Source organism: Cetorhinus maximus, chromosome 14 (genome assembly GCF_964194155.1).
Source record: "Cetorhinus maximus chromosome 14, sCetMax3.hap1.1, whole genome shotgun sequence".
NCBI classification, from domain to species: domain Eukaryota; kingdom Metazoa; phylum Chordata; class Chondrichthyes; order Lamniformes; family Cetorhinidae; genus Cetorhinus; species Cetorhinus maximus.
The window spans coordinates 110,344,531-110,416,619 of record NC_135892.1 but is presented as its reverse complement, the minus strand read 5'-3'; positions in this window follow the sequence as shown (position 1 = coordinate 110,416,619).

Below are 72,089 nucleotides of genomic sequence, written 5' to 3'. Positions count from 1 at the left end.
GGTTGATTCCCTTGGCTGGACAATCTAAAAGTAGGGGTCATAGTCTCATGCTTAAGGGGTCAGTCGTTTAGCGCTGAGATGAGGGAAGCCTTCCTCCTTCAGAAGTTTGTGAAGCTGCGGAATTATCGACCCAGGGGCTGTGGATGCTCAGTCGATGGGCTGAATTTAATCCAAGTAACAGGGGTGTCACCCACCAACTAGAGAGCTGGTAAGAGCCTCATGTTGCCTCCGTTGGGGAAGGACCACCGTAGTAAGTGGCCTTCCCTTGGATTAAGGGCACCAGTGGTGGAACCTTGGCCCAACCATCTTCAGCTGCTTCATCAATGACCGTCCTTCCATCATAAGGTCAGAAGTGGGGATGTTTGCTGATGATTGCACAATGTTCAGCACCATTCACAACTCCTCAGATACTGAAGCAGTCCATGTCCAAATGCAGCAAGACCTGGACAATATCCAGGCTTGGGCTGACAAGTTGCAAATAACATTTGTGCCACAGAAATGCCAGGCAATGACCATCTCCAACAAGAGAGAATCTAACCATCGCCCCTTGACATTCAATGGCATTACCTTCGCTGAATTCCCCACGATCAGCATCCTAGGGGTTACCATTGACCAGAAACTGAACTGGACTAGCCACATAAATACAGTTGCTATAAGAACAGGTCAGAGGCTAGGAATCCTGCGGTGAGTAACTCATCTCCTGACTCCCCAAAGCCTGTCCACCATCTACAAGGCACAAGTCAGGAGTGTGATGGAATACTCCCCACTTGCCTGGATAAGTGTAGCTCCAACAACACTCAAGAAGCTTGACACCATCCAGGACTAAGCAGCCACTTGATTGATACCATGTCCACAAACATTCAGTCCCTTCACCACTGAGGCACAGCGGCAGTAGTGTCTACCATCTACAAGATGCAATGCAGAAACTCAACAAAGTTCCTTAGGCAGCACCTTCCAAACCTATGACCACTACCATCTAGCAGGATGAGGGCAGCAGATACATGGGAACATCACCACTAGAAGTTCCCCTCCAAGTCACTCACCATCCTGACTTGGAAATATATCGGCCGTTCCTACACTGTCACTGGGTCAAAATCCTGGAACTCCCTCCCTAACAGCACTGTGGGTGTACCTACACCACATGGACTGCAGCGGTTCAAGAAGGCAGCTCATCAGCACCTTCTCAAGGGCAATTAGGGATGGGCAATAAATGCTGGCCCAGCCAGCGTAGCCCACATCCTGTAAACGAATAAAAAAAACATCCGGCCCCCGAGAACTGGCAGCCAATCAGAGGCTGGCAGCTCTCCATTGTCATCAGCCCCACAGGTAGCGGTGCAAGGAAAATCACCCATCAGGGGCGGGTCAATGGGGGTCCCCAAGCCAAAGGTGAGTGGGACATGGGAATGATGGGATAAACCTGCTGATGTTACACATACACAAGTTGCTTTGATTGTCAGTTCGATGAACCAGAAATTGCAGTATCTCAGCACTGTACTTGATTGTCGGTGTGGGTGAGTCTATGCACGTGTGTGCAGACATGTCTGTGCATGTCTGCAGGTGTATGTGTGCATGTGTGTGAACTCATATGTGCATCTGCAAGTGTGTGAATGTGCGTGTATGTGCATGTGTGTGTCTATGTGTGTGTGAATGTGTGTGTGTGTGTGCATGTGTGTGTCTGTGTGTGTGAATGTGTGTGTGTGTGTGTGTGCATGTGTGTGTGTGTGCACGTGTGTGTCTGTGTGTGTGAATGTGTGTGTGTGTGTGCATGTGTGTGTCTGTGTGTGTGAATGTGTGTGTGTGTGCACGTGTGTGTCTGTGTGTGTGAATGTGTGTGTGTGTGCACGTGTGTGTCTGTGTGTGTGAATGTGTGTGTGTGTGCACGTGTGTGTCTATGTGTGTGAATGTGTGTGTGTACATATGTGGCTGTGTGTTTGAATGTGTCAGTGCACATGTATGTGGCTGTGTGTTTGAATGCCTGCACGTGTTGGTGCAGCTTGACAATGTTAGAAATGCAGGTCCCTTTAAGTGTAAAACCAGGACAAAGCTTCAGAGAGAATCGAGGGCAGGTGCTGTTCATTGAAACCTGTTCTTAAGAGCTGGGTTCTTCCCCCATTCAGGGAGTTTTTGCTTCTGGACGGGGAAAGGATCCAGAAGGGAAGGGAAGAGTAGAAACTGGTATTTGTACTGAGCTGTAGTTTAAGAATAAAAGAGTTGTGATTCACAGAATGTCTTCTGCTGCCTGCTTTGGTAGATGGATATCCACCTATTAAACACAGCTCGGGAATGCAAGTTGTGAGGGTTATCCTTTGAGAATGAAACTTAAACTGAGCTCCACTCTGCTGCATTCTGCTTATCAGTAGACAGTCCAAAATAAGCATATTTGAGTCAATATCTAATGAAAACAGTTTTTTCTTTTTGCCTGTTTAGCTGCTCCAGGTACGTGGGTTAATCTCTGCCAGAGGGCTCAATGGGATGAAACTAAAGACTTCAGAATAACCATTTAATAATGAGGTTGACTTCTTACTAATTAATAAATTGTTGACACGCTCACAGGTGCCCAAGGAAATAATTAAAACTCCAATACCACCCAGACTGAAATCTCATTTGTATGTCTCAAGATGAAACAATTTCCTATTAGGCTATGAGTTGAAGTGCGTTTTAGCAGGAAACCCCAAACAGCTGAAAAGGAGAGCCAACCCCTCTCCCCCCTCTCCCACCCAAGGAGAAGTATCTAAACTGGGACAGCTAATGCAGACATTTGTGATCCTGATAACTGGGAAGGCTACATGATGGGTCAGCTGACTGTTTGTTTTGGTTAATGACTAACCAAAGGGTTTGTACCAGGACACAGGGCTGCACCTTGAGACAGAGGCAAGGGCGCAGAGTTACAGTTTGGGAGTGAGGCAGGTGTTCCAGACAGAGGAGAGACAGGTTTACTGTACTTATTTCCTCTTACCACCTGTCTGTAAGCAGTAGGTGTTTTGAATTTTTCTTCAGTACGCAGTGGTGTGCTGTCCCAATCCCTCGGTTTTTTTGTGATCTGCTTTACTAATAATCCACAGCAAATCTGCGTTAGGATTAGCTCAGAAGTTTAGATTATTTCGCATTCAAAAAAAAACCTGGGGAAGGAGTGTTGCAGCTGCCCACTCCATGCACGCACACACACACTCAGTAAAGGTCGGGCGGGGGCGGGGGCGGGGGCGGGGGGGAATAGAGGAAAGGAGTTTTACAGTCCAAGAACCACAGAAATGAATATTAGTTCATGTGAGTTCCAAAATCAGAATCCAATGAGGAATTCCTTTTTGCACTTTGAAAGCCCGTTTCAAGTGTATATCCAATTCCGTTTGGAAAGTTATTGTTGAATCTACTTCTATCACCCTTTCAGGTAGTGCTTTCCCGATCATAATAATTCTGCATAAACTCCTTTCCTTCATTTTCCAACTAGCTGCTTTATAACATTATATCAGTCTTCTATCAATGCCTAGTCTTATATCGTTGCCTTATATCAGTGTCCTCTAAGTGATGGTCCTGTGAAAACAGTTTCTTCCCATCTACTCTACCAAAAGCTCTTAATTTTCCATTAATCTGTTTGTTAATCTCGGTTCAGGCCTCTGGGACATCCAGAAGTTGTGATAGGCATGACAGAAATACAAGTTCTTTGTCCTTAATTGAAAGCATACTTTGATCCCTGTAACTTCAACTCATTCACATTCTGCACATTTGTATGACTGAATCAACTGAGTACTGACAGATATTGATTGACTGTCTGCAGTGTTTAGGAATGCGATTACCACTTATCAATTGAGTGTGAATTTGAAAGCTTCCTCTGTCACTTGTTTTATGTCTCCTTCCTAGCTCAGTTAGCTGGACGGCTTGTTTGAGATGCAGAGTGACACCAACAGTGTGGGTTCAATTCCTATGCTGGTCCTTCTCAACCTTGCCCTTTGCCTGAGGTGTGGTGACCCTCAGATTAAACTCACCACCAGTCATCCCTCTCTCTCTCTAATGGGAGAGCAGCCTATGGTCCTCTAGGTCTACAGTGACTTTTTTTCCTTCCTATTCACACAAAGCTTCTAGGATAGAGAGATTGCAGGGGAGCTTTATTAGAATGGGGGGATGAGGGACGTCAGTGGTGTAGAGAGAGACTAGAGAAGCTAGGATTGTTCTTCTTAGAGCAGAGGCCATTAAGGAGAGATTTATTGGAGCCACGGGTATTCCACATTGTCAGGGTTTTTGGTAGGGTCGGTGGGAAGAAACTGTTTTCACAGGACCATCAATTGCCAGAGGACCCCAATATAAGGTCATTGGTAAAGCAGCTAGAGGGGAAATGAGACATAGGTTTTTACCCAGAGAGTTATGATATGGAAGGCACAACCTGAAAGGGTGATAGAAGTAGATTCAACAGTGACTTTCAAAAGGGAAATGGATATATACTTGGAAAGGGAAAAATTGAAGACCTATAGGGAAAGAGTGGGGCAACGGGACTAATTTTCAAAAAGTCAGCCCAGGACGATGGGTCAAATGGCTTTCTTCTGTGTTGGTAGATTCTCTAACAATTTATTGACGTCATCAGCCTCCTAGGCATCCTAGAAATTAAATAACATGCATACAGTCACACCTGTGTTTTTTCACTAAATTGCTTGAAAGGCAGAAGCTGTATTATGGGTTGTGCAACGTTAATCAGAGAGTGTCAGTCTATCCAATAAGACATTTCTATAATTGTAGTGTGCACTTTGTCTTTAAATGTGATGACTCATGCACATGTTCTTTTGGCTAACGTTCTACTTCAACATTTACCCTTTTTTAAAGAGCAGGTTAGCAGAATATGTTGGAAAAGCCCATTTCTCTTTGATCGCATTCCTGGCTACTTTTTCCCAACTTCAAAGTTGCCATAAATACATTTAATTGAAGATAATGGATTATTTGGAAATGGATCAACTATATCACACTGAAATTGCTTCCATCTGACATGTAATTCCTCATAATCCTTAAGGCAAGCTCCTTGCCATAATTATCTCTTGACACGTTAAAACTGCCAGAATGATGTATGATTAGTTTGAACATCTTCTGTTTTCATACATTCCCACTAAAAAGATTAAGTTGCTGTCATAATCAAACCAATATTCTTTTTTAGGATTTGTCGGATGCCGGTCTACAAGCAGTACGATATGTAACGCCATTTATGAAAGTATTTGAAATAGAAATAACTTACATAACTGTCAAATTTACAAATATCAAATTTGACAATGTCAAACTGCTGAAATACACCAACAGTTTAAAATAAATAAAACGTATGTAAATGTTTTGATGGGTCAACTAAATCACTCAAACCTCTTTTGAAAAAATGGTGAACAGTAATTATAATTGCTATTGTCCAAGCTAAAGTTTCAAATAAAATTAAAGTAGTGAAATTTACAACCTCACAACTAAATGATGCATCATTTTTCTAACTTCAGTTCATTTGTTGTCTGTATCCTGGTTTGTACTAAGTCCTGTTCACCCATGTGCTGTCCAACCTACATTGGCTCCCAGTCCAGCAACATCTTGATCTTAAAATTCCCACCTTTGTCTTCAAATTCTTCCATGTCCTGACCCCTCCCTATTCCTGTCATCTCCTCCAACCCTACAACTCCTTAAGATCTAGGCTCACCTCCAATTCTGGCCTCTTGAGCAACTCTGATTTTAATTGCTCTACCATTGGTGGCCAATGCCCTAAGCTCCAGAATTCCCCCTCTACACCTTTTCATGTCTCTACGACATTCTCCTCCTTTAAGATGCTCCTTGAGATCTACTTCTTTAACCAAGAGTTTTGGCCCCCAACCCAAAATCTCCTCATGAGGCTCTGGGTCAAATTATGTCCATGTTAAAGGGACTATGTAAATACAAGCTGTTGTTCTTGGGATTTCATCTCAAAAGGGATACAAATCCTTCAATACCGGGTAATAAAAACAGAACTCGTTTCACTGAGTCACAGTAAGCGCTCAGCTCCGGTAATACACAGAGGTAAAGACTGATTATAATTGGCTGGATGAAAAACTGAGACACAACACAACAATTTCATTGGCCTATCTCCAATGATCCCAGGGCGATTGAAAAACGTGTGATGCCATATTGACCTTGGTTGCCTTTCTTGAAACTGGCTGGTTGCCTAAAACAGGTTTTAGGCCCCTTGTTAATGAGGAGAGCTCGTGTAGGGCTCCTCTGAGATACTGGGGCATCCTGAGTGTATGCAGTGCTCCCACTGGCTGCACAGCATTCCTGCCAGCTATTAAGAGATGTAACTGAACCCTCTCTCCTGTTGTCCTCCTCTCCCTTCCAAAACCCTTTCTAAAGCCTTCATAGCCTTTCTAAAACATGGTGCCCAGGATATGCCAGCTGAGGCTGAACCAGAGTTTTATAAAGTAAGTTTATAAAGTCATTGTAACTTCCTTGTTTTTGTACTCTATGCCAATATTTATAAAGCCCAGGATCCCGTATGCCTTTTTAACCATGTTCTCAAACTGTCCTGCCACCTTGGACAATTTACTTGTACACATATGCTCCCAGGTCTCTGAATACCCCCAGTTCTCTCGGCTCCTGAACCCCACTTTAGACGGGATGGAAACCATCACTTAGCCACAGCAACCATGGCCAGGGACACTAGGAAACCAAAATTGGACCTCAGAAATGGACGCGTTCCTGTGGAGGTCTGGAAGGCGCCTGGCACAGCACCTAATTTATTGGCGTTAGGGCTGAGGCCTAACGCTGAGCTGGACCTGAAGCCCGTCGAGAAGAGTGTGCATTGCCTGTGCCTGTGCCTGTGCCTGTGCCTGTGCCGTGCCAAAAATGGGGCCGAGACGAATTTCTACTCCATTGCGCGTTACTTGGCACTGGGTGCACAACGCCCTCTGACTCACCACTTGGAATGGTGAGTGAGGGAGATGTGCTGGACTATGCCTCAGTCCTTCTTCTGATCTTGAGATAGCGAGACCAAGTGGAAGACCCATGCAGCCTTCAATCCAGAGAATTTCTAGTCGCAATAATTAACCTCTCATTAACCCCAGGAACTATTTTGACATTCTCCTCACAGGAAGTTCTTTTGGCTAACATTCTGCTTCAACATTTTCCCTGATGACTGAAAGGCTAATCACAGGAACTACCCTTCAGGTTGCCGATTACTCATAAATATCACAGGAGACCTGTCAGTGCATGTGTGTGCATATTACGTCTAGTGTATCAGTCACACCTTATATAAATGCCAACAATGGAAGAATCTTAGAAAAAGAGAAAGAAAGCCAGATATTTCCTGCAGGTTTTCACTGAATCATAGAATGCTTATAGCACAGAGGGAGGCCATTCAGCCCATCGTGTCCATGGTGGTTTTGTGCAAGAACAGCTTAGCTGGTCCTCCCACTCTTACCCTGGGCCCTGCATTTTTTTTTTGTCCCTTCAGGTGTTTTATGCAAGTCATCATTGACTCTACCTCCATCACACTCTCAGGTAGCGCATTCCAGATTCTAATCACTCACTGAGTAAAATTGTATTTCCTTATTTCACCATTGGTTCGGTTGCCAATTAGCTTAAATCGGTTTAGTTATTGATCCATCCCCCAGTGGGAACAGTTTCCTGCTACCTACTCTATCTAAACCCCTCACGATTTTGAATGCCTCGATCAAATCTCCCCTCAAACGCCTCTACAGAGAACAACCCCAGCTTCTCCGACCTATCCACATAACTGAAGCCCCTCCTAGAGCCATTCTCATAAATGTGCTGCACCTTTTCTAAAGCCTTCGTATGCTTCCTAAAATGCGGTGCCCAGGATATGCCAGTTGAGACCAGAAGCAGAGTTTTATAAAGGTTCATTGTAACTTCCCTGTTTTTGTACTCTATGTCAATATTTATAAAGCCCAGGACCCCGTATGTCTTTTTAACCACTTTCTAAAACTGTCCTGCCACCTTCAACAATTTATTTGTACACAGATACCCTCAAGTCTCTGAATACCCCCTGTTCTCTCTGTTCCTTTACCCCCTTTAGAATGGTATCCTTTTTTAAGTGCCCGCCCCCCCCCTCCTTTGGACTATGTGTCACTTTGCGTTAATTTTTTCTGGTCTTGGGATAAACTGGTCTCTTCCACAGCAAACCACTTAGACTGTCTGCCCACAGGGAACAATCAGCCAGCAGCCTTAAAGGCACAGGTTAGGGACTAAACGTCACAAATGAGTACCAGACTCCAGCATCATGGTGATCATTACCATGGAGTAAAGCTAGTTCTAGAGAAGAGATCAACACGAGGCCAAATGCTTGTGACTCGTGCCAAAGTCCTTTTGCCGAAATTGTGGACAGAAAGAATTTCAACGCTAGATTTTTTTGTAGAAAAATAGCTTGCTTCTCATAAATTTATGTTCAAAATTATAAGGAATTGTTTCCACTGGCTGGAGGGTGGTACCCAGAAGACATTTAAGATTTAAGATAACAGGCAAAAAAAATGCAGCGGGGAATATTTTTTATACACAGCAAGTTGTTATGATCTGGACAGCAGCGCCTGCAGTGGAAGCAGATTCAATAGTGAGATTCAAAAGGGAATTGGATATATGCTTGGAAAAGAGAAATTTCATTTGAAAGAATTCAGGAACTGTAGAAGAAGCAACACGAATATGTTATTCCACTGCCTTAGGGATATAAAGCCCAGGACAAACCCAATCACTTAATACCAACCATGGGTTTTCTGCTCCTGCTGCAGACACATGTCAGCTGCTGTGTTCATAGACTCCTTTGCAGCTTTACTTGCCTCTGCCCCTTACTTCAGTCCACCACTTCCAAAACACCCCAGTTCACGCTCCTGCCGCCTCCAAGCCTGACCTATTCAACATCCTCCTTGACCAGTTGCCTGATCTCCTCCCTCTACAAGTTCCCAACTCATCTCTTTGCATCCTATCCCAAACAAAGCCTGATCTCCCATCACCTCTCACTCTCACAGATCTCCGCTTGTTCAAAAACCTCTGCACTTTCAAACCCCTCTGAAACTTTTTCCCGTCACCAGCTCTAGCTGAACATCCCTGCCCCATCTTTTTTGTGCACGGTTTTTGCTCCCCTCTACATCACACCCTCCCTCCAGTCAGTTCCTGCCCTAGATTTTGGTGTTGTCTTCCTAAATCCTCTGCCTTCGCTCCCTTGGTTTATCAGTGCTTCAATTTTAAAATTCTCAATTTCCTGTTCAAATCCCTCTATAGCCTTGTCTGTCTCTGCCTCTGTAACCTCCCCAACCTCACTGAGACCTCTGCACTCCTCTCAAACCAGCTTCTTTTGTGTACCCTTGCTTCCCTTCCCTGCTCTCTTCAGCAAACTTTGGAATTCCAAGCTTTGGAATTGTCTCCCTAAACCTCTCCACATCTCCACCTCTCCCCCTTTCAGATGCTCCTTAAAACTCTTTGACCAAGCATTTGGTCAGTTGCCCCCAATATCTCCTCATGCGGCCCAGTGTCAAATTTTAGCTTTGTTGTTGCTCCTGTGAAGCACCTTTGGATTTTTTTTGTGCTAAAGGTGCTATATAAATGTAACTTATTACAACTTAGACAGTTTTAATGTAATTCTCCACTGTACAGACCAACAAGACACGGCCTCTCCGAATCCAGAACTAAATCCACAATCAGAAAAACAGAAGCCACAATGAGGGTAGGCATGGAAAATGGGTAAACACTGTTGAGGCTAGGATTGAGGCACACACGAACACATGAATTGGGAGCAGGAGTAGGCCACTCAGCCCTTCAAGCCCACTCTGCCATTCAGTGAGGTCAATGCTGATCTGATTGCAAACTCAACTCCACCTTTCATCCCCTTGCTTATCAAGAATCCATCTACCTCTGCGTTAAAAATATTCAAAGACTCTGCTTCCACTGCCCTTTGAGGCAGAGAGTTCCAAAGACTCACAACCCTCTGGGAGAAAAGAAATTCCCCTCATCTCTGTCTTAAATGAGCTACCCCTTAATTTTAAACAGTGAGCACTAGTTCTAGATTCTCCCACAAGAGGAAAACATACTTTCCACATCCACCCTGTCAAGAACTTATATGTTCCAATCAAGTTGCCTCTTACTCTTCTAAACTCCAGCAGATACAAGCCTAGCCTGTCATAAGACAATCAGCCCAATCCAGGTATTAGTTTAGTAAACCTTCTCTGAACTTTTTCTAATGCATTTACATCCTTCCTTAAATAAGGTGACCAATACTGTACACAGTATTCCAGATGTGGTCTCATCAATGCCCTGTATAACTGAAGCATAACCTCCCTACTTTTATATTCATTTACCCTCGTAATAAATGATGACATTCTATTAGCTTTCCTAATTACTTGCTGTACCTGCAGATGAACCTTTTGAGATTCATGCACTAGGACACCCAGATCCCTCTGCATCTCAAAGCTCTAAAACCTCTCATCATTTAGATAATATGCTTCTTTTTTTTTAACCTGCCAAAATGGACAATTTCACGCTCTCCTACATTATATTCCATTCGCCAGGCCTTTGCCCCACTCACTTAATCTATGTCACTTTGTAGCCTCCTTGAGCCCTCTTCAGGCCTTACTACCCTATCACACAGTCAGGATAGATTTTAGAGAGCTTTACCCTGAGCCTAAATGCTACCATCATTGACTTGTGAGCACTTGAAACTCATGTCGGAGACTCCATTTTCACCCCTCTTCTGCTTCCTCATGGTCACTGCCTATACAAGGTTCTTCTTTGGGATTTGCCTGTTTTACCAAAACATGCTGCTCAAACCTATAGTTTCTTTAAGCCATTACTCTTTATTTTACAGCAAGTTTTTACACATTTGGACCTCTCGACGAGTTTGGAGCTTCTCCTCCTTCCAGATCTCTTTCTCTTCTCAGTCATGTGATCTGACATCATTATGACATCAGCATCATGGATACTTCTGATGTTAACCCTTTGCTCTCCACCGTCTGCTTGACCCAAATGAGGTGCGGGTGGGGATAAAATTTCAGCAGCGAGCTACGCGCCTCATCCCCGCCCGCTTTACACCTGTTGCCATTTTAACAGGCACAGTTTGGGCAGCCAGCGAGGCCCTGGCTCCAGGCAAGCAGACGGCACATTGACGCTCCAATGTCATGGCCTCATGGCGTGCTTCAGCCGATGTTTACGTTTTAGCAGTGTCAAGGTTCACCATCACCTACCCACACCCACACACTATGCAATGAGGTCGCCAGCCTTGACCTCCTACCCCCCTCCCCGCCCCACACCCTCTCACAGCCTGATGTCATTGGTGGACTGGATTTTGACAGGATTCGGGCCTGTTAAGGGCCGGAAGTTAAAATAGTCAGAGACTCAAGTCAAGTTGAAGGTAGAGAGAGGGAGGTTTGGCACTCACTGACCAGTTAAAATCAGGCCTTGGTAGCATCTCTGAGTCAGAAAGTTGGGGGGTTCAAACCCCACTCCCAAGATTCGAGTTAACACTATTGCTGTTTGTGGGATCTTGCTATGTGCAAACTGACTGCCACATTTTCTCCATGACAACTGTGGCTGTGCTTCAGCCAGAACTTCATTGGCTGTGATGTGATTTGGGATGTCCCAATGTTGCGAAAGTTGCTATATAAATGCAAGTTCTTTCTTCCTTTCTTTGGATATTTGATTCCAGCTGATATTCAGGACGCCAAACCCTGCTTACCCCACCTCGGCGCTGTGATATTGGAGCTGTCCATTTTTAGATAACAGGTTAAACCGAATCCTCGTCTGCTTTCTCAGGGAGATGCAAAAGATCCCACGGCACTATTTCGAAGAGAGAAAGACTTGCATTTACGTAGTGCTTTACACGACCACCGCACATCTCAAAGCGCTCTACAGCCAATGAAGTATTTTTTGAAGTGCAGTCATTGTTGTAATGTAGGAAACACAGCAGCCAATTTGCACACAGCAAGATCCCACAAACAGCCACCTGATAATGACTAAATAATTGTCTTTGTGACGGCTGAATATTACCAAGGATGCGAGGCATAGTTCCCTGCTCTTCTTCGAAATAGTGCCATGGGATCTTTTACACCTACTCAAAGCAGCAGAAAGACATCACCTCCAGTGGTGCGGCACTCCCTCAATACTGCACTGAAGTACTGATTTTTGTGCTCAAGTGCTGGAGTGCGACTTGAAGCCAGGACCTTGTGACTCAGAGGCAAGAATACTACCACTGAGCCACAGCCAAAGAACAGGGGAGTCCTACCGGGTGTAAAAACAGAAAATGCTGGAAGTACTCAGCAGGTCTGGCTGCATCTGTGGGGAGAGAAACAGAGTTAACGTTTCGAGTTGAACATGACTCTTCTTCAGAACTGAGGTTCACTTCATGTCCTGGCTAATATTTGTCCTTCCAATCCACACCACCAGAAACAGCTTTTACCTGGTCATTATTGTCTGTATCTCATTGCTTTTCATGGGATGTTGCTGTGCGCAAAGGGGCCACCGTGTTTCCCACATTACAACCGTGGCTGCACTTCCAAAGTATTCAATGGGATGTAAAGCGTTTTGGGACATTCTGGGGTTGCGAAAGTAGCTCCATAAATACAAGACTTTCTCTATGGGAAACATAACCCCATGCCTCCATTCAAGGAACATTAAAACTCAATCCTTCTAGAAAAACAAATAAACCTTGGATCAAATCCACATGCACAGAAGCTGTCACATTATCTGGCCAACCTTGCCAGTTAGAATGATGTCGTGCACATGCTCTCACTTCGTATTTGCAATAGATGTAAATAATTTTTTGAACACTTAGGAGCCCAGGACTCACAAGCTGCTCAAATGTAAACATTCGCAATTCAGTGAAAGTTCAGATAGAGATAATTGAATACATGACAGCTCCTGTCTAATGGGCCCATTGAAATGTCATAACCAGGTCAGCAGCTGGCCCAGAGCGTACAGCTCAAGATGTAACGTTAGCGAGGAATTCAGACGCATTGCTTGATTTGATTTTTAGGACTAAGACAGAGAAACAAAACAGAACTTGTTGGAGATCTGATAAAGCTGTGCAAGATGATGAAGGATTAGATAAGGTAAACAAAGCAAAGCTTCTCCCATTGGCTGATGCTACAAGGACCAGGGGACGCAGCTACATTTTGGGTGAGAGACGTGAGGCTGCATTTTTTAATGCAGCAAGTGGTAATGACTTGGAACTTGCTGTCAAAGAGGACGGAGACAAACAGTGATCTCAGAAGGAATTTAGAAGGATAATTAATGGAAAATAAACTCACAAAGCCATAGGAATAGAGCATGGAACTACAGAATGGGACTAACCACATTGCTCTACAGAGGGCAGGCATGGACTAGATGGGCCGAATGGCCTCCTTCCACGCCGGAATGACTCCAAGGGCTGAATTCCCCTTCCCGGGCTTCAAGACCCTAACATCAGGACCAAAATGGGGGTCCGGAGCCTGCACTTGCTGGCAGTGGGGCCAGCACAAGGATATTCCCAGAGGTGGCCTCCTAAATGGCTACTTCTGAGTCCTCCATTCAGTAAAGGGCAGATGCTGCCAGTCCAATCAAAGGGTTGGCAGCTCTGAAGGTTTGGCAGCCCCATGGGGAAAGGTGGGCACAACTGAGGCAGGTCGGAGACCCCAAAGGATGCCTCAAGATGGAGGTGTAAGTTTAAAATAGAAGTTCAGAGGGGTCAAGCAGGCAAGCCTGACTGATCAGAGAGGGTGACGGATTAGGTAAAGTAGACAAAGCAAAGCTGCTCCCATTGGCTGGTGGTATAAAGACCAGGGGACACAGATGTGTTTTTGGGTAAGAGACGTGAGGAAAATCTATTTTTTGCGCAGTGAGTGGTAATGACCCGGAACTCACTGGCGAGGAGGACGGAGACCGTGGGTGAGGCAACTCCTGACTGAGGTCCCCTATTTGCAATGGGGAGCCCCTGGCTTTGGTGTGCCCCAGATGGCCGCAAGGGGGGCCATTTCCATGGAGTTGGGGGGCCATTCCTTCACTGGAAAAGTTCCAGCAGGCCATCCAAATTGCCCCTAATTGGGGGCCTTAAATAAATAAGGTCTCCGGTTCAGCAGGCAGCCGATCAGGGCTCTTACCCCAAAACTTCCGACAAAACGTCCACGTGGCCAGAAATGTACCTGAGAAGCATCCCCGTGCGGTGGCTCCTCATTATTTTCCTGCCCTGCCCCCGCACCACAGACTCATCTCCTGCCATCGTAGGAAGCTGACTGAAAGGGCTGGATATTTTTGCCCCAATGGGGGCAAATACAAGAGACGGACAGGCGCAAAAATTTGTATCGCCTACTGAGCCAGTTTTCTGGCACCGTCTTGTACTGCCCGACAACCCTCCCCACCCCATCCCACAAATCAGGTCATTTTCCCTGAGGTGGGAAGGAGGTGCGTGGAATAGCAAGGCTACCTGCCCGCAAACAGCGGTTACCCAATTAAGGCTCTTTAATCGTCTATTGAAGACTATTGTCAGAGGCTGAGTAGAATTTTGCAGTCGGCTTCTGGGCCTGCTGAGGCATTGAGGACTAGGCCGCAGCTGCCTGGAGGCAACTCTCTTCCTCTCTTACTTGAAAAGGCAGCCTGTTGTTTCTTCTGAGCTGGAGGACCTCCTATTGACCTTCCAGCTCCATGAGCCTGCACACCATTTTTAACGGGCAAAGAGCTACTAATCTTCTGGCTACTAATCGGCCAGTTTAGGGAAAATCACTGCCAGGTGGCTGTTTCCTACACAGTTTGTGGATCTGGCCCCTATTTGACCCCAATATCAGGCATCCCAGACCAAAGGAAAAGGTTCTGTCCTATGACTCTATAACTGAGTGACAGTGGGATATTGTTCATGGGAGTATACATGATTATAACATCTATTATACACTCCTACCCCACCACAGCTCATCTGCAGCTGAAACCCACATCGATAGCTCTTGTTACCTCTAGACTTGATGCTCTCCTGACCAACCTCCTCCCATCTTCCACTCCCCATATATTTGTGCTCATTCCAAATTGCTGCCCGTATCCTAAATTAAGGCAGCGGGACAGGTAGATAAGGTGGTTAAGAAGGCATATGGGGTACTTGCATGGAATATAAGAGAGAGGTGGTTATGCTGGAACTGAGGCATGGAATATAAGAGAGAGGTGGTTATGCTGGAACTGTATAAAACGCTGGTTAGGCCACAGCTAGAGTATTGCATGCAGTTCTGGAATCCGCATTATAGGAAGGATGTGATTGCACTAGAGAGAGTGCAGAGGAGATTTACCAGGATGTTGCCTGGGCTGGAGAGTTTTAGTTATGAGGCGAGATTGGATAGACTGGGGTTATTTTCCCTGGAGCAGAGGAGATTGAGGGGGGACATGATTGAGATGTATAAAATTATGAGGGGCATAAATAGGGTAGACAGGGAGGAACTTTTCCCCTTGGTGGAAGGATCAATAACCAGGGGGCATAGATTTAAGGTAAGGGGCAGGAGGTTTAGAGGGGATATGAGGAAGAATTTTTTCACCCAGAGGGTGGTGGGAATCTGGAACTCACTGCCTGAAAGGGTGGTAGAGGCAGAAACCCTCATAACATTTAAGAAGTATTTGGATGTGCACTTGTGATACCATGGCGTACAAGGCTATGGGCCTAGTGCTGGAAAATGGGATTAGAATAGTTAGGTACTTGTTTGACCAGCGCAAACTCGATGGGCCGAAGGGCCTTTTCCTGTGCTGTAGACCTCTATGACTATGACTAACTTGCACTTGCCACCCCTCCTGACCAACAGTTGCTTCTGGTCCTGGAGGAGGCTACAGAGACTGGGGAGGGGAAAATCACACAGGGACTTGAAAACAAGAATGAGAATATTAAAATGGAGATGTTGCCAGATGGTGAACCGATGTAGGTCAAGGGACCACAGGGGTGGTGGGTGAATGGGACTTAGGATACAGGCAGCAGAGTTTTGGGTGAACTCAAGTTTATAGAGAGTGGAAGATGGGAGGAGACTAGCCAGTAGAGCATTGGAATGATTGAGTCGGGAGGTAACAGTTGTGGATGAGGCTTTCAGCAGCGTATAAGCTGAGGTTGGGGCCAATTTATAAACTAGCAGGATTAAATATTCCATCCGAACAAACGCAGAGGGGTAGACATTGTGCGGTAGTGTGAAGTAGGGTGATAATGAGTTGAGTGATGATGAGTCCAATTCCAATCTCGTCAATGGAAATAAAATTTGGGCCCATGTAAAACAGGCCGTGATTCTCCATCACCCATTTTACAATAACGCACAAAAAGTCAAGAACTACACTGGAGGCCCGGATTTTAGCGGTCGTGAGTGAAAGGACAACATACAGTGGCCATCACTCTTACAACTACCCGCACACATCCTTGCAAGCTTTTGAAGATGCTGTCAGCAGGTGTTGGGAGAGGAACAAGGCAAATTGGGCAGCAACTTGCCAATTTTCATGTACGTGCAGGTACAGGAACATGCAATTGCTGCCTGATTAAAATCATTAAGAGACTAAGTGATTAAGTGAGCAAACCATCTTAGCAAACACAATGGTGCCCAAAACCTGATTACCATGATTTTTAAACAGGCTGAGCAAACAGGCAAAAAGCACGGCTGCCTATTCCAGATGAGAGCTGCACACGTAGGTGTTGTAAGACCCCTATTAGCAAACTTCAGGTAGAATTGTCCAATTCTGGGCACCACACTTTTGCAAAGACATCAAGGCCTTAGAGAAGGTTTCAGGGAGGTTTATTAGAATGTTGCCTGTTAGTAGGAAATAGAGATAATTTATGTATTATAATTTATGTGTGTGTTTGGCTGTATTAGGAATAAGGTATATCTTTAAGTTTAAGTTCAATTTATATATTTTTTTTCTATTTGTGGGTTAAAAGGTGAAACCTGAGATCTAGTTTAGTTCCCGAGTGGAGACAGCAGATCAAAAGCTCTGTTTGTGCACCTGCATTTCTAATAAGTTTTATGACCCTTGAAGTGGAGAGCTGTCTTATCAAGGAAGTGGGGTGGGGGGGGAGGGGGAGTGGGGGGAGAGAGAGAGAGGGAGGGGGTGGCGTAGTGGTTTAGGAAAGTTAAAACAAGTTTTTTAAAAAAACTGCTGTTGCTAAGCAGCAGGTGTCCATAGAGAGGGAACCACAGAGATAGAGGAGTGGTTTCAGTTCAGGTGAAAGTCCTTTGAGTTCAGTTGAAGCCAGGATTCCAGAGAGGCTGGACAGCAGAGGGACATTCAGCAAGTCCCAAACTAGAGTTGAAGCCAGCTGCCAGAGAGGCTGGACATAGGAAAAGGAACTGCAGGGGCGGGTTCCAGAAACTAAAGAAGAAAGTCCCCAAATCCAGAGGAGTGGAATAGGAAAGGTCCAAACAGGATAGTCTAGTCAAAGGACAAGGATAGGAATCTGGAAAAGCTCCTGTTTTGTGGAATTGAAAGTAAAGAGGAGAGAGGAAGGCTCCAAGCTTTAAGCTTAAAGGGAGAAAGCTGCAGGATGCAGACTTAAAGCAATACAGGCAAGTAAAAGGCCAGAAGGTCCAGGGAGACAGCTGAAGGTCTGTATCTCTTTACTATGGGCATGTGAAGCAGTGGTGTCCTGTTGGCACAGCTAAGCATTTGAGAGAGAGTATGTGGAAGGAAATTTAAATGCACGTGGTGATCCAGGGGAGAGGCACATTGGAAGGAGAGTTTGAAACCCTGGAGGTGGACCCTTGTGGAAGGTGTCTGAGAAAAAGCATCAGTTGGGAGAAGATTCCAGAGTGAGTTCTTCAAGAGTGAAGATTGGAAACCCTTGTGTGAAAGGCGGAGTTCAGTGAGACCGATTGGGCCACGGTGTGACAAGTGTCCGGTTGGGAGGGAGTTGATCAGAAATCCAAAGCATCTGTTTGGGGTGGCAGCTGTCACTTGGTTTCAGAGTGTGGTGTGTCTGACCACAAGTCCCCTATTAGTTTACATGGGCTATGTACTTACTGTGAACATTAGAGTAGAAGATAGCCTTTGTAACTTGTGTTAATCTTACAAATCTGTATATATCTGTGAAGGTATAGTTGTCAGTGAAGGGGTATTGTAATATAGTTCATCTTTTCTTGTTTAATAAATGTTTTGTCCTTTTTTTAAAAGTTCATTAGCTGACCCCTGTGACTCTGTTCAGTAGCCGCTCTCCACGTGTCTATACAAAAGATAAAAGTTAGAACCTATCAAACTGAGTTCCACCCTGGTATCTGACTTGTTCAATAGTAACATCAGCTAAGATCATAACAAAGTGGGGGCTCATCCTGGATTATCGTTATATTGTGGGATCTCTTGTGGGATTGGAAATCCTTGACATTGGTGGGATCTGTGAATCCTTTAGAAGATGGGTATGTGGAGGTATAGAGATACTGGACAAAGGAATTGGAGTTGCTGTGAGGTATATTATAAGGGTTGGAATCCGAAATGGCTTTGGAGGTTGCTAAGACATTCGTACAGGTGGAAAATGTAACCCTGACTGGTTTACAAAAAGTAACCAAAAGTAAGCTAATGGAATTGGCAGATAAATTGGAATTAGGGTTACCTGTCGGTGCAAGGAAAGCAGAAATAGTTAAAACTATAGTGTGGCTTTTAAAACTGGAAGGGATAACCAGGGAGATCACATTCTCCAGGGGATGAGTCACTTGGGTTAGCAAAGATCCAGCTGCGAATGGAATAGCTTGGACATGTAAAGGATCTGAAAAAACTTGAACTGGGGGTGAATGAAAATGAAAAAGATAAAGAAAGGGAATTGTAATCGAAAAGGCTAGAGGCAAAAGATAAAGAAAAGGAAAGAAAAAAGGCAGGAAAAGGAGGAGAAAGAGGGGGAAAGGAAGAAGAGAGAACATTTCAAAGAGAAATAGAAATGTGAAAACTTGACCTCCAGAGGGAGAAGTTATTAACGGAGGAAAGAGAGAAGGAACGAGAAAGGGAATACTATCTTAAAAAACTGGACTTTTAAAAAAAAAGGCCTTAGAATATGAGGAAGGTTCTGATGATGAAATGACCATCTTCAGCCCAAAGCCTGGACCCTAAATAATTTGGTAATTATATTTTTGCCTGTGCTAGTAATTTATTTTCATAGAACACAATGTTATTTATCCCTGATTCAAGGCTGAGTTTGACAGATTTTTAATCGGTAAGGGATTCAGGGGTTACGGGGAAAAGGCAGGAAAGTGGAGTTGAGGATTATCAGATCAGCCATGATCTCATTGAATGGCAGAGCAGACTCGATGGGCCGAATGGCCTGCTCCTGCTCCCACCTCTTATGGTCTTATGGTCCCAGTGGAGAGATGTTTAAATTTGTGCAAGTTCTGCCAAAGTTTGAGGAAAGGGATGTAGAGGCATTCTTCATTTCATTTGAAAAGGTGGCTAGGTGTAAATCAAGTGTCCAAAAGAAACCTGGACATTCCTCTTACAGAATAGGTTGGTGGGTAACACTCATGAGGTTATGCATCACAGTCAGAAGAGGTATCAGTGGATTACGATGCAGTAAGAAAAGCTATTCTACTGCGTATCAGTTAGTCCCTGAGGCACACAGACAGAAATTTTGTAACATAAGGAAACAGCATAGGCAGACCAGAGTTAAACCAGAGTTTAAGAGGATAAAGCAGGGTAATTTTGACCATTGGATACAGGCATTAAAGGTCGAGACAGGATATGAAGCTCTTAGGGAAATAATTCTTTTGGAAGAATTTAAAGAATCACTTCTTAAGGTAGTAAGAACACATGTTGAAGATCAAAGGGTTAAAAGAGCTAGACAGGCAGCGGCGATGGCTGATGATTATGGGCTGGTCCATCGCTCTAAACCTTTTTTCCACCATCCCCACAAACTCGAGAAGGATAGAAGATGGGAAGGTGAAAGGAAGGCAAATAACCAGGGAAAAGAAGGAACAGTTGGGAATTCCCATGAAATTCATGCTCAGGCCAGAAAGGAAGGTGGAAGTGACATTCAACAGCCTAAGTGTTTCCATTGTAACAAGGTAGGACATGTTTGAGCAGATTGCTGGAAACTGAATGGTAGACCTATTGCAGTAGTAGGAAAACCTAAGGAATCTGCAGGAAAAGTTACATCAGAAAAGGAAATGGTTGTTAAAACTGTAGCAGTGGTACAGGTGAAACATGTTCCCTAAAAACATATAGGAAAGGGGGATATGGTTCAGGATAGTCTAGAGAATTATTCTTTGATTACTGGTGAAGGAAGTCAGGCTATAAGAGATTCTGGATGTTTTGTTTTGAAGGGAAAAGTGTCCCCTTACTCCTCCAACAAAATAAGTAAACAGATTAAAATCTTGAGAGATACAAGGGCAAATAATCATTGATGGTGGCTGATGATTCAATTTGTGTTCCAGGTAGTTTTATCAAGGAAAAAGTATTAATAAGAGGTATTAATGGAAATTATGAACCTGTTTCTTTGTGTAAAGTCAACTTGCAAAGTCACTTTGTAAATGGAATTGTTACAGTGGGAGTTATTCCTAAACCACTAATTGAAGGGGTAGATTTTATTCTGGGTAATGATTTGGCTAGTGGAGACAATAATGTGGCAATGGCTGTGTTATAGCAGGCAGTTGTTCATGCTGGTCTTAACAAACTTCAGAAAATTACTGTGGCCACAAATGAAACACTTATTTCAGATAACAAGCAATTGAAGGAAAATTTAATTAAAGTAGAAAACCAATTTTCACGTATGAAAGAGGAGTATGCTAATGAAAAAAGAGAATTGGTGAGAACAATTGAGAAAGTAGAACACTTGACTGAGGACTTGAAATGTCTAAACGTTAAACTTGTAGAAGCAAATTTAATAAAGGTCAGTCTTCAGTGAAAACTTGATGAACTTCAAACGCCGATGGACTCTATGAAATATCATAGAAAATGCCTTGAACAAGAAAAGGAATTGTTGGTAAATCAGAATAATTGGTTGAAGGCAGAATTAAAAACCAAAACTAATGGACAGTGAGAACTTCATTGGGAAAAGAATAATGAGATTCTTGAACTTCACAGCAAACTGGAGAAAGTGAAGGGGGGATGTGTGGCATGGAGTGTCACAGTTCTAAAGTTATTCCAGTGAATAAAAAATTCTTGCTAAATTGCGGCCTAATTGAGTGAAGAACTGATCCAAGTGATATTACTAGCACCTCGCCGCCCCAACCCTGCTTGATTAGACCTTCTGTTTCTACTCAAAAATAAAACTAGGTCCTAGGTTTCTCCTTTTAACCCTAATGTCCCCATTAGCACATTCCTTGGATAATATCACCACCGTCAACACCCCCTTGTCCTTTTGTCTATGACATCTTTGGCAATCTCTTCTTTGCCTCCAACTATCACTGGCCCTCTATCCAGCTCTACCTGTCCCACCCCCTTCAAACAGCTTATATTTCACCACATTTCTATTTTTCCTTAGTTCTGATGAAGAGTCATACGGACTCGAAACGTTAACTGTGTTCCTCTCCGCAGATGCTGTGAGACCTGCTGAGTTTTTCCAGGTATTTGTGTTTTTGTTAAAAAAAAAACTGAGCTGTTGTCTAGCAATAGAGGTCTAGAGTGAGGGAACCACAGAGACAGAAGAGTGGCTTCAGTTCAGTTGAAAACAATTTAAGTTCATTTGAAGCCAGGATCCCAGAGAGGCTGGACAGCAGAGGCACAGGCAGCAAGTCCCAAACTAAAGTTGAGGTCAGCAGCCAGAGAGGCTGGATACAGGAAAAGGAATTGCAGGGGCAGGTTCCAGAAACTAAAGAAGAAAGTCCCTAAATCCAGGGGACTGGAACAGGAATGGCCCCAAGAGGATAGTCCAGTCAAAGGAAGAACAGGAAGCTGGAAAAAGCCCTGTTCTGTGAAAATGAAAGTAATGAGGAGAGAGGAAGGCTTCAAACTTCAAGCTTAAAGGGAGAAAGCTGCAGGATACAGATTTAAAGCGATATAGGCTTGTGAGAGGCCAGAAGATCCAAGGGGACAACCAAAGGTCTGTGACTCTTTACTATGGGCATGTGAAGCAGTTGTGTCCTGTTGGCACAGCTGAGTATTTGAGTGAGAGTATGTGGAAGGAAGTGTGAATGCATGTGGCGATCCAGGGGAGAGGAACATCTGAAGGGGACTTTGAAACCCTGGAGGTGGACCCTTGTGGAAGGTGTCTGAGAGAAAGTGTCATTTTGGAGGAGATTCCAGAGTAAGTTCTTCAAGAGTGACGATTGGAAACCCTCATGTGAAAGATGGAGTTCAGTGAGACAGATTGGCTCACAGTGTGACAAGAGACTGGCGGGGGCAGTTGATCAGCTATCCATAGCATCTGTTTGGGGTGGCATCTATCACTTGGTTTCAGAGTGTGGTGTGCCTGACCACAGGTCGCCTATTGGTTTACATGGGCTGTGTACTTACTGTGAACATTAGAGTATAAGAAAGCCTTTGTAACTTGTGTTATCCTTACAAATCTGCAGATATCTGTGAAGGTATAGTTGTGGGTGAAGGAGTATCATAATATAGTTCATCTTTCCTTGTTTAATAAATGTTTTAACCAAAAAATAAAATGTTTTAACTGACACATAACTAAACAAAAAATAAAAAGCTGGGATCTGACTTGTCCAGTGGTGACATTAGCTAGAATCATAACACTGTGATGAAGGATTTTAGTTCTGTGGAGAGATTGGAGAAGCTGGAGTTGCTCTCCTTAGAGGGGAGAAGGTTAAGAGGAGATTTAGGTGTTCAAAATCATGTGATGTTTTGATAGAGTAGATAGAGAGAAACTGTAGTAAAATGGGTTAATAGAATAGTTATGGTAATGAGTGGTGTAGAGTATGCTGTAACAGTGACATCAGCAGTCATGTGCTAGAGATTTGGTGGAGAGGATGGAACAGTCAATACTCATGAGAGACATACCTACCATGTAACCTGTCTTATACACAGTGTTAATAAACCAGTTTGAAGTAACTACCTGAGTCAGACTACAATCTCTCTCGGTAAAATAGGCCACACAAACTATATAAAACATGGTAGCAGTGGTGGTGACACCAATCTAATGAAGAGTTGGTGCCATCGATGGGACACCATGGTGAGAAAGCCCAACAAAACCTGGTAGCGGTGAGAAACTACAAATGTATTGAAGAAGGAGGCCAACTGGAAAGTGGTAACAATGTCAGTACCTGTTGAGCAGTCACTGCCCCTACCCCACCTATTCGAACATCTCGAGGCCCTGCAGAGAGGCCAAAAGTGGGAGATATGGAAGAAACACTTCCTCCGGTATTGAGCAGTTCCGGCCTTCATGCTAAAGAGCAGCAGCACCAGGTTAGTTCATTCCTTTACGCTGTAGGACCGATCACCGACGGTGTCTTCCTGAGACACGGGTTGGAAGAAACGTCCGCAGACTTTGAAACTGACCTAAAAGCCTCTGACATGTATTTTAGCTCAAAATGTAACCTCACGATTGAACAAGTGCACTTTAATCAAAGATCCTAATGACCGGGGGAATCTGTTGAATTATTTCTTACTAACTCTAGTGGGTATGGTGTGTTGAAAGATGAACTTATTCATGAATGCATTGTCATTGGGGTCCATGATGAAAAGCTCTTGGATTTTTTACAAACCAAAGACCACCTCACTCTGAATCAAGCAGCTCAATATGTGAGGCAGGCCGGAGTCAGAGAGATAAACCAGGCTATAACCCATCGTAACACCGAGGCTCCAGATGACCCTATTAACTGGGTGGGCCCAAGAGTGATGGCCCCGCCCACTCAAAGACCTACCAAAATGGGTGAGAGGGTGGGAAACCCCACAGCAGCCATCGTGCAAAGAAACAGCACAGATGCTGGGATTGTCCAGCAGGGAGTGCAGAGTGTTTCCAGTGCAGGAAGACTGGACATGTGAGTCCAACAACATGAATAGAGGAAGAAGACAAGAGAATATTTATGAAAAATACTCCATTCAAGAAATTGGAAATAATGACAGATGAAATTACAGAGTTTCTAGGGGAGGTAAATGGTCTTAGTCAGGTCTATTGGTCAGTTACAGCGAAAGTTAAAGGCTTTGACACGAACTTTAAAATTGACATTGGAGCTGGACCGGCTTCAATCAATACCCCGCCATCCATTAGATTATAAATTGCAAAGTCCAGGTGGCACAAACCTCCCAATAAAATGTTGGCTAATTACCACTCTTCGCTACGAGGGGGGTGACAGATCATTGACTCTATGGTGTTTATAAGCAATATGTGTTCTTATTGAGTGGTGATGTCAGTTTACTACTGGACATTATGCAAAAAGCGGATGACGGCAACTGGCCAACTGGATACTTTTCGTGGAAGAATTTCCAAAGTCATGCGAAGAGCGATGGGTTTTCATCCTACAGCAGCTGGTGAGGTTTATTCTTCGAGCAGTGGTTCACTCTTCACCACAGAGACACCATCCACTAGACACTGGGCGGATATTGAGATTGTGGATCTCTCAATTCTTTTCAAAGCTGGAGCAGAGGAGGTGGATACAGAGAACACTGCAGCAGACAGTGGCCCCCTGATAGAAAACCTTTTGGACCTGGGTTGGCTCTTTCTTGAAGAAGGTAATGAGAAAGAGACTGTGGTAGCACTGAGAGATCCATTGGAAGAGGAGGTCCTAGAGATTGGCATGTCAGTTGAATCTGCTGCTGAACTATATGAAATCTCTGATTTTATTCGAGGAGTCAGCTTTGTTTACTGCAGCATGTCCCAGAGCCTAAAACACTGCAGGGGATTGAATCCCTCATAACAGTGACTCGGGAGGGGGAAGACTAGGAGTAGGACTTGGGTAGAATCTGTAGCAGGAAAAGGGAATTACAATGTAATGCAATGTAAATAGTTTAACATCATTATTCAGAAGTTGATAGCATACTTGGGGGGAGATGTATTATAATGGGTTAATAGAATAGTTATGGTAATGAGTGATGTAGACCATGCTGTAACAGTGACATCAGCAGTCATGTGCTTGGCACTTGGCATTGAGGATGAACGGTCTGTACTCATGAGTGACAAACTTACTCTGTAACTTATCTTATACTTAGTGTTAATAAACCCGTTTGAAGTAACTACCAGAGTCAGACTATGGTCTGTTCAGATAAGATAGGCCACGCACCCAGCAAATGAAACAGAAACTGTTCCCACTGGCAAATGATCATGACTGGATGATGCCAGATTTAAGATATTGGTCAAAATAGCCCAAGGGGGAGATGAGAAATGTTTTTGTGCAGCGAGTTCTTATCTGGAATGCCCTGTCTGAAATTGTAACATCCAAAAGGTAAATTGGATAAATGCTCGAAAAGGAAACATTTGGAAGACTTTGGGGGAAAAGTGCAGGGGATGGTGGGATTAATTGGGTAGCTCTTTCAAGAGCTGACACAGACATGATGGGCCGAATAGCCTCCTTCCGTGCTGTGAGATTCTATTGAACGTATGGAAGGTGCACCTAACCAGGAGCTCAGGAAGGAAGCAGTAGAGAAGAGGCCCTAAAATGAGCGTTTTTGTGGAGCCAGGAGGAAAGAGCAATTTTCTTTTGCTGTCCCTCTCCCAGCTCAGCGCAGCAGCTGACTGACATCCCACACTTCCACAACTGAGAGATGTGGCAGAGCATCTGTTTGGCCGCTGGAGCTGATCGGCTGTGTTCAAATGAAGCTGGAGCCTAAAATAGTTTGAAACTCCCAACGTGGCCCTGAATCTGATTCTCCACCAAAGACATGTTGACCTAGAAATCAGGCCCATGAATTCTTTTCCTCCTCTTTGCCAATATGGTGGGTAAGAAAGTGTGCTTCCAGCTCACAGTGCACTCCCTGTCCCTCACATTTGAGGCTTAAAGTCAAGTGCCTGGAAAATGGAGTTGTGGGGCAGAATTTCATTACAGATTAAATCAAAAATATCTTTGAGGTCAAGGAGTTGGAAGCCCCCAAAACGTGACATTCCCAAACACAAATATTGGAGATTTTCCCAATGGGTGTATATGTAAAAACGAGGCTTCCCACACAACATAAAGTGAAACCATATGAAGCCTCCGCCTTCGTTTCCTCCCTCAATCTCCTTTTCCATTCTCATTCATATTTCATGGCCCACTTTCTTCCCCTCCAAAGCCCAGTCTTTGAATGAGTGCAGGTCCGACAACAGTCAAGAAGCACAGCACCATCCAAGACAACATAGCCTGCATGATCTGCCACATTAACCATTCTGAATTTCCATCCAACTGTGGGTGGAAACTGTGGGTGTGCCTGTACCACAGAAGGTACAAGAAGGCAACTCAGCACCAATTCCTCTAGGGCAATTAGGGATGGGCAACAAATGTTGGCCTAGCCAGCGATGCTCATATCTCATGAGCAAAAGAAAAAATTGCCACGATCAAAAGTGACCACTGCAGGCAATTTGGACATTCCTGTGCTCCAATATCCAACACTAGTTAAGTTTAAAATATCTTTTTGAAGCCTCCTACCTGTCAGGAAATATTTTAAGTTAAACTTGACTTCCTCGGCTTTGTGGATTCCAGTTGGACCCCAACAGGGAGTCTTCAGTTAATATTATTGACAAGTTGAGGCAGCCAGAAATTGCGCCGAGAGCAATGCTGATAAATTTGCTTCCCAGTCTTGTGTGTGCCAACACAGGAGCAGGTACGAGCCAGAAAATATGAGTCAGGACCTGAGTAGAATTCATAGTAAACTGGGCTTATATCCCCAGATTTCTCTCAAATTGTTGTTTGTTTATATCCCCCCCACCCCGTTCCCAGTCTTCTCACCTTTCCCAAGGTATCCTTTGTGGTGTTTTGGATGTGCAGAGGTTTCACAGTTTTATGTTCCCTCCTCCTCCTTTTCATACGTCTGCACCAAATTCCTCAGTGACCCTATTGTAAAAAAGGTCTTGCACTCATGGAATCATAGTGTAGATGTTGTTAGATCATTCTATCATCACTATGGGGGTTACCGTTAAGCTGAACTGGACCAGTTATATAAATACCATGACCAGAAGAGCAGGTCAGAGGCTGGAAATTCTGCAGGGAGTAATTCACCTCCTGACACCCCTAAAGCCTGTCCACTGACTACAACGCACAAGTCAGGAGTGTGATGGAATACTCTCCACTTGCCTGAATGAGTGCAGCTCCCACAACACTCAAGAAGCTCAACACCATCCAAGACAAAGCAGCCTGCTTGATCGGCACCACGTCCACCGCCTTCAACATTCACTCCCTCCACCATCGACGCAGATTGGTAGCAGCTTATGCCATCTACAAGATGCACTACAGCAACTCACCAAGGCTTCTTCGACAGCACCTCCCAAACCCAGGGCATCTACTTTCTAGAAGGACAAGATGCTTGGGGACACCACCGCCTGCAAGCTCTCCTCCAAGCCACACACCATCCTGATTTGGAACTATATCATTGTTCCTTCCTGGAACCCCCCCTTTTATTCTTTCACATCCCTGGCAAGGCCAGCATTTTTATTGCCCACCCCTAGTTGACCTTGAGAAGTTGGTGGTGAACCACTTTCTTGAACCGCTGCAGTCCATGTGGTGTAGGTACACCCACAGTGCTGTTAGGGAGGGAGTTCCATCTTAACAGCATGGAAGGTGTGCACCACATGGATTGCAGGAAGCTGAAGCCCCCCCCACCCCTCCACTGTTTTTCCAACCACACATTAAACCCCTTATATCCCACTGTTCCTATACTCACTTGTGTGTCACACTGGCAACAACCCAGAGATTATTACCTTTGAGGTTTTACTTTTTAACTTTCTCTCTAGTTCCTGAAATTCTGACATCAGAATCTTAACCCATTTCCTTCCTATGTTGGGAACCACATGGACAAGAACTTCTGACTGTTCCATTTCCCTGTTCAAAATATTCAAATGCTGTCCTTTACCCTGGCTACAGGGAGGAAAGACACCATCTGTGTGGAATTCACATCTGTGGTTGCCGAAACTCCTGTCTATCCCTCTGACTATTGAATCCACTGTGACCACTGTGTCCATACACATTGCTCTGCCCCCTTTTGCACTACAGTGCCGTGGACCTGCTCTGGGCCTAAGGCGTTGTCACCCTCACTGGTATCCAGTGCTGAAGGCTGATTTGGGAGTGCCACACTCCCAGCGGAGACTTACACTGCCTGTTCCTCCCTACCGCCATCCCCTTAATATTCTCCTGAACTCTCTGTATTTGTACTTCATGAAATTTTCACTCTCCTGTTTGCCCTGCAGTAACTTCAGCTACTCCTCAAGCTCGAGAAACCCTAACCTCCAGTTCGAGCAACTGAAGGATCAGAAAGGGTCCTGGAGTTTCCACATGGTAAAGGAATTGTAGGCAACAGGTTCTTTTAGGTCTATTTTAGCTCAGTAGAACAAGGCAAGGAACTTAGGGATTTATATGAAAAGAGCAGCGTTTGTAATTTTACGCTTATGCATGGTCTGTAGGCAATTAAATAATCCCTTGAAGACATAAAAGAAAAGACATTCCATTAATTTGATTTGAAACCAGCTGCTGCTCCAGGCTTCAACTAATTCTTGAGAATAATATGTGTGTCTGTGACCTCCATATATTAGTCTTCCACACACATGGTGTAGCGGTTGTGACTGGGAATTAGCCCAACATGAAGCATCCTGGCTCAAAGGGTACGATATAAGTCTCTGTGAGCTGCCATTTCATATAAATGTCAATATATTAGTAATATTTCAACCACACGTTCCATCTTTGAGAACTTGGTACCTGTGTCAAGAGACATTGAGTAAACAGGCAACTAGACAAGGTTAATCTGATGTATTAAAATGAAATGCATCAGGCTTCACAAATGTTTAGGCAGACGATATCATAAATAGGATTTGCTCAGCAGGGAACAAATGCGATTGAGAGCTAGTGTAAGGACAGGATTACAGGCTGGTTTGAAAATGCCACACGGCCCCTGTGTTACAACCTTCAAGCTTGTGGCCAAGTGGGTTCAGTTGCAGCAATGTCATACCAACAATAAAAAACAACTTGCATTTAAATAGGGCCTTTAATGTAGTGCCCACCCAGGCCTGGCTCAGGTTGTTGGCAGTAGTGCTGACAGCTTGTAATGGGTGGATGCTCAGCTGGAGAGTCAGACAGAAACATGCAAAAGTGCTGCAAGGAGACAAGTCGACGAGATGTTCTCCTGTAAGGAGACACTCAATAAATTAGGCCCATGTTCCATCGAGTTTAGGAGAATGAAGTGAGCTCATTACAACATACTCAAGGAACTTGACAGGGTCTAGGGAGTGATGGTGGTGCAGTGGGGATGTTAACGGGCCGGTAATGCAGGTAGTCAGGTTAATGCCCCTGGGGACATGGGATCAAATCCCACCCTATGGCAGGTGGAATTTAAATTTAATAAAATCTGGAATAATAAACGGTGATCATGAAAACAGTCATTGATTGCTGTAAGATAAGACATTGGGCAGGATTTTCCCATCAGCGAGAGGGGGCGGGACCCACACGCCGACGGGTAAAATGTCGGGCGGGCGTCCCGACATCACCGCGCGCCATCGCGATATTCTGGTGGGCTGGCGCGCGGCGATCCCCGTTGCGCGCCCGCCATTAATTAACCGGCCACGTAAGGTCCTTGAGGCTCCAGTTGCTGGGGATTTTGCGGTGCCCGTGCGATCTCCGACTTGTCACACGAGCGCAATGGGCAGGCGGGGAGCAGAAAATCGTATGAGCCTCATCCCCGGGCGGGAGAAGAGGGCTCAGTGGGGTCGCGATTCTACAGATTTAAAAGTTATTGTACAAAAGTTACTGAGACTTGCCTGCGCGAGCTGGAAAACTTCAGAACGCTGGTTGGACTGGACTCATAACCAGATAATGGTGCTCGCAGTGCGACGCCATGTTATTTGTGTTACGTTAAGAGACTTTTGTGAAAGCATTAAATTAAGATCACTTCACATGGCTGGGGGCGCCGGGGGGCGCAGAAGCTTACATGGTGGGTGAAGTGAACGATGCCAACATGTTACTCACCCTTCCCGTTGCCAGCAGGTCGCCGAAGCGCTTGCGGCTCTGGGTCCGGGTGCGCCGCACCACGTCGTGGGAGCTCACCACCTCCTCCCACGCACATGTTGCCAAGTGGGGTGGCCTCCTCCTCCTCCCGTCCTGGGGCACGAGCTGCCACCTCCTCGAGAAGGGCGGCAAGGCACTCACCCGAAAACCGGGGCGCACTTTGACCACCCGCCCTACCCTCCCCTGCTTGGCCAGCCTGGATCTGCCTCGGCCCCGACCCCTGGCCACGTACAGCAGCCTTGGAGCGACTGCAATTTTGCCCATTAACCAGGCCACGGGGTCACCATTGGACATGGCGGTCATTGCCGATCTGCTGCCGCCCGCCCACTCCCACCGTCCCTGGGAGCCGCGAAATACGCTGGGCGGGCCTTAATTGGCGTAAAATGGCGGCGCGGACCTGATCGCCGTTGGCATTCGGGTCTGCGCCTGCCCACGCCCGCTCCCGCTCCCGCTCCCGCACGCCCACCCAACATGGGGAAAATTCTCCCCATGGGAACAGGAGTAAGCCATTCAGCCCATTGAGCCTGGTCAGCCCTTCTGTGAGATCATTCAATTCAATGCCTTTTTCCCCACACTATCTCCTTGATTTCATTGGTGTTTAGACGTCTGTCAATCTCTGCTTTAAACATTCTCAATAACTGAGCTTCCACGTCCCTCTGGGGTAGAGAATTCTGAATATTCACAACCCTCTGAGTAAAAACATTTCTCCTCATCTCAGTGGCTTCCCCCTTATTTTGAAATTGTGCCCCCTAATTCTAGACTCCCAGCCAGGGGAAACATCTTACCTGCATCTACCCTGTCTATCCATTTAAGTATTATGTAGGTTTCAATGAAGTCACCTCTCATTCTTTGAAACTGCAAAGAATACAGGACTAATTTCCCCAATTTCTCTTCACTGGACAGTCCCACCATCCCTGGAACAAGTCTGGTGACCATTCGTTACACTCCCTCTATGGCAATAATATCCTTTCTGAGGTATGGGGACCAAAACTGCGCACAGTACTCCAGGTGCGATCTAACCAAGCTTCTATACAATTGAAGCAAGATTTCACTACTCCTGTGCTCAAATCCTCTTGTGATAAAGGCTAACATTCCATTAACCTTCCTAATTGCCGGCTGCACCTGCATGTTAGCTTTCAGTGCCCTATGGACAAGGACACCCAGGTCCCTTTGTACATCCACACTTTCTAATGTCTTCACATTTAGAAAGTACTCTGCACATCTGTTCCTTCTACCAAAGTGGATAACCTCACACAAAAAATTCACATTATATTCCATCTGCCATGTTCTTGCCCACTCACTAAGTCTGTCCAAATCCCCTTGAAGCCGCTCTGCATCTTTCTCACAACAAACATTCTCACCTAGTTTTGTGTCATCTGCAAACTGGGAAATATTACATTTGGCCCTCACATCCAAATCATTGATATATATTGTGAAAAACTGGGGCCCAAGTACTGATCCTTGTGGGACCCCAAGGACAGCCTGTCAACGTGAGAATGGCCCTTTTATTCCTACTCTCTGTTTGCTCTGTTTTCTGCCTGTTAGCCAATCCTTAATCCATGTCAGTCTATTACATCCTATCCCATATGCTTTAAGTTTGCTAACCAACCTCCTCTGAGGGACTTTATCAAAAGCCTTTTGAAAATCCAAGTACACTACATCCACTGACTCCCCATTATCAATTCTGTTAGTAACATCCTCAAAGATTCCAACAGGTTTGTCAAACATGATTTCCCATTCCTAGGTCCATGTTGACTATGACCAATCAGATCATTATTATCTAAGAGCCCACTTATCACATCCTTTATAACAGATTCCAGCATTTTCCCAAATACTGATGTCAGGCTAACAGGTCTGTAGTTCCCCATTTTCTCTCTCCCTCCCTTCTTAATCAGTGGGGTGACATTTGCTACCTCCCAATCTGCAGAAACCATTCCAGAACCTATAGAATTTTGAAAGATGATCACCAATGCATCCACTATCTTCATAGCTTGTATTTTCCTCAGTAAAGACAAACACAAAGTAATCATTTAGCTTCTCTGCCATTTCTCTATTCCCCATTATAATTTCTCCTGACTCTGCCTGTAATGGACCCACATTTGTCTTTGCTAATCTTTTCCTGTTTATATACCTATAGAGGCTCTTACAGTCCATTTTTATGTTTCTCAATAGATTACTTTCATATTCTATTCTCTCTTTCTCTATGAGCTTCTTCGTCTTCCATTGCTGTATTCTAAAATGCTCCCAATCCTCAGGTTTACTACTATTTCTGGCAACTTAATAGGACTTTTATTTTAATCTTATACATCCTTGACTTCCTTTGTTAGCCACAGCTGACTGACTTTTCTTTTTGGGTTTTTATTTTGCCTTGAAGGAATGTATAATTGCTGCAAACTGTGTAATAGTTCTTTAAAGGCTACCCACTGCCTATGTACTGCCATACCTTTTAATGTATTTTCCCAATCCACCTCAGCCAAGTTGCCCCCCCATAACTTCATAATCTCCTCTGTTCAAATTTCACACCCTGGCTTCAGATTGAACTACCTCACTTTCAAACATAATGCAAAATTCTATCATTTTGTGGTCACTCATCCCTAAAGGTTCTTTTACAACAAGGTTATTAATTAGCCCTTTCTCGTTACATAATACTAGATCTAAAATAACTTGTTCTCTAGTCGGTTCCTCAACATACTGTTCTAGAAAACCACCCCTAATGCACTTCACAGCATTGGTGCTATTTACCCAGTTTTTATGCAGATTGAAGTCACCCATGATTACTGCATTACCCATGCTACATGCTTCTCTAATCTCCTGATTAATACTATGCCCCACACTATCATTGCTATTTGGTGGCCTAGAAACAACTCCTACCAATGTTTTCTGCCCCTTGCTGTCTCTTAGCTTCAGCCATACAGATTCCATACAGATTGTTCTTCCAATCTCAAATCCTCCCTTACTAACCTACTGATCCCATTCTTTATTATCAGTGCAACACCACCTCCTTTACCTTTTTGTCTGTCCCTCCTAAGTGTTGACTATCCTTGAATATTCAGTTCCCAATCTTGGTCACCCTGTAGCCATGTGTCTGTAACAGCAGCCAGATCATGCTCATTTACCTCTCTTTGTGCCTTTAAAGACCCATCCGGTGCACTTAGGGAAGGAAATCTGCTGCCCTTACCTGGTTGGGTACACAGCAATGTGGTTGACTCCTAAGTGCCCTCTGAAATGCCAACTTAGCTCAAGGGCAGTTAGGGATGGACAACAAATGCTGGCCTTGTCAGTGATACCCACATCCCATGAAAGAATTTTTAAAAAGGGTCAACCATTTAGTACTGTTTTGAGGAGCAATTTCTGTGGATCTTTGGAATTTTTTACCCCAGAGGGCTGTGGATGGTCAGTCAGTGAGTATATTCAATGCAGGAATCAATAGACTTTTGGGTACTAAGGTAACCAAGCCACTGTGCGGGAAGGTAGAGTTGAGATGGGAGATCAGCCATGATCTTATTGAATGGTGAAGTAGGTTCCAAGGGCTGAATGGCCTAGTGCTACTCCTTATGTTCTTAATAGATGGGCAAAGAAGTGGCAGGCACAGTTCAGTGTTGAAAAATTAAATTAAGACTAGGCTAAGGAATTACGTATTGTAAATCTAATGTTGCCAACAGAGCGGAGACACATACAAACCTTTGTGTGCAGAAACACAGTCCATTAAAGGTGACAAACATAAGTATATGCAGATATCCCAAAGCAAGTGGAATTCTAAGTTTGTATCTAGAGGGAAGAATACAAAAGGGGGAAAGTAATGCCAGACTTGTACAAGACTTTGAGCTGAGGAGGAACAAGAGGAGTAAGTTCAACTGAGTAAGGACCGAGCAGCATCGATAAAATAATGTGAATTGTTTCTCTTTATTCTTTCATGGGATGTGGGCATCACTGGCAAGGCAGGAATTTGTTGCCCATCCCTAATTTCCCTACTATCAGCCATTTCAGAGCTAAACACATTGCTGTGGGTCTGGAGTCACATGTTGGGCAGACCAGGTCAGAATGACAGATCCTTTCTGAAAGAGCATTAGTGAACCAGATGGGCTTTTAATGACAATCAATGATAGTCTATGGCTACCATTACTGTGACCAGCTTTCATTAATTGAATTTAACTTCCACCAGCAATCACAGGATTTGAACCAATCTCCCCAGAAGATCAAGCTGGGCCTCGGGGTTACTTACCCATTAACATTATCACTGCACCTCCATCTTCCCTTAAAGGAAGGCTGCAATGGAATATTTTGTAGGTAAAGCATTTTCCTCCAAAGAGAAAGCACTGTAGTCTTGACATGACTATGGGATCAGAGACAAAAACAGAAAATGCTGGAGAAACTCAGCAGGTCTAGCAGCCTCTGTGGAGAGAAACCAAAACAGAGTTAACGTATCAAATCCTTATGACTCTTCTTCAGGGATCAGAGTTTTGGGTACCCGTACATTTTTTCACACACCATTCCATCGTCAATAAATGAAAAGATGCTGAAAACATTTACAAGATATCAGAACTGAGAAGTTATAACTATCAGGGGTGATGGTGGTGTAGTGGTAATGTCACTGGTCTAGTAATCCAGAGGTCCAGGCCTACACTTTGGGGGCACTGGTTCAAATCCCCCTGTGGTAGTTGGTGGAGCAAAACTCAATTAATAAAATATCTAAATGAAACTATCAATGACTGTTGTTGCACAGCTGGCTTGTTAATGCCCCTTTAAAGAAGAAAACTTGCCATCCTTATCTTCATGTTGAGTCTTAACTGCCCTCGGTTGGTCGCAATAAGGTAAGTTTAATAGGGATCCCGTTCCTCATGGATACCTTTCCCCAGTCCAGATGTATATGTATTTTTTTAAGAAGGAGCCAATTTAACCAGGCTTTCTTGAGCCAAAGAAACAATGGGTAGGGTTTTCCCCTCATTGGGCAGGCGCGGCAGGTGGGGCCATGGAACCGACCACCGCCCGCGATCGGGCCCTGACCTCAATTTCACACTCGCCAATTAACGGCCAGCTGGCGTGAATCGTGCGCTGCAGCGCCGAGCGTTGCCGGGGTGGGGGTGGGGGTGGGGGTGGGGGTGGGGGTGGTGGGAGGAGGGCGTATGCGGAAGTTTGTGCATGCCCGCGGGAGCACGCGCTGAAAGCCCCCTGAGGGCACAGAGCTGCCTCAGGAAGCTCAAGATTTTTAAAATCTAAAAATAAAGAATTTACAAATGTTAAACTCATGTCCCCTCACGTGACTCTGTCGCTTGAGCAGGGATATGTTATAAACGGTATTTCAAAATTTTTATTTTATTTTCAATTCCTGTTGGAAACCTCATCCCGCCCATGGAAGAGGTTTCATAAAAAATCCAAAGGCCACTTGGCCTTTTCGTTTGCTCACTAACCGTAAGGTTGGGCGGGCAGTGAAAAGTTGCATTCAATGAATACTTTAATGGCCTCAATTGTTGACGGGCGTGCTGCCGACTCCTGCGCACGCCTGCTGACCGAAATGTTGCGCGAGTGCGTGATGACGTCAGGATGCTCGCCCAACGTCATGGCGTGTCATTTTACGCTCGAGCGGTTGAGGCGCATACCCGCCTGCTCAGTGAAAAATTCAGCCCAATGAGTTTGTTAACTATTAAATAATAATATATAAAAATAATAAAAACACAACAAATGTACACACAGATCAGAAATGAGAAGTTAAGAGTCCAAATAAAAGTTAAAAAAATATACAAATCAGTCTTTGGCTTGTCTATGAGGCGTAGATGATGGTACGTTGCGGCCGTTAAGTTGGGTGATTCCGGTGGTGCTGACTTTGGTAGTTTCGCAGTTGGTTTGGAGTCATTGGGTTCTGCAGGGTGGCTGAAAGGCTGTCCTATTCCTTGTAGATTGTAGCTTCTGCTGAGCTTTGCCCCCAGCATCAGAGAGAGAGATCTCCTTGCCTGCAAGCTGCAGAGTGGTGACTCTTGTTCTTCTGCTTGCTGACACACACAGTCACATGCTGCACTGCTCTGCCGCTGCCTTTCGAATCCATTTTTTTTCCTGTGTATTCCAGGAGGAGAAATAATCATCTTGCCTACATCTCAGAACTCTATACGCATTCTGACATAAAAGTTAACAGGAGATGGGCTTTTGGGTGACTGCTGAGGCGTGTAAATCACTCTTTTTCTCCACAACCATGGGAGATTAAAGTTCAGTCTTTTGCATCCTACCTATCTCCCTTTCAAGTATCTGCTTGAAGAAGTGAAGAAGGCCATGACACTTTTCCAGGTGCAACATTCCATGTTCTCTCAGGACAGGTCTGTCAGTATAATCCACATAGGAATTTTCCAGAAAATGGTCACTTTACATTATCAGCCATCTTTTGCTCAGTGCCCTTGCCTGTATTTCTTTAAAAACACACACATCTTCTTTAAAAAGTTCATTATGCTCACAAGTAATTTGTGGCTGTAATCTGCTTTTCATGACACTTCACCTGCACCACAAATGACATGAGATTCATTCTCATTTCATTACAAGGGGGAAAAAATATAAAACAACAAACACACATTCATTCTCCTAGCCTTGTTCAATATTATCTCTTCAGTTCTAACTGGGTCACTTTAAGTTCTGGACTGGATGTGACAGGATTGCAGAGCCTAGATCTGATCTCCTGGTTGTAGAGTTGCTTAGCTCTGTCTATCGCTTGCTACTTATGCTGTTTGGCATGTAAGTAGTCCTGTGTTGTAGTTTCACCAGGTTGACACCTCATTTTTAGGTATGCCTGGTGCTGCCCCTGGCATGCCCTCCTGCACTCCTCATTGAACCAGGGTTGATCCCCTGGTTTGGTGGTAATGGTAGAGTGGGGGATATGCTGGGCCATGAGGTCACAGATTGTTGTTGAGTACAATTCTGCTGCTGCTGATGGCCCACAGTGCCTCATGGATGCCCAGTCTTGAGTTGCTAGATCTGTTCGAAATCTACCCCATTTAGCACAGTGGCAGTGCCACACAACACGATGGAGGGTATCCTCAATGTGAAGCCGGGACTTCGTCTCCAAAGGACCATGCGGTGGTCACTCCTACCGATACTGTCATGGACAGATGCATTTGCAGCAGGCAGGTTGGTGAGGATGAGGTCAAGTATGTTTTTCCCTCTAGTTGGTTCCCTCACCACATGCCGCAGACCCAGTCTAGCAGCTATGTAACTTAGGACTCGGCCAGCTCGGTCAGTAGTGGTGCGACCGAGCCACTCTTGGTGATGGACATTGAAGTCGCCCACCTAGCATACATTCTGCACCTTTGCCACCCACAGATCTTCTTTCAAGAGGTATTCAACATTGAGGAGCACTGATTCATCAGCTGAGGGAGTGGTGGGGGTGGGAGGTGGGGTGGGGGATACAGGTGGTGTGGTAAATGGTAATCAGCAGGAGGTTTCCCTGCCCATGTTTGACCTGCTGCCATGAGACTTCATGGGGTCCGGAGTCGATGTTGAGGACTCCCAGGGCAACTCCCTCCAGGCTGTATACCACTGTGCCGCCACCTCTGCTGGGTCTGTCCTGCCGGTGGGATAGGCCATACCCAGGGTTGGTGATGGTGGTGCCTGGGACATTCCCTGTAAGGTTTGATTCGGTGAGTATGACTATGTCAGGCTGTTGCTAGCCTAGCCTGTGAGACAGCTCCCCCAATTTTGGTACTAGCAGCCAGATGTTAGTTAGGAGGATTTTGCAGGGTCGACAGGGCTGGGTTTGCCATTGTCGTTTTCAGTGCCTAGGTCGATGCCGGGCGGCCCATCCAGTTTTATTCCATTTTATTGACCTTTTTAGCCATTTGACACAACTGAATGTCTTGCTAGGCCATTTCAGGGGGCATTTAATAGTCAACCACATTACTGCGGGTCGGGAGTCACATGTAGGCCAGACCAGGCGAGGACAAGAAATTTCCTTCCCTAAAGGATATCTGTCAACCAAATGGGTTTTTATGACAATTGACAATGGTTTCATTGCCATTAGACCTTTAATTCCAGATTTTCATTGACTTCAAATTCCACCATCAGCCATTGTGACATTGGGACCCGGCACCTAAGAGCATTACCTTGAGTCTCTGGATTACCAGTCCACTGACAACAGGACTATGTCTTGGTTCTCCCCATATCCAGTCCTGATTGGTGTTGGACAATTAAACAACTTACTGGAGGACGAGGCTTCACAAATATCCCCATCCTCAATGTGGGGGAGCTATCACGTTAGCGCAAAAGATAAGGCGAAGCATTTGCTATAATCATCAGCGGGAAGTGCTGAGTGGACGATCCACCTCAGGCTCCTCCGGAGGTCCCCAGCATCACAGGTGCCAGTCTTCAGCTAATTCGATTCACTCCATGTGATATCAAGAAACAGCTGAAGGCATTGGACACTGCAAAGGCTATGGGACCTGTCAATATTCTGGCAATAGTACTGAAGACTTGTGCTCCAGAACTTGCCGCACCCCTAGCCAAACTGTTCCACTACAGCTGTAACGCTGGCACCTGCCCGGCTATGTGGGAAATTGCCCAGGTATGTCCTGTACACAAAAAGCAGGACAAATTCAACCCGGCCAATTACCGCCCCATCAGTCTACTCTCCATCATCAGTAAAGTAATGGAAGGGGTCATCAACAGTGCTATTAAGTGGCACTTGCTTAGCAATAACCTGCTCACCGACACACAGTTTGGGTTCCGCCAGGGCCACTCAGCTCCTGACCTCATTACAGCCTTGATTCAAACATGAGCAAAAGAGCTGAACTCCCGAGGTGAATTGAGAGTGACTGCCCTTGACATCAAGGCTGCATTTGATGGAGTGTTGCATCAAGGAGCCCTAGCAAATCTGGAGTCAATGGGAATCAGAGGGAAAACTCTCCACTGATGGAACCATACCTACCACAAAGGAAGATGGTTGTGGTTATTGGAGGTCAATCATCTCAGTTCCAGGATATCACTGCAAGAGTTCCTCAGGATAGTGTCCTCGGCCCAACCATCTTCAGCCTGACCTTCCTTCCATCATCAGGTCAGAAGTGGGGATGTTCGCTGATGATTGCACAATGTTCAGCACCATTCACGACTCCTCAGATACTGAAGCAGTCCATGTCCAAATGCAGCAAGACCTGGGCAATATCCAGGCTTGGGCTGACAAGTGCCAAGTAACATTCATGCCACACAAATGCCAGGCAATGACCATCTCCAACAAGACAGAATCTAACTATCTCCCTTTGACTTTCAATGGCAATATCATCGCTGAATTCCTCCATTATCAATATCCTGAGGGTTACCATTGACAAGAAACTGAACTGGACTAGCCATTTAAATGCTGTGGCTACAAGAACAGGTCAGAGGCTAGGAATCCTGTGGCAAGTAACTCAACTCCAAACTCCCCAAAGCCTGTCCACCATCTACAAGGCACAAGTCAGAAGTGTGATGAATACTCCCCACTTGCCTGGATGAGTGAAGCTCGAACAACACGCAAGAAGCTGGACACCATCCAGGACAAAGCAGCCCACTTGATTGGCACCACATCCACAAATATTCATTCCCTCCACCACTGATACACAGTGGCAGCAGCGTGTACCACCTGTAAGATGAACAGCAGAAATTCACCAACGTTCCTTAGGCAGCACCTTCCAAACCCGCAACTGCTACCACCTAGAAGGACAAGAGCAGCAGATACATGGGAACACCACCACCTGGAAGTTCCCCTCCAAGCCACTCACCATCCTGACTTGGAAATATATCATCGTTCCTTCACTGTCACTGGGTCAAAATCCTAGAACTCCCTCCCTAACAGCACTGTGGGTGTACCTATGCCACAGGGACTGCAGCGGTTCAAGAAGGCAGCTCACCACCACCTTCTAAAGGGCAACTATGGATGTGCAATAAATGCTGGCCCAGCCAGCGACACCCACATCCCACAAAAGAATTTTTTTTAAATGGGTGGCTGCAATTACTTTTGATTTCCCAACAACGTGGGTGATTTTTAGGTGGTTGAAGGAACAAACTCCAATGGAATAACCTGGCATTCTGTGTCTTAAATTTTTCTACAAAGGTTAAAGGGTTGTTGTCAGTATAGACTGTGGTCCCTCTATATCCATTTCGGACATATATCTCAAAGTGTTTGAGAGCCAGCAATAAACCCAGGGTTTCCTTCTCCACTGTGGAGTACCATTTCTGATGCTTGTTTAATTTTTGGAGAATACCTAACTGGTCTCTCCATCCCTGATCTGTCTTTGTGGAGGAGGGCAGGCACTACCCTGATGTCGCTCACATCAATGGCCACTTTAGATGCTTGGTTAAAGTCCAGAGCTGCAAGCACAGGCTTTCCTATTAAAATGGCTTTCATCTTTTCGAAAGCTGTCTGGTATTTCTTAGTCCATGCTACCTTTCCTTTTTTCTGTAGTAGGTCTGTCAGCAGGGTGGCTGCTGTTCTGAAGTTTTGGACAAACCTGTGGTAGAACCCACACATCCCCAAGAACCTCATGATTTCCCATTTCATTGTGGGACTAAGGAACCGTGCTACTGCTTGTACCTTTGCAGCCCTGGGCAGTACCTAGATAGGTCACCTCGGCTTGAGCGAACTCGCTCTTCACGAGATTGAACAATAGTTCAGCTGACTGTACTTTCTGGAAGAGGGCTTTTGTTTGCTTTAAGTGAGTTTCCCAGGTGTCGCTGTAAACTGGGAGAATGTCTACATACACTATGCAATTGGATAAGCCTGCCACTACCTGGTTCATCAGCCTTTGAGAGATGGCTGGGGCATTTTGGAGTCCAAATGGCATGACTTGACACTGGTATAACCCATCCGGAGTTATGAAGGCAGAGATTGGCTTCAGGCGGGCAGTTAAGGGAACCTGCCCGTATCCCTTGAGTAAATCTACCTTTGTAACGTAGGCTGCTTTACCTCCCGACTTATGCAGTCTTCCAGGCAGGGTATCGGATAGGAGTCAGCTCGGGTCACTGCATTAACTTTTCAATAGTCAATGCAGAACCTTGTGAAGATGCCCGGCTTGGGCACGAGTACAACTGGGGAGATCCAGTCACTGCTGCTGGGCTCTGTTAGTTGGTGCCCCAGCGTGTAGTTAATCTCCTCCTGGACTTGGGACAGCTTTACTGGACTGAGATGATTGGGATGTTGCCTAATGGGAGGGGCCTCTCCCACATCCACATCATGTAGAGCTAGTGTGGTGCAGCCTGGCTTGTCTCTGCATAAGCCTTTTAACTGCAGTGAGCAGCCTAGTTAACTCTGCTAGCTGTTCTGCAGTTAGGTGGGTGAATAAAGAATCTAAGTCCCCTAGTCTCCCTGTGTTGGTTAGCTGGGGAGTAGGGGGTTCAATGTGGGCCTCACCCACATCTCCCTCCAATTTAACCCCACTGCTACCCTTCATCCTCTAGGTTGGTGGCAATTGGACAGACAGTTACCTTGTCGCCTTCTCAGCTGTGTATTGCTTTATCATGTTGACATGACACAGCCTTTGCGTTTTGCCCCGCTCTGGGATCTCAATGAGATAGTTTACTTCCCCGAGCTTCTTTGCTACTCTGTACAGGCCACTGAGCCGGGCTTTTAAGGGTTCACCTGGTATTGGTAGGAGCACACAGTCTCCTGGCTGAAAGGTTCGGGCCCTGGCATGTTTGTCTGCCTGGCATGTTTTTTCAAAGCTGTCTGGGAGATTTTTAAGTGTTCTTGGGCCACATGACAGGCTCTCATGAGCCGCTGCCTGAACACTGTTCCGTGGTCTAACATGGAGAGCTCCTCCTTCTGTTCTAAAAACCTCTCTTTGATTAGTTTCAGAGGCCCTCACACTTAGCGCCCGTAAACTAATTCGAATAGAGTGAAACCGGTGGACTCATTGGGTGATTCCCTGGTAATGAACAGAAGGAAACCTAAACAACAACAACAACAACAAAAATAGCTGGAAAAACTCAGCAGGTCTGACAGCATCTGCAGAGAGGGATACAGTTGACATTGCGAGTCCGTATGAATCTTCATCAGAACTAAGGAAATATAGAAATGAGGTGAAATATAAGCTGGTTGAAGGGGGTGGGACAGGTAGATCTGGATAGAGGGCCAGTGATAGGTGGAGGCAAAGAAGAGATTGCCAAAGGTGTCATAGACAAAAGGACAAAGGGGTGTTGACGGTGGTGATATTATCTAAGGAATGTGCTAATGGGGACATTAAGGGTAGCAAGCAGGACAAGCTAGTGGCAGATGGCCCTAGTGCAGGTGGGGTGGGGGGAAGGGATCGAAATGGGCTAAAAGGTGGAGATAAAACAATAGATTGAAATAAATTTTAAAATAGGTGGGAAAAGAAAAATATATTTTTTTAAAATTATAAATTATTGGAAAAAGGGGAATCGGAAAGGGGGTGGGGATGGAGGAGAGAGTTCATGATCTGAAGTTGTTGAACTCAATGTTAAGTCCGGAAGGCTGTAATGTGCCTAGTCGGAAGATGAGGTGCTGTTCCTCCAGTTTGCGTTGAGCTTCACTAGAACATTGCAGCAGGCCAAGGATGGACATGTGGGCATGAGAGCAGGGTGGAGTGTTGAAATAGCAAGCGACAGGGAGGTCTGGGTCATAGTCCTTTATCCCAGTCATGCAAGTACTCGTGGCAGTATGCCCTGATCATTGATTGTTTTTAGGGCCTGGTGGTACCTTTCTAGCGCCTGGTCACTATGTTCTCTGACTGACTCCCGTTCGTTACACGGTGTGTGTGTGCCCCAGTAAATCCCATTGGTTTTTCCCGTAACCTCCAGCAGTTGGCCCAGGGGTGCCCTACCTTTCAACAGTTAATACACACAGGCTTCTTGGCCTCACTTTTCATCTCAGCGCCACTCTTTCTGTCCTGAGGAGGGCCCCCAGCATTTCCCTCTCTCCCATGGGTGCTCAGTTTCCTGTCACTCTCTCCACCTCAATCCTTTCCAGTTGGTTGGGGGTGACTAGGGGAGGGTCTTTTCTGGGACAGGGGGTTTGTGGATCAGCTCATAAACATCAGCCAGTGTGGCTGCCTGCCTGGCCCTTGTTACCCTCTGTTCCTCTAGGTGTCTTCTTATTGGGAAGGGTATGGAATTTTTAAACTCCTCAAGGAAAATTATTTCAGGGAGGTTTTCATAAGTGCCTCCTGTTTTAAGTGCCACTGGTCCAAAGTAAGTTGCTTAAGTCTTTCAAGTTCCAGCTATGTCTGGTCAGGCTGTTTCCTGGGGGTATGGAATTTCTGACGGTACACCTCTGGCACTAACTGGTACGCACTTAAAAAGCCCTTTTTGCTGCCTCATAGTCAGTGTCACTTTCCTCAGGTAAGAGGGAGTAAACCTCGTGAGCTTTCCCTGAAAACTTACTTTGCAGTAGTAGGGACCGATATTGGACTGGTCACTTCAACTGCTGTGCTAAACGCTCGAAAGAGATAAAGAAGTCTTCCATCCCTTCTTCATCAAACTTAGGGACCAAACTGGATTGCTTCAGCCCTTAAGTCTGAGCTACTGGTGCCTTCAAGGGACACAGTGGGATTCCTGCCCTTCAGCTCGAGCTGTTTTAGCTTAAACTCCCTTTCCCTCTCTCTGTCCTGACATTCTCTCTCTTCTCTCTCTCTGCCTTTTCATGTCTTTCCTCTTTCTCTCTTTTTGTTTTCTTTTCCCTTTCCTGAAATTCTAATTTCCGCTGCTCCAATTTTAATCTTTCTACTGTTCCTCTCTCCGTTTCGTCATTCCCAATTTCCACCTGAAGACAGTCGACCACCCCTTTTAAAATCTCAGGTTTTCTGGCTTTTTTGGTGAAATTCTAATCCTAAGTGCCTCACCATCTCTTTCATCTCTTTAAGGGACAGAAATGTTAAATTTTTATAAATAACAACCCTTCCGTCTGTAAAAATACTGGCATCAAAATGTAGCCATTCTTACACTTTAGTGGGCAGACTTAAGAAAACCATCTGACGTTTTTAACATTAATTTCGACGGAACAATTTGCTCTCCACATTCTAATTCTTTTGTTTCGTCGGTTGGAACTATTCCTGGACGAGCCCCCAATTTGTCATGACTGGTCTCTGGACGAGGTCCCCAAACGCATTAACTTCCAGGCGGCACTCCGATTTCGGTATGGTCCTGGGTGGGGTGGAATGAGATGGCTCCCCTTCTTCATTCAACCCCCTCGGTTGGTCACAATAAGGTTAATTTAAAAAGGATTCCTTCCTCCGTGGATACCTTTTCCCAGTCCTAACGTATTTATTTTTTTAGAAGGAGCCAATTTAACAGGCTTTCTTGAGTCAAAGAAAGAGTAAGTTTATTAGTTACATAAACCTCAGAAAAATAATAAAAGTGCGACGTACATTCACACAGGTCAGAAATGAAAAGTTTAAGAGTGTAAATAAAAAACATTTAAATATATGAACCAGCCTTTGGCTTGTCCATGAGGCATAGATTGTGGTACGCAGCCGTCATTAAGTTGGGTGATTCCGGTAGAGCTGACTTTGGCGATTTTGCAGTTGGTTTGGAGACACTGGGTTCTGCAGGGTGGCTGAATGTCCTATAGCTTTTAAATTGTGGCTTCTGCTGAGCTTTGCCTCCAACAACAGAGAGAGAAATAGAGACGGGGGTGGGGGGGTGGAGATAAAGCGAGAGAGAGATCCCTTTGACTGCAAATTGCAGGGGGGTGACTCTCGTTCTTCTGCTTGCTGTCACAAACAGTCGCACACTGCATTGCTCTGTAGCTGGCTTTTAACCTATTTTCCCTGTGAATTCCAGAAGGGGAAATAGTCGTCTTGTATCCATCTCAGAACTATTAACATATCGGGAGATATAAGTCAACAGGAGACGGATTTTTGGATGACTGCTGAGACCCGCAAATCAGTCTTTTGTCTCCACAACCACAGAAGATTAAAGTTCAGTCAGTCTTTTGCATCTTTCCTAACTCCCTTTTAAGTGTCTCTGCTTGAAGAAGGCCATGACATATTTTCAGGTGTGACATTCCATGTTCTCTCAGGACAGGTCTGTCAGTATAAACCACATTGGAATTTTCCAGAAAGTTCAACATGCCTGTAAATAATTGGTGGCTGTAATCTGCTTTTCATGACATCATAAAAGGTCCCATGGCATTATTCCAAAGAAGAGCAGGGGAGTTTACCCCAGTGACATTGTCAATATTTATTCTTTAATCAACGTCACTCAAAAACAGATTATCTGGTCATTATCTTCGCTGTATGTGAGATCTTGCTGTGTGCAATTTGGCTGTTGCTTTGCCTACTTTACAACAGTGACTGCTCTTCAGAAGTACCATTGGCACATTCTGAGCTTGCGAAAGGCGCAATCGAAATACAAGCCTTTCCTCTATACTCTTTTGGGCAAACATGGATGTTGTCAGTGTAGATTTCTCAGTGGCTTGGCTTGAAGGCTCTACCAGGTTTGGGAGGGTCCTTGACTATGTCCGTCCCATTTCCCACACTTCAGCTCTCACCCCTTCCGCACTCATCCAGAACCACAGTAAGGTTCTCTCTGTGTCCTCACATTCCACTCCATCAGCCTCCATATTCAACAGATAATTTTCTGCCACTTCCAGCATGATGGCGTCACCAAACGTATCTTTCCCTCCCTTCCCCTTTCAATATTCAAAGGGACCCTCTGTGACACCATTTTTGAATCAGCCCTGACATCCTGTCTCCTTCCTGGGCAGGAGATACAACAACTGCACTTTAGCCTCCTCACTTCTCACTGCCCTGGGTCCCAAACACTCCTTCTATGTGAAGCAGTTATTTATTCACACTGATTTATTTGTGTTTTTCTTTTATTCAATTTTGTATACTATACTCACTGCTTATCGCACGCGGATTGGGTGATTGCTTTGTAGAACACTTTCGGTCAGTCCGCAGATGAGTCAGTCCTGAGTTTCAGGTCATCCACCATTTTAATTCTCTGCCCCACTCCCGCCCTGACCTTTCTGTCCTCAGCCTCTTACATTGTTCCAGTGAAGCTCAGCGTAAGCTCAGGGAAGCAGCACCTCATCTTTACAGCCTTCTGGACTTAACATGTAATTCAACGATTTCAGATGATAATTACTGCTCCCATTTTTTCAGATAACAGATTCTGACAATGATTCTATTGCCAGTCACACCTCCTTTAGGCCCATCCTTTACTTGTTTCATTACCATCCCATCTTGCCCTTCACCATCATCGCTTTTGTCATTTAATCTCTTCTGCCATTCACCTGATTACAGACCTTTCCTTTTGTACTCCCTACTCTTCCCCTTCCCTGCCTCAGTACTTGCTTAAACCTGCTAAAAATCCAGTTCAGCAGAAAGTTGAAATGGTCATCCCTTGTTTTTCTCTCTCCACGGGTGCTATCTGGTCTGCTGAATATTTCCAGCATGTTTCTGTTTTCCACTCCAGATTTCTCAGCACTTGCAGTATTCTGCTTTTGAAAAGATTAAAGGTACCTGGCACTGTTGATTACTGTGACTCTGAGGAGAAGTGAGGTAATTAGGGAGCCAATTTGCAGCACCCGGAGAAGACAAGGACAGGGATAAAGCAGCTGGTCTCTTCTTCCAATCCCCTCAAGTATTGTTTGTCAATTCTATGTGGTATAACAGAGGAAAATGCAGACAACGTTGGGAACAGTGAGAAAAGAGGCATAGACGGTTCAAGGCACAGCTAGCAATGGTTGTGTGTAGGTCTTTTAGAGTACATAAGAGACCAGAGTCTGGTAGTACAAAACTTGAGTATTGCTGAAAAAAAATGTACACACATTGCGCCTATTTCAGCTAAACAAAATAAGTGAGAGCCATTCACTGACTCATTCCTCAGGGCAATGCCTTGGCCAATCAGGGTCAAGCTGCCTGGTTTAAATTTCAAACAATGCTTGGCAGTTAACTGTCAGTAACCATCACTGGTGCATTCTCTATGGCAATGCCTCTACCAATCAGAGTCAATTTGTCAACCAATCAGCACAGTATAAATTGTTGTTTTCCCCCTATATTCTTGCAAAGTGTCCTGATGAGTGCAAGACGAAAATCTTCGACACGTCTCTTTTTTCCGCAAGACTAGAGTTGGAGGATCACAGAGTTCTCATAGAATTGTAGGACTAGAGTAGGTCACAGAGACAGGGAAGGACAAAGTCATGAGAACATTTGAGCACAGGGTTAAGGATTCACACGTTGCGGGAACCGAAAACCAGTACAGCCGAACGTGGGCAGGGCAGGTGGACAGCTTATTGTGGGATAGGACACATGTAGCTGGGCATTGGACTAGCTGACACTCATGAAGTGTAGAGGATGGGGGACCAACCAGGAGAGCACCAGAACAGTCAAGCCTAAAGATACAATAGGTAGGATGAGGATCTTGGCAGCAGGTGCACTAAAGCAGGGGAGATGGCCAATGTTACAGAGGTGAAAGTAGGCAGTCACTATGACGGACAGGGTGTCAGATCCTATTTTATTGTGTGGTAGTTTGACTGAATTCGCAGGAAAGGGTTTCAGTCCGACTGACCCTTGACTGGGAATCAATCTCTGAGAGGTGTGGTGGAAGTTGGAACCAGCTCTGGCAATGAAAGAATTGCCACAATGGAAATAGACAGAAGTATTATGAGATACTCTGAAGTGAGCTAAGTGTAGAGAGAGAAAAATAATGAGATAGAGAAAAGTAGAGAGAGAGAGAGATAGAGAGCGAAATAGAAAGAAGGAGAAATAAAGAAAGATAGATTGAGTGTGGGAGCAGGAGACAGAGATAGAAGCTGAGATGGAGAGACAGATTGAAAGAGACATGAATAAAGGAACACAGAATCATAAGTTGGCCATTTAGCCCTTTGAGCCTGTTTTGCTTTTCAAAGACATTATGGCTGATCTGTGACCTAGCTCCATTTACCTGTCTTTGATCCATGTTCCTTAAAAGCTTTGGTTAACAAAAATCTATTGATCTCAGATATAAAAATTAGCAACTGTACACGCGTCAATTGCCATTTGCAGAAGAGTTCCAAACTTCTCCCATCCTTTGTGTATAGAAGAGTTTCCTAATTTCACTCCTGACAGGTCTGGCTCTAATGTTCAGACAATACCCTCTATTGATGGAGATAAAGATTGATAAAGATGGAGCAACATGTGAACAGTTGACAGAACGAGGAACACCTTCTGGAGTGCTGCAATGACCAAGGTCTAAGATATTGTCTTAAGACATAATACTGGCAGAGACAATGGCCAGACACACCGGCCAGATGGCAAAGGCCCATAGGCAATCAGAAAATTATGCTCCAGTCATTACCCTTCACAACCTCCTGAAACTGAGTTAGAGTAAGTGTAGAGGATCAATATCTTTTGAAGTTAAATGCTGCCTCAATACTAGCATAGTCGACTTTTACTGAAATACTTTTTAGATTTACCCTAGTATTCAATTAGCTTTGGTGACAATCACTTCACATTGACTGGAAATGTTCAGAGAATGACTAACAAACACAACCAAATTCTTTCTCAGTTTTGGCTAACATACATCCTCTCATCGCACATCAATATTGGATGTTTTCAGTTTCAACATGCTTACATTTATATCAGCATTAAACCCATCTGCCATTTATTACTCCCTATGGTTATTACGCCTGGAGCCTTTCAATGCTCTTTATCTTCCTTGTATGTGTCAGTAATGACCAGGATAATTGAAAACAGTTCATTATTACTGAGAACATAGAGTGAACTGGGTTTTTGATAGACCCAGTAGTGGCTTATAAAAGGGAAATAGTGATGTTGTAATTGGTCACTACAGTATTGTAAACCCCAGGAAATGTTCCTTTTGAACATTTGAGAGATGGGTTTAACTCTCAATAGTGGCAGGAAAGAGGACAGTAGCAGACTGGTCAGCCATTGTATGAAGGCGAATTGGGCAGGCTGTATATCAGGTAGATGGTGTAACAGGCAGGATGAATAATTTGTGAAGTGTATAACAGGCAGGGTGAGTAACAGACAGGGCGTATAATGGGTGGAATGTCTAACAGGTGGATATATAGTGGATGGAGCATATAATGGGCACATATATTATGGGTGGGTATGTAAGGGCAGAGGGTATAAAGGAATGGGGTAAATAATGGTGAATGGCCACCAATTGTGTAGCAATTAAATTTGGAATGTGCAAGAGACCAGAATTGGAGTTGTAAAGCTGGAAGAGATGACAGAGGCAGGGAGGGGTGAGGCCAAGGAAAGATTTGACAACAAGGATGAAAATTTTGAAATCACACCAGGTAAATGGAGTTGAAGTTAAGACCAGCCACAATCCAACTGAATAGCAGAGTGTGCTCGAGGGGCTGAATGGCCTCCTTCTCACCCTATGTTGCCCAGTAACAACACAAGAAAAATAGAGCAGCGTTCATGGCATTTTGCTGTACGTAATAGTCATTGAACTTCACATAATTCAACATGTGAGAGGTACTGCTGAGTGTTGAGATAAGGGGAGGGAGCTGAAATTGGCAGCAATATTTAACAGCCTCATCGTGGATCCACAGCTGATTTCACTGAAGTTCACAGAACAATAATTCAGACTCTTTTTTTTTGGAAACTTGTTCCCTAGTCTCATTGTCACTTTTGCTTGGTTTGAAATTTATATTTTTTCAGTCAATGGAAAGTCAATATTGAAATGAAAAATCGCCTGCCCGTTTCACTCTGCTGGCATAGACAAATTTTGTCCCCTAGTGTAAATTAAAGATTTTCGTTCTTGCCCTCTATAATACTTGTTCACCCTTAGGAAGGCAAAGAAAAAAAATAATCGATGGACTGATTACTCTGTTAAAGTTCTAACACTACATTCCAGCACTGTGATTAATCGACAATGAAATGACAAACGGATCGTTAAAATAGGGATAGAGCCATTAAATAATGAGCAAGATAACCTCACGGACAATGACAGAGAAATAGTCAAGGTATTGAATACATACTTCACCTTAGTTTTTACTAAAATAAGGTAGCAAAACGCACACTTCACCAGCAAGATTAAGGAAAGTGCAGAACTCAAAAAGTTGTGTTCATATGGGAGGCCAAGAGAAATGATAAGAAAAAACTAGCAATAAACATTAAACTGAACCCTAAAACATTTTATAGGCACATAAAGTGTAAACGGTTTGCTATCAGAAAGGCCGACTCTGTTAAAGATCCAAAGGAAAATCTTTGTGTCGAGACAGAGTGCACAGTTAAATGATTACTTTGCATTTGTCTTCACAAGGGAAGTGGATTATGTGAAGGTTACACTGAAAGAGGAGGGGTAAGCTATGGACAAAATAGTAATAGATGGATTAGCGATGCTGAAAGTGGTAAATCGCCTGGTCCAGATGGAATGCATCCTAGGTTGCTGAAAAGCAGAAAGGTAAAAATAGCAGATTGGTCACAATCCCTCAATCCTCATTGGATGCTGGAGTAGTGCCAGAGTGTTGGAAGGCTGCTAATATTATTCACTGTTCAATAAATAAGGGGAGAGATAAACCAGAAAACTACAGACCAGTCAGTGCAACAACAGTGTTTGGGAAGTTATTGGAAACCATTATCAGGGCACAACAAACTTCCATTTGGAAAGACATGGGTTAATCAAGGAGAGGCAGCATGGCTCTGTTAAAGATAAATCATGTCTAACTAACTTGATAAGTTAAGAGAGAAGGTTGATCAAGGTAGTGGCGTAGATGTTATATATATATGTACGTTTGGAAGGTATTCAACATAGTGGCACTATGGAGACTTGTTATGAAGGTCGAAGCCCAGGGAATTAAGAGAAAAATGGTGGTATCAAAAATTGGCTCAGTGACAGGAAACAATTATGATGGATGGGTGTTTTTCAGACTGAGAGGCAGTTTGCAGTGATGTTTACCAAGGCTCAATTTTAGGTCTTTACAATTTTTATACATGACCCTGACTCGGGTGTAGGGGACAGCATTCTAAAGTTTGTGGATGACATGAAACTTGGCAAAGAATTAGATCAGGATCAGATGAGGATAGTTATGGGCTTTGGGATGGCAAAGGCAAGATGGCGAAAATGGACAGAAGAATGACAAATAGAGCTAAATGCAGAGAAGTGTGAAGCAATACTTTTTTGTGGAAAAATATACTTTATTCATAAAATATTTGAAAGAACATTACATAACATTTCTAAACGGCCATCACAAAAAGTACCATCAGATTGAACTTTTACACATGGATCATGAGGTGCTTCAATGCAATCAATGAATATTACAGTAATTTCAATATGACCATTACAGACAGTCAGACAGTGCAATAGCATTGGAGTTATCGACATACATCATGGGCAGGTTTTTCCGGTCGGCAATGGGGGGTGTGGGGCCCGCTCACCGACGCGTAAAATGACGCGCGATGACATTGGATGGAACTCCCGATGTCACCCAGTGTCATTTCCATTTTCAGGTCGGTGGGGGCGCAGCCGAGTCAACTGTGCGCCCGCCGACCTGTCAATGGCCTATTGGGGCCATTGAAAAACTAATTAAGGTCATTAATGGACCTGCCCGTCCGACCTTAAGGTTGGCGGGCAGGCTGGGAGCCCTGGCGAGCTTCAGAAAAAGCACGAAACCACATCCACGGGCTGGATGAGGTTTCATGAGCGTATTAAAAATTTTAAGAAAGGTTTCAATAAAACTTATGGACATGTCCCAACTCATGTGACAGTGTCACATGAGGGGACATGGCAGGGAAAATTTTTAAACATGTTTCTTAAAAGTTTTAAATCGGAGCCGATCTACCTGAGGCAGCACTTAGCCTCAGGGAGATCTGTGCGTTCTTTCGTGCACATGTGTGAAAGAGCGCACTCCCGGCTGAGGGAACGTCCCTTCTGCCTGCACAAGGAGCGCATAGCGCTTCCTGGCGGACGTCACACCGGGCAGGCCTTAATTGGCCCGCCCACGTAAAATGGCAGCGCACCCCCAAGTGGGGGTGCCGATCGGAGGCACGCCCACTCCCGCACTTCCCCCCCCAACGGTGGGTAGGGGGGGGATTTTTCCCCATGCTGCGCTCTGAGGTACTTCAATACAATTATGATATATTTTGTATTCATTACATACATTCATTATGAGTCATACAGCCCGCGGGAGAGAAGTGTGAAGCAATACACTTTGAGTGGAAGAATATAGAAAGATCTATTACCATAAATGACATGATTTTGGGAAGTGTAGATGAGCAGCGACACTTTTTTGTCCACATACATAAACCCTTAAAAGTGGCAGGGCAAGTTGATAAGGTGGTTAAAAACCCATATGGATTACTTGGGTACATAACTAGGGGAATAGAATATAAAAGCTAGAGCTTTATAAATCCCTAGTTAGACTTCAGCTGGTGCATTGTGGGCAATCTTGGTCATTACACTTCAAGTTGTAAAGGCTTTAGAAAGAGTAGAGAGGAGGTTTAGCAAAGGATGTTACCAGTGATGAGGAACTTCAGTTATGAGGAGTGGTTGGAAAAAGTAGGCCTGTTGTTGGAACAGAGAAGGTTAAGAGATGGTTAAGAGGTGACTTAATAGTGGTTTTTAAGATGCGGGGCTATTCTAGAGTAAATAGGAGAGAAGAAAAAGCATCCCTGTGGAAAGTGAGTCATTAACTGGAGTTCATATGTTCAAAAGTATAAGAAAAGGATCGGAGGGAAGATGAAGAGAAATTTATTCATTCAGAGAATTGTCAAGATCTGGAATGCTTGACCTGAAAAGGTGGTGGAAGCAGACTCCATGAATAATTTTGAAATGGAATTGGACAGGTACTTGAGAATGAGGAACTTGCAAGATTGTGGACAAAAAGCAGGCAAGTGGAGCCAAGCATGACCTCTCTTTCAAAAAGCCAGCACAGGCACGATGGGCCAAATAGTCTCTGTCTGTGATATAAGTATCTATGATTCTAGAGGATAAGCTTATAATGGATATTAATACAGTTGGGATAGAAAGGGAGAAAATATTTGACACACTAGTAAAACTGAAATAGGATAAAACCAAATTATGTACTTCCCCCTCCTTACTTCCAAAGAATTGATAATTATCTAGAAAGAACAATCTCTGGGTCTGTCGTTAACTAATTGAGGCCGATTACTTTTACTTAGTCAAAGTGAAAACAGTGTTATGTATCAAGCAACGACCGGGATGGTAGTCTGGCAATTCCTGTGACATTATTTATAATTAAGCAGCAAATCTTAGGGAAATTTATTTGGGAAGTAAACAAGTGGAGCTGGTTGAAGCATTGGGAATTTCTCTGCAGAACCCACAGAGGAGTGGGATAGGAAACACCGAGATGCTACATCCTCACCACTGGCAGGGGAGTGTAATTATAAGGTGAGGTGTTTACATAGCAAGTTTCAATATAAATGCAGAGATAGAAATTGATAATGGAACAAAGTTGACATCAAAGTGTGACAAAATATGGTGACGACAAGGAATAATATTTTGTGGCAGGAGATGAACAGATATAAGATTTTCAATAGGATATAATTAGATGTCCATATTAGGAAGCCTCGATTCTTGATAGTCAATGTTGTCTGGCTAAGACCAGGTTTAATCTTCTCCTCACTTGATGTGGTTAGACTTTTCAGCAAGGGTCACTAGTTATTGAACAGGAATAGGAATCGTGGTTGAAACTTTTCCCTTCTCTCTGAAAACTAGAGCCACTGATGGGATGGCAGAGATAGTCGCCACACTCGATTCCCAGCTGTCTAATGGTTGGTCCATGTTCATGTCTCCTGTCTATAGGAGTGTGAAATTTCTGACGTGTTTCCAATAGCCATGATGAGGGGTGACAGATTGTAGGAGAAGAAATTCAATCTCAGGTGTCTGGGTGTTTTGCAATGGCAGGGGCAGGGACGGTAGAATTGGCCTATACGCTGAGGTAAATGAATGAGAGTCTACCGGGAGGATTTTCTCCCCATCATGTGGGCTTGGGTGGGAACGGACACAGGCGGGCACGAAGCTGCCTCAGGGAGATTATTTTCATTATGAAAACTTCAAGAAAAGAGTAGAAAAAATTATTCAGACATGTCCTCTCACGTGACAGTGTCACATGAGCTGCTACATGTCAATGAATTTTATTTTAAAATTTTATTTGATTTCTAAAGCCTTCATGAAACCTCATCCCGCCCGTCGATGAGGTTTTATGATAAATGCGAAGGCCGCCTGGGCTCTTCACCTGCCCAACAACCTTAAGATTGGACGGGCAGCTCTGTTAATGCTTTTAATTGGTTGTTAAATGGCCTTACTAGGCCTTTGACAGTTCAGCGGGTGCGTAGCTGACTCCGGCGCAAGCCCGCCGAACTGAAGATTGGAATGACGTGCGGTGATGTCGGGACGCACGCCTGATGTCACCGCGCATCATTTTACGCATCAGCGATTGGGGACCACCCCCACAAACCGACCAGGAGATTCAGGCCTCAGGGTTTTTTTATTCTTTCATGGGATGTGAGCATCACTGACCAGGCCAGCGTTTGTTACCCAATCTTAATTTCCCTTGAGAAGGTGGTGCTGAGCTGCCTTCTTGAGCTGCTGCAGTCCATGTGGTGTAGGTACATCCACAGTGCTGTTAGGGAGGGAGTTCCAGGATTTTGACCCAGCGACAGTGAAGGAATGGTGATATATTTCCAAGTCAGGATGGTGGTGAGTGGCTTGGAGGGGAACTTGCAGGTGGTGGTGTTCCCATGTGTCAGCTGCCCTTGTCTTTCCAGGTGGTGAAGGTCACGGGTTTGGAAGATGCCGTTGAAGGGGCCTTGGTGAGTTCCTGCAGCATCGTTGGTATAGTACACTCTGCTGCCACTGTGCGTCGGTGGTGGATCTAAGATGGTAGATGGGCGCCAATCTAGTGCTGGTACCATTCCTGGCTGGAAGCAGTGACCACTTATTTTTCACCTTTGGCGACTTGCGTCTAAATCTGTCCTGACAAATGGGGATGAGGCACCCTTTCTCTAATTATTAAATTCAGTTTGAGCAATCACTGGCCACCGTCCAGCATTAACCAGCACAGCGGCCAATTAGAAAGGGACAGTTCCCCGAAGCTGGCCAGTGCATCCTTGATACTGATGTTAACTGCCACTGGATCAATTGGCTATTGTTAACATTGCCGAACTAGTCATCCTGGCGATATAAGTTCAATCCCCATCACGGCAGTTTGCAAATTTGAATCCGGTTATGAGAAAAAGATCTGGGGCAGGACTTTGCCCTGGGTGGGTGTGCTCGATGGGAGCGGGCGGAAGTGGTCGGACAGCTGACCGCCACCCGCGATCGGCTCCGCGATTTAAGGCCCACCTTGCGTGGATTGCGAGTGGCAGGGGGAGGGACAGCGGGGCCTAGCGCGTGGTTCACACATGCACCAGAAAGAGCGCTTCAATCTCCCTGAGGCACGGAGCTACATCAGGGAGACTGAAGAGCTTTTTAAAAAAAATGAACAAAGACAGTAAAAATTTAATAAAACGTCTGTCACATGTTTTTAATTCCAAAAATAACGTTTTTAATTTCATGTTTATTTGATTTAGGAAACCTCGTTCCGCTCGTGGATGAGGTTTCCAAAAAAAATGTGAAGGCCGCTTGGCCTTTTCGCCTGCCCACCAACCGTTAGGTTGGACGGGCAGCATCAATTTGAATTTAATGACCCGGTTAACGGCCTTAATGGGCTTTTTATTTATCGGCGGGCGTGCAGCCGACTCCGGCGCGTGCCCGCCAAACAAAATATCGCGCAAGTGCGCGATGACATCGGGACACACGCCTGACGACATCACGCGTCATTTTACACTCGGGTGTGTTAGGCGTACCCACACTGCCAGGCGTAAAATTCTGCCCTGGAAGTAAAATTGAAAAACCGGTATCAATAAAAATGATGGCGAAGCTGCCGGATTCAGAAAAAACCCACTGATTCACTGGCGTGCTTTAGGGAAGGGAACCTGCTGTCGCTACCCAGTCTATGTGTGACTCCAGCCCCACACCCACCGGGATTGACTCTTTCACTGTCCTCTGAAGCAGCCTAGCAAACCAGGCAATTGTATCAGGCATGGGCAATAAATGCTGACCTTGCCATTGACTCCCACTTGCCATGAACCATGAGCTTAAAAGTTACATCAATGCACCAGGTCACAAGAACACAAGAACTCAGAGCAGGAGTAGGTGTTTCGGTCCCTTGAGCTTTCTCCGCCTTTCAATAAGATCTGATTGTGGCCTCAGCGCCATTTTCTTGTTGACCCCCCGCTGCTCCCCTCAGAACTGTTGACTCTCTTGTTGATCAGGTCAGGTCACGTGTGACCATTTTGTCCAGCCATCGAGCTGTATTCCAAAAGGAATCTGAAGACAGGATGAGAAATGTGTGGCCCAGTGTGAATATGTGGCCCATTCACCTGAACATTGGGAAATTCCCCGCCATTATCGATTCACTCGGACATTAAAGCATCTGTTGTAAGCTCTCAAACCACCGAAACACCTTGATTTAATCAGAGACTCCAGACATATGGTTGTGTCTATTGGCCAAGCATGTTGGGATTACGGCCTTCCAGGAATGATTCAGAATTTATTTCAACTGACATTGTGAAGACATGAATGCAGAAGGTCCTTTTTGTTTTTAATGAAAGCCGCACTTACCTTGCCAGCCCGGTGGAGAAGTCACACGAGACACAACTGAGGCCCATTTAAGCTGTCGCCATACATTTCTGGGGGAGGTGCAGAGGTCAGCTTTCTGCTTTCTTTGTGTTAAAACCAACACACAGTGACATCTGCTTCTCGTTGTGGTCTGGTAGCAACGCGCCAATTTGGTATCAGATTCCAGTGGCTGTTTGTCCATGGGAATAGAGAATCGACAGAAGGAGGCTATTTGGCTCATCACACGTGTGCTGGCTCTCTGAGAAAGCCGTCCACTCCGCCCCGCTCTCTGCCCTTCACCCGTAGGCCTTTAAATGTTTTCTTCGACAAATTTTATCCAGCTCTGACAAAAACAAAGATGTAATATTATGGGTCCTGCCTCCAATAGCAGTGTTGTAGTGATCTGAACCAAACAGGGAGTAAAGGAGTCCAAATACTAGGAACCTGCCATGAAACAGTAAAGCAAAGCAAAGCAAAGTAAAGCAGATGCCGTGAATCTCAAATGAAAACAGAAATTGTGAACAGGTCATGCAGCATCTGTGAAAAGAGAAACAGAGTTAATTCAGATCCAGTTCAGAAATGTTAACTGTTTCAGTCTCTACAAACGCTGCCTGATCACTTAAGTATTTATAGCATTTTTTGCTTTCGTACTATCAATATCCTTTTGAAGGTAAGTTTGAAGTTAAAAGAATTCCAAACCTCTAACACTCTTTTGGTGTAGAAATGTTTCCTCATTTCATTCCCGGAAAGCTTGACTCTAATTTTTAGACCATGCTTTGTCTTAGACTTGCCAACCAGCAGAAATAGTTTCTCTCTATGTACCTTATCTGTTTCCCTTGATATTATCAAGACTTCAATCAAATCACCCCTGAACTGTCTAGAACTGTTTATAGCAACTCCAGGTGTGGTCTATCCAGGGCGTTGTACAGTTGAAGCCTAACTTCTGCCCCCTTGTATTCCAGTAATCTAGGTATGAAGCCCATCATTTTTTTAGTTTCTGTCATTATTTTCTGTATGCATTCATGAGATTTTAGTGATCTATTAATGATCTGTGTGGAATGCGCATCCTGTGACATGTGGGAAGTTGGGGATGCTTCCTGAGGTCTAGATGACCACATGTGCAGGAAGTGTCACCAGCTGCAGAAACCTGAGCTCCGGGTTTTGGAACTCAAGCTGGAGTCACTGTGGCGCATCTGTGAGGTTGAGAACTATTGGGGATAGCATGTTTAGGGAGGTGGTCACACCACTGATTAAGAGAGTGCAGGCAGAGAGTGAATAGGTGACCGCCAGACAGTCTTGGAGGAAGAGGCAGGTAATGCAGGAGTTCCCTGAGTCCATCCTGCTCACCAACCAGTTTTCCATTTTGGATTCTGGTGAGGGTGAGGGTGAGGGTTCCTAAGAGGAGTGCAGCCAGAACTAAGCCTGTGGCATCACAAGTGGCTCAGCCACACAGGAGGGGAGGAAGAAGAGTGGAAGAGCAATTGTGATAGTGGCTCCAACAGTTAGGGGACCAGATAGGCATTTCTGTGGCTATAAACATGATTCCAGAATAGTAGGTTGCCTCCCTGGTGCCATGGTCAAGGATGTTACTGAGTGGCTGTAGGACATTCTTATGGGGGAGGGTGAACTGCCAGAGGTCATGGTCCACATTGGTACCAACCACATTGCTAGAAAGAGGAGTGAGGCCCTGAAACCAGATTTTAGAGACCTAGGACGGAGATTAAAAAGCAGGACTTCCAAGGCAGTAACCTCAGGATTACTCCCAGTGCCACATGCTGGTGAGCACAGGAAAAAGGAAGATAGAGCAAATGAACGCAATGCTGGTGAGATGGTGCAGGAAGGAGGGCTTTAGATTTCTGAGGCATTGAGACAAGTTCTGGGGCAGGTGGGACCTGTACAAGAAAGACAGTTTACACCTTAACAGGATCGGGACCAATAGCCTTGCTGGGAGATTTGTTCGGGAAGGGTTTGAATTAGCTTGGCAGAGAGATGGGAAACTGAGAGGGAATTCAGATAGGAGAGAAGCAAAGCTGATAATGGTTGGAAGAAAAGTAATAAGTGAAATTGGAAGGCAGCGGAAACAAAGACCAGCATCAAATAAGGTCAAAGTAGGGAAAACTGTTAAAAAGGGATAATTAAAGGCACTCTATCTCCATGCATGCAACATTCACAACAAGGTAGATAAATTGATGGCACATATAGAAGTAAATGGGTATGGTCTAATTGCCATTACAGAGGCAGGGTGACCAAGTATGAACATTAAAGTGTATTCGACATTCAGGAAGAATAGGGAAAAGGAGGTGGGGTAGCGCTGTTAATAAAGGATGAGATCAGTATATTTGTGAGAGATAATCTTAGGTCGGAAGAACAAGATGTAGAATCAGTTTGGGGGGATCCAAGAAACAGCAACAGGCTGCAAACATTGATGGGAGTTGTTTATAGGCCACCAAACAGCAGTGGTAATGTGGGGAATGGTGTAAATTAGGAAATTACAGGTGCATATAACAAGGTAATACAGTAATCATGGGGGACTTCAATCTACATATAGACTGGGTACATTTAATTAGCACTAATGATATGGAGGACAAATTCCTGGAATATATATAAAATGGTTTTCTAGAACAGTATATTAAGGAACCAACGAGAGAAGAGGGTTATTTTAGATTTCACATTGTGCAATGAGAAAGGGCTAATCTCATTGTAAAGGAACTTTTAGGGAAGAGTGAACATAATATGATGGAATTTTACATTAAGTCCTCCTTACTAACATCTAGGGACTAGTGCCAAAATTGAGAGAGCTGTCTCAAAGACTACCCGAGCAACAGCCTGGCATAGACATCCTCACAGAATCATATCTTACGGATAATGTCCCAGACACCATCATCACCACCCCTGGGTGTGTCCTGTCCCATCAGTAGGACAGACCCAGCAGAGGTGGCGGCACAGTGGTACACAGTCAGGAGGGAGTTGCCCTGGGTGTCCTCAACATCGACTCCAGACCCCATGAAGTCTCATGGCAGCAGGTCAAACATGGGCAAGGAAACCTCCTGCTGATTACCACGTACCACCCTCCCTCAGCTGATGAATCAGTGCTCCTCCATGTTGAACACCACTTGGAGGAAGCACTGAGGGTGGCAAGAACACAGAATGGACTCTGGTTGGGGGCATCAATGTCCTTCACCAAGAGTGGCTTGGTAGCACCACTACTGACTAAGCTGGCCAAGTCCTAAGTGACGTAGCTGCTAGGCTGGGTCTGTGGCATGTGGTGAGGGAACCAACAAGAGGGAAAAACATACTTGGCTTCATCCTCACCAACCTGCTTGCCGCAGATGCATCTGTCCATGACGGTATCAGTAGGAATGACCACCGCACAGTCGTTGTAGAGACAAAGTCCTGTCTTCACATTGAGAACACCCTTCATCGCATTGTGTGGCACTACCACTTTGCTAAATGGGAACGATTTTGAACAGGTCTAGCAATTCAAGACTGGGCATCTGTGAAGCTCTGTAGGCCATCAGCAGCAGCAGAATTGTACTCAAACACAATCTGTAACTTCATGACACGGCATATCCCCCACTCTACCATTGCCACCAAGCCAGGGCATCAACCCTGGTTCAATGAAGAGTGCAGGAGGGCATGCCAGGAGCAGCATCAGGCATACCTAAAAATGAGGTATCAACCTGGTGAAGCTATAACACAAAGCTACTTGCGTGCCGAACAGCATAAGCAGCAAATAATAGTCAGAGCCAAGCAATCCCACAACCAACGGATAAGATCTAAGCTCTGCAGTCCTGCCACATCCCAGTCATGAATGGCGGGGCACAATTAAACAACTCACTGGAGGAGGATGCTCCACAAATATCCCCATCCTCAATGATGGAAGAGCCCAGCACATCAGTGCAAGAGATAAGGCTGAAGCATTTGCTACAATCTTCAGCCAGAAGTGCCGAGTGGATGATCCATCTCAGCCTCTTCTGGAGTTCCCCAGCAATACAGATGCCAGTCTTCAGCCAATTCGATTCACTCCATGTGATATCAAGAAATGGCTGAAGGCACTGGATACTGCAAAGGCTACGGGTCCTGACAATATTCTGGCAATAGTACTGAAGACTTGTGCTCCAGAACTCGCCTCGCCCCGAGCCAAGTTGTTCCAGTACAGCTACAACACTGGCATCTACCCGGCTATGTAGAAAATTGCCCAGGTATGTCCTGTACACAAAAAGCAGGGCAAATCCAACACAGTTAATTACCGCCCCATCAGTCTACTCTCAATCATTAGGAAAGTAATGGAAGGGGTCATCAACAGTGCTATCAAGTGGCAATTGCTTAGCAATAACCTGCTCTCTGACACCCAGCTTGAGTTCTGCTAGGACCACTCAGCTCCTGACCTCATTACAGCCTTGGTTCAAACATTGACAAAAGAGCTGAACTCCCGAGGTGAAGTGAGAGTGACTGCTCTTGACATCAAGGCCGCATTTGACCGAGTGTAGCATTAAGGAGTCGAAGCTAAACTGGAGTCAATGGGAATCAGGGGGGAAAACTCTCCACTGGTTGGAGTCATACCTAGCACAAAGGAAGATGTTTATAGTTGTTGGAGGTCAATTATCTCAGCTCCAGGACATCACTGTAGGAGTTCCTCAGGGTAGTATCGTCGGCCCAACCATCTTCAGCTGCTTCATCAATGACCTTTCTTCCGTCATAAGGTCAGAAGTGAGGATGTTCGCTGATGATTACACAATGTTCTGCACCATTCATGACTCCTCAGATACTGAAGCAGCCCATGTCCAAATGCAGCAAGACATGGACAACATCCAGGCTTGGGCTGACAAGTGGCAAGTAACATTCACGCCACACAAGTGCCAGGCAATGACTATCTCCAAAAAGAGAGAATCTAACCATCGCCCCTTGATGTTCAATGGCATTACCATCACTGAATCCTCCACTATCAGCATCCTGGGAGTTACCATTGACCAGAAACTGAACTGGACTAGCCATATAAATACTGTGGCTACACGAGCAGATCAGAGGCTAGGAATTTTGCGATGAGTAACTCACATCCTGACTCCCCAAAGCCTTTCCACCATCTACAAGGCACAAGTCAGGAGTGTGATGGAATACTCTCCACTTGCCTGGATGAGTGCAGCTCCCACAACACTCAAGAAGCTTGAAACCATCCAGGACAAAACAGCCCGCTTGATTGGCACCACATCCACAAACATTCACTCCCTCCACCACCGACACACAGTAGCAGCAGTGTGCACCATCTACAAGATGCACTGCAGGAATTCACCAAGGCTCCTTCAACAGCACCTTCCAAACCCACGACCACTACCATCTAGAAGGACAAGGGCAGCAGACACATAGGAACACCACCACCTGGAAGTTCCCCTCCAAGTCACTCACCATCCTGACTTGGAAATATATCGCTGTTCCTTCACTGTCGCTGATTCAAAATCCTGGAACTCCCTCCCTAACAGCACTGTGGGTGTACCTACACCACATGGACTGCAGGGGTTCAAGAAGGCAGCTCACCACCACCTTCCCAAGGGCGACTCGGGATGGGCAATAAATGCTGACCCAGCCAGCGACGCCCACATCCCATGAATGAAAAAAAAAATTTACATTAAGTTTGAAAGTGGTGTAGTTCAATCCAGAACTTGGGTCTTAAATGTAAACAAAGGACTCTACAAAGGTATAAGAGCCAAATTAGCTGTGGTAAATTGTGAAACTACATTAAATGGTATGACAGTAGACAGGCAATGGCAAGCATTTAAAAAATAATTTTATGGTTTACAACTATTATACATTCCTTTGCGTCACAAAAACCCAACAGTGATTCAAACATGACTAAGAAAAAAAGTTAAAGTTTGGGTTAGATCAAAGGGAGATACCTATAAAGTTGCCAAAAAAAAGTCGTAAGCCTGAGGATTGGGAGAATTTTAGAATTCAACAAAGGTGGGCCAAGAAACTGGTAATGAAAGGGAAAATAGAGGACTCTAAGGACTCTACAAAGGACTCTACAAAGGTATAAGAGCCAAGTTAGCTGTGGTAAATTGTGAAACTACATTAAATGGTATGACAGTAGACAGGCAATGGCAAGCATTTAAAAAATAATTTTATGGTTTACAACTATTATACATTCCTTTGCATCACAAAAACCCAACAGTGATTCAAACATAACTAAGATAAAAAGTTAAAGTTTGGGTTAGATCAAAGGGAGATACCTATAAAGTTGCCAAAAAAAAGTCGTAAGCCTGAGGATCGGGAGAATTTTAGAATTCAGCAAAGGTGGGCCAAGAAACTGGTAATGAAAGGGAAAATAGAGTATGAAAGTAATCCAGTGAGAAACATAAAAATGGACTGTAAAGTCTTCTATAGGTATGTAAAAAGGAAAAGCTTCGCAAAGACCAAGTGGGCCCATTTCGGGCAGAGACAGGAGAATTTATAACGGGGAATAAGGAAATGGCAGAGAAACTAAACAAATACTTTGCGTCTGTCTTCACGGAGGAAGATACATTAAAAACCTTCCAGAAAAGAACCAAGAGAACCAGGGGACTAGTGGGAATGAGGGACTGAAAGAAATTAATATTTGTAAAAAAGGATTACTGGAGAAATTAATGGGACTGAAAGTTGGTAAATCCCCTGGACCTGATGACCTACATCCCAGAGCGTTGAAAGCGCTGTGTTATGATCTCAGCTGATGCTAATGCTCGACAAGTCAGTGGAACCTGTAGAAACCGTAGAGGTAATTTACTGAACAAATTCACAGGAGTCTACTGATGAACTTTTAACACAAAGGATAAAACATTGATTAAACAAGAAAAATGAATTGTAGGACACCAGACAAAAAGATTGGAAAGATCTCAATACAAACATAAGTATTCGTTATTCAAGGGTTATAATCTCTGGATTACTACCCAAGCCACGTGGAAATTGGCATAGGGACGCAAGAATAAGGGAAGTAAACACGTGGCTAAAGGAGTGGTGCGGGAAAGATGGGTTCCATTTTGTGGGGCACTGGCATCAGTATTGGAACAGGAGGGATCTGTACCGTTGGGACGGTCTCCACCTGAACCGATCTGGGACCAATGTTCTAGCGAAAAGGATAAATAGGGTGGTCAATAGGACTTTAAACTAGAAAGTTGGGGGCGGAGGGAAGGGTAAAACTCCAAGAAGTATGACTAATGGGAAACAAAGCAGCAGGTTAGCGTGTGGGGGGGTGGATTCAACTTCATGGAAAATTATGAAAAAACTGAAAAGAAAGGAGAGCCCAGGAGAGGCTATTAAAGTCCCCAGAACACGCAATAGGACAGACTGTTTGGAAAGGGCTAGGAATCTAACTTCAAGCACATCAGATAAAGGGACGACAATGAGAAAGGGGACGGGATATACAGGACTGAAGGTGTTGTATCTGAATGCACGCAGTATACGAAATAAGGTAAATGAGCTTGTGGCGCAGATTGAAATTGGCAGGTATGATGTGGTGGGCATCACGGAGACATGGCTGCAAGGGGATCAGGACTGGGAGCTAAATATCCAAGGATATACATCCTATCGAAAAGATAGGCAGGTTGGCAGAGGGGGTGGGGTTGCTTTGTTAGTAAGAAATGAAATTAAATCGATAGCAAGAAATGATGTAGGGTCAGATGATGTAGAATCTGTGTGGGTAGAGTTGAGGAATCACAAAGGTAAAAAAACCATAATGGGAGTTATGTACAGGCCTCCGAACAGTAGTCAGGATGTGGGGCACAAGATACACCAGGAGATAGAAAAGGCGTGTAAGAAAGGCAAGGTTACAGTGATCATGGGGATTTCAATATGCAGGTAGACTGGGAAAATCAGATTGGTAGTGGATCCCAAGAAAAGGAATTTGTGGAATGTCTATGAGATGGCTTTTTGGAGCAGCTTGTGGTGGAGCCCACTAGGGAACAGGCAATTCTAGATTTAGTGATGTGTAATGAGGCAGATTTGATAAGGGAGCTTAAGGTGAAGGAACCCTTAGGGGGAAGTGACCATAACATGATAGAATTTACCCTGAAATTTGAGAGGAAAAAGCTGGAATCAGATGTAATGGTATTACAGTTGAATAGAGGCAACTACAGAGACATGAAGGAGGAGCTGGTCAGAATTGACTGGGAGATGAGCCTAGCAGGAAAGACATTGGAACAGAAATGGCAGGAGTTTCTGGGAGTAATTTGGGACACACAGCAAAAAATCATCCCTAGGAAGAAGAAGCATACTAAAGGGAGGACGAGGCAACCATGACTGACAAGGGGAGTCAGGGACAGCATAAAAGCTAAAGAGAAAGCATACAATGTGGCGAAGAGCAGTGGGAAACCAGGGGATTGGGAAGCCTACAAAGACCAACAGAGGACAACTAAAAAAGAAATAAGGAGGGAGAAGATTAAATATGAGAGTAAACTAGCCAGTAATATAAAATAAGATTGCAAGAGTTTTTTTTAGGTATATAAAGGGTAAGAGAGAGGCAAAAGTGGACATTGGGCCGCTGGAAAGTGACGCTGGAGAAGTAGTAGTGGGGAACAAAGAAATGGTGGAGGAACTGAATAGGTACTTTGCGTCAGTCTTCACAATGGAAGACACGAGTAACATCCCCAAAGTTCAAGAGAGTCGGGGGGCAGAGGTGAGTATGGTGGCCATTACCAAGGAGAAGGTGCTAGGAAAACTGAAAGGTCTGAAGGTGGATAAATCACCTGGACCAGATGGATTACACCCCAGAGTTCTGAAGGAGATAGCTGAAGAGATAGTGGAGGCGTTAGTGGTGATCTTTCAGGAATCACTGGAGTCAGGGAGGGTCCCAGAGGACTGGAAAATCGCTAATGTAACCCCCCTGTTTAAGAAGGGAGTGAGGCAAAAGATGGGAAATTACAGACCGATTAGCCTGACCACGGTCGTTGGTAAGATTTTAGAGTCCATTATTAAGGATGAGATTTCAGAATACTTGGAAGTGCATGGTAAAATAGGGCAAAGTCAGCATGGTTTCATCAAGGGGAGGTCATGCCTGACAAATCTATTAGAATTCTTTGAGGAGGTAACGAGTAGGTTAGACAAAGGAGAACCAATGGATGTTATCTACTTGGACTTCCAGAAGGCCTTTGACAAGGTGCTGCACAGGAGGCTGCTCAGTAAGATAAGAGCCCATGGTTTTAGAGGCAAGGTACTAACATGGATAGAAGATTGGCTTTCTGGCAGGAGGCAGAGAGTGAGGATAAGGGGGTCCTTCTCAGGATGGCGGCCGGTGACTAGTGGAGTTCCGCAGGGGTCAGTGTTGGGACCACAACTTTTCACTTTATACATTAATGATCTAGATGAAGGAACTGAGGGCATCCTGGCTAAGTTTGCAGATGATACAAAGCTAGGTGGAGGGACAGGTAGTATTGAGGAGGCGGGGAGGCTGCAGAAGGATTTGGACAGGTTAGGAGAATGGGCAAAGAAGTGGCAAATGGAATACAACGTGGGGAAGTGTGAGGTCATGCACTTTGGTAGGAAAAATAGAGGCATAGACTATTTTCGAAATGGGGAGAGAATTCAGAAATCTGAAGCGCAAAGGGACTTGGGAGCTCGAGTCCAGGATTCTCTTCGGGTTAACTTGCAGGTTGAGTCGGTAGTTAGGAAGGCAAATGCAATGTTGGCATTTATTTTGAGAGGACTAGAATATAAAAGCAGGGATGTGCTGCTGAGGCTTTATAAGACTCTGGTCAGACCACATTTAGAATATTGTGAGCAATTTTGGGCCCCGTATCTCAGGAAGGATGTTCTGGACCTGGAGAAGGTCCAGAGGAGGTTCACGAGAACGATCCCAGGAATGAAAGGTTTAACATATGAGGAACGTTTGAGGACTCTGGGTCTATACTCGATGGAGTTTAGAAGGATGAGGGGGGATATGATTGAAACTTACAGAATACTGAAAGGCATGGATAGAGTGGACGTGGGGAAGATGTTTCCATTAGTAGGAGAGACTAGGACCCGAGGGCACAGCCTCAGAGTAAAGGGAAGACCTTTTAGAACAGAGTTGAGGAGAAACTTCTTTAGCCAGAGAGTGGTGAATCTATGGAATTCATTGCCACAAAAGGCTGTGGAGGCCAGGTCATTGAGTGTAATTAAGACCGAGATAGATAGGTTCTTGATTGGTAAGGGGATCAAAGGTTACGGGGAGAAGGCGGGAGAGTGGGGTTGAGAAACCTATCAGCCATGATTGAATAGCGGAGCAGACTCGATGGGCCGAATGGCCTAATTTCTGCTCCTATGTCTTATGGTCTTATTTCTTCACCCCAGTTATATCTTTACATACATCCACCAATTCAGAAAGACAAGGCAAGTTACATTAAGTATTTTATAAGTATGCAATACATGTGAACTAACTGGCAAACTGTGCTCAGACACATCACACTCCAAAGCAAATGACAGATGTGACCAAAGCAGATTCTTTGGATTTCTTAATAACCTGCCCGGATGCTTGTCATACAGTGAGTCAACAGGTATCATTGAAACTCTGCCTTTCCCTAGAGGCTTTTCAATCTCCACATTTGAGGATCTTGTCTTCGAGTCCTCCTAGGGGAGGCAGTGGCATTGTGGTGTTGTTGCTGACTAGTATTCCGGAGACTCAGACTAAGGCTCTGGGGACTTGGGTTTGAATCCCAGCAGATGGTGACATTCAAACTCAGTAAACATCTGGAATTAAAAGTCTGATGACAACCCTGAAACCATTGCCAATTGTCATTAAAGCCCATCTGGTTCACTAATGCCCTACAAAGGGAAGGAAATCAGCCATCCTTACCTGACCTGGCCTGGTCCTAAATGTGACTCCAGGCCCACAGCAATGTGGTTGACTCTTCGGCGCCCCCTCAACATGGGCAATTAGGGATGGGCAATAAATGCTGGCCAAGCCAGTGATGCCCACATCCTATGAATGAATTTTTTTTTTTAAATTCTCTCTAAAAGTCACTCCCACTTGGATGGCTTCAACAAGGATCCACCTCCAGGGTTTCAGTCTTGTCCTTCTGAGATTCCTTTCCCCCGAATCTCAAAATATACTCATGCTTCACCTTCTAAGCACAATTTCAGATCTTCAGCTCTGCCAGGCACAGTTTACCCGCAGTAAGGAGACACCTGCCTTCTCAGATCTTCAGGGCTTCTCTCAAGCCCACTTTGCTTCAAGTATGTTACCCACAGCTCCCCCTCTCTTTTAACTCAGAGATTATTTCTCTGCTTCTTTCTTTTAAACTGACTTCTGGGACCTCTTTCTGCCCCAATCTTTGGTTTGGGACCTTCTCCCTGTTGCCCCCTCCCGTGTCCAGCTCCCTCGGATACCTTCCTTCCAGTGGTGCCCTGGTTTATGTCACCTGACCTGCAGTTTGAGTGCCGTTTCACTTATTTACTTCCTTTGCTTCTCCGCAGGTACGCAGGGCCGGTTCCTGGCCTGGAGCTGGTTAAAAAAACACCAACTGCACACAGGTGGCCATTTCCCATTGGCGCAAGCATGAAATTCCCAAGGGATGTCGGAAGCTATAGTCCCTGGTCTCCAGATTCCTGAACTAAAACTAAGGTAAGTATTTGCATCTCTTAACAATTGGCTGTAGAGATAGTAGATGCGTTGGTGGTCATCTTCAAAAATTCCATAGATTCTGGAACGGTCCCTGCGGACTGGGAGGTGGCAAATGTGACCCCGCTATTGAAGAAAGGAAGGAGAGAGAAAATGGGGTACTACTGACCTGGTAACCTGATATCGGTAGTAGGAAAAATGTTGGCGTCTATGATAAAGTATGTGATACGTGGACATATAGAAAATAATGGTAGGATTGGGCAGAGTCAACATGGATTTATGAAAGGGAAATCATGTTTGATAAGCCTTTTGGAGTTTGGAGTAACTTGCAGGATAGACAAGGGGGAACCAGTGGATGTGGTGTATCTGGATTTTCAAAAAAGCTTTCGATAAGGTCCCGCACAGCAGGTTAGTAAACAAATTTAGACAACATGGGATTGGGGGTAATATACTGGTGTGGAGTGAGAATTGGTTATCAGATAGAAAACAGAGAGTAGGGATAAACAGATCAATCTCAGGATGGCAGGTGGTGACTAGTGGGGTACCGCAAGGATCTGTGCTTGGGCTCCAATCATTCACAATATATATCAATGATTTGGATGTGGGAACCAAATGTAATATCTCCAAGTTTGCTGATGACACAAGACCAGGTGGGAATGTGAGTTGTGAGGTGGATGTAAAGAGGCTTCAAGGAGATTTAGACAGGCTAAGTGAGTGGGCAAGAACATAGCCGATGGAATATAATGTGGAAAAATGTGAAGTTATTCACTTTGATAGGAAAAACAGAAATGCAGAGTTTTTTTTTAAAAGCTGAGAGGTTGGAAGTGTCGATGTCCAAAGGGACCTGGGTGTCCTTATTCATGAGTCACTGAAAGCTAGCATGCAGATGCAGCAAGCAATTGTGAAGGCAAATGGCATGTTTGCTTTTATTACAAGAGGATTTGAGTACAGGAGTAAAGATGTCTTCCTTCAGTTGTATAGAGCCTTGGTGAGACTGCACCTGGAGTATTGTGTACAGTTTTGGTCCCCTTACCCAAGGAAGGATATACTTGCCATAGAGGGAGCAAAACAAAGTTTCACCAGACTGATTCCTGGGATGGCGGAATTGTCCTATGAGGAGAGGTTAAAGAGCCTGGGCCTGTATTCTCTAGAGCTTAGAAGAATGAGAGGTGATCTCATTGAAGTATGCAATATTCTTACAGGGCTCAACAGAGTAGACACAGGAAGGATATTTCCCCTGGCTGGGGGATTGTCTAGACAGGGCACACAGTCTCAGAATAAGAGGTAGGCTATTCAGGACTGAGATGAGGAGGAATTTCTTCACTCAGAAGGTAGTGTCTCTGAAATTCTCTACCCCACAGGTCTGTGGAGGCTGAGTCATTGAGTATGTTCAAGACAGAGATCTAATATCTAAATGTTAAATACATCAAAGGTTATAGGGATGATGCAGGAAGATGGGGTTGAGGTAGTAGATCAGCCATGATCCAGTTGAATGGCGAAGCAAGCTCGAGGGGCTGAATGGCCTACTCCTGCTTCTATTTCCCATGTTTCTATGTGCTACACACCCCTCACCCAAGTCCCTTTGGACTTCCACTGTTTCTAACTTATCACCATTTACAAAAACCACATTCCATCCTTTATCGGCCTACATCGAAATCCATTTGCCACAGTTTTGCTCATTCACTTAATCTATTAATATCTCTTTGTTGTTTTATACTTCTGTCCACAGTGCTTGCAATGCCGCCAATTTTGTGTCAATGGCAAACTTTCAACTAAGGCATTTATAAATAGGGTGGATAGTTGGGGCCCCAACACAGATCTTTGTGGGAAAGCACAGTTTGCATCCTCTGCCAATTCAATTGCCTGCCCTATTCTCTGTCCCCTGTCACTCAGCCAATTTTCCAAGCAAGTCTTTTAGCCAATTTAACTAATTTGCACTCAATTTCAAGGGCTTCAGTAGCAAATGCTGGGAACACACAACTGGTCACTTTCAACGTCAAAGAAAACACCAGTTAACCTTTTAAGTGTGAACCCTGTTTGTGAACTGAAAGCAATTGAGCCCATTTAATAAAATGGATCAAAGCGTGGGACAGAGAGGGAATAATTAGAACAACCAAGCAGGTTTTGGGAAAAGCTGGAGAGAGATGCAAACTGCTGGAGATCATCTCAATGGGTCAATTAAACATTATCAAAAGAGCAAAAGGCAGTTAAATGGAAACAGAAAATGCTGGGTGCAATTTTATAGGGGGTGTAACAACAGAGAGACCTGGAGGTATTTTGGGCACAGATTGTTGAAGGTGGCAGGGCTGTTTGAGAAAGTGGTTCAAAAAGGCATATGGAACCCTGGGCTTTATAAATAGAGGCACAGAGTTCAAAAACGAGGATGTTATGCAGGGCCTTTAGAAAACTCTGGTTTGACCTCAGTCGGAGTTTTGTGTCCAATGCAGGGCACCACACTTCAGAGAAGGATGTGAAGGTTTTAGAGAGGGTGCAGAAAAGATGAGCGAGAATGTTTGTGGGGATGAGGGACTTAGCTACATGGACAGGTTGGAGAAACTGGGGGTTGTTCTCCTTCGAGAAGGGAAGGTTAAGAGAAGAATTGATGGAGATGTTCAAAACCATCAGGGCACTGGACAGGTTGGATGGGGATTGACTATTCCCATTGGTGCACAACCTTACAATGCGTTGGGCAGGTTCAATTATGGCCGTCAATATGGGACTGGATAAGCATCTGAAGAGAAAAAAATTGCGGGGCTGCAGGGAAACACCGAGTTGCTTCTGTAAAGAACTGGTATGGATATGAGAGGTCAAAGGGCCTCCTTCTGAACTATAACCGCCCTCCGATCCCATTACAATCAGCAGGCTCACCAGCACCTGAGGCGGTAAAGGACAGATCGACTTTCCTGGTTAATGCATCCTGTCTATGCATCTGTGGAACTGTAACAAAATATTGTGGATGCTGGATGGAGATCTGAAGTGAAAATGTTAACTGCTTAGCAGGTCAGGCAGCACCTGTGGAGAGAGGAATGTAAATGTTTCAGGCTAATGGCCTTTTGGCAGAATATTTGCAGGGCTAAAGGGGCAAGAGCAGGGAAAATGGATAGTTCTTTCAAACAGCCAGCATAGACTTGATGGGCTGAATGGCCTCTTTCTGTACTGTATCGTTCTGTGATACTTCTTCATTTCTGTGTTTTTGTCGGAGGTCAAATGGGCACCTTCTAGATCTGAAATACCGGCTGGCATCACGTGCTCAGAGAGTTCTACCTTTGAACCTCACTCACTCCCTGGTGGATGTTGGAAGGATGGAATCACCCCCGACTCCCTCCACACTGTGCAACCTCCTAGTTCAATTTAGGGCTGGATTTTCATGAAGTCGCGGAGACTCGAGGAGGGGTGAAAATGGTGGCCGGGACCCAATTCTGGGATTCCCGACTGCATTGCCGAAGCTTCTGATCCCAGCAGCACCGTTGAAGGGTGGAGGCTGATTCGGGTCACAAGCCTACACCCTGCAATCCCGACCTGGCCATCTCAGTTGCTGGGGTAGGTATGCCCTCATCCTCTGCCATGCTCATGGAGAAGGGACAACTTTTCAAAGAGTTGCAGTTAATGGCACCACAGAGGGTGGTCATGAACCATAGTCTGGATGAGGGAACCTTTTGAAAGATAACTTCCAACTCTGAAATGAGCGCGCAAGGTCAGTTGAGGCGCAATTAGGAATGGCCAGCAAGTGCTGGCCTTGCCAGCGATGCCCTCACCCCATGAAAAAAGAAAAAAAGTACCCTCCATGCCAAGCTCTGCACCTCCAGCCACTCCTGATCCCGTTTTTTTTTGCTGACGCTTTCCCCATAGGTGGGCAAGCCAAGCGGGGAAGTCCCAACTCCCACTAAGCACCTCCAGGGTGAAAATCCAGCTCCTGATCTTTCCCAGGAACTCCTGACTGGGGAACTGCATGCCCTCATACATGATTCTCAGAAGGTTAGCCGATGATTAGGAAAGGCAAATGGAATGTTGTCGTCTATTGCAAGGGGAATGGAATATAAAAATAGGGA